This window comes from Myzus persicae, unplaced genomic scaffold (assembly GCF_001856785.1).
Source record: "Myzus persicae strain clone G006 unplaced genomic scaffold, MPER_G0061.0, whole genome shotgun sequence".
Classification (NCBI taxonomy): Eukaryota; Metazoa; Arthropoda; class Insecta; order Hemiptera; family Aphididae; genus Myzus; species Myzus persicae.
In genome coordinates this window covers 788,866-860,954 of record NW_019102925.1, presented here as the reverse complement: position 1 = coordinate 860,954, position 72,089 = coordinate 788,866, and the positions used below count along the sequence as shown (strand labels likewise).

Genomic DNA, 72,089 nt, shown 5'->3' with positions numbered 1-72,089 from the left:
ACATGATAAATAATAATCTTTTCAGCACACTAAATATACTGTTTTATATTTTTTAAATACAGTAGTATTGTTTATAAGAATCTAGGACAAAATATCCAAGGAAAAAATATCCTGTACTAAAATATCCAAGTCAAAATATCCAAGGTTAAAATATCCAGGGATAAAATAATCAATATATGGGACAAAATATCCAAATAAAAAAAATCATAAAAATGTATTATTAATACTCATATAATTTTTTTTATTTAAATTCATTATATTGTTCATTTTTGAATCACGTTTTAATATCATTTAATATCAATAATACTTTATAATACAGTAATAAAATAATAATAAAAATAATATGTCGCGTTATGTATAATAATTATATCTTTAGTTATAGAAATTGTGTATTACACTATATCATCTAAAAGTTTTTAATAATATTTAAAAAAATTGTTTAAAAAGAGGCAATAAATTATCGTATTATATTTGCTATTGCAATTAAAAAAATATCTAATTCTTTTTCACCATTAATATATTCAAGACAAAGGAGCTTAAGTTTTATTATTATTTTTACTATTATTATCTTATTACTATATGTCTATATTACAAAGTATTATCAATGTTAAATGTGATTTAAAAATGAACAATGTATCTAAAGAAAAAAAAAGGGGGGAAAAATATTTTTTTTTATTTGGATATTTTGTCCCATATATATTGATTATTTTATCCGTTGGATATTTTGACTTGTATATTTTGTCCCAATACCTGTTTATAAATTTTGAGGTGGGGTCCGAGTCACATGGACCCTTAACGTAAAAATGACCTTATTAAACTAAGATTTTTGGATCCTTCCAAAAATATTACTCACACAATCATAGCATTTGTAAATATACAATAAACGTTTATTGAAATAATATTATATAATTAAAAGTAGTAATTCTGTAAAATGGACCCGCATTTTGTGCTTAATAAAATATTTGTTTGTTCTCCGTAATTCTTTTTAAGTTTGAAATTTTGTTGGACATGATTAAACCAAACATTGTTAAAAAGAAGTATACAAAAATTTGAATTGCAAATTCATGACCACGAGGAGAAAATATTTAACTCATTTGTTACCCAATCGAATACAGTAGCAGTTACATTTTCTACATAGCTGACCATGTTTTGTACCCACATTTATATTGCAATTTGCAATAGAAAAAAAGAGAGAACGAAAATTGACATTTATTATTATTTTAAAACTTTTAATTATTATTTCCCCTATAATAATATGTATTATTTTTAAGGCACGAAGATATAAGTTTCATGAAAAACAACTTATACCCTTTGTGCGTTTAGTGTTTAAGAGTATTTAGCGATTGTTTAAATGTGTACAAAGAACAAAACGGTCGATTTTGAATACACATGACCGATTTACTATTATATGTATTGTGGAATCTCCAGCGTATACTAGCGCTCAAAATCTTTTGTATTTCTGTCTCAAACGTGTCAAAACACCACAGAAACGTAATTACTCTATTTTCTTTTCACCATCACATCTCGTCAACCAGTCAGTATTTATCGTCATGATATTTTCTCAAAATCCCTCAATAAACCACAACTACTGCAAGATATTCGTATGCATTTGCAGTAAAAATACAATACCATTTATTTCTAGCCTATGTAAATTACTACTACAAAATCATCACAAACATTGAATATTAAAATTATTAATTATGATTAGCACGCATTAACATGTTGATAGATACTATATTATATAAGATAAAAATTATGATATATTAATATTATGAAGGTATCGTGCTATACTATATCATTATAATAATATACTTGGCGTAAAAATCTTAAAATATATACAGTGACACTCATAGAATTTATCTTTATGCATTTGAATTACGTAAAGCGTCATATATTTTGTTTAACATGAACAAAGATCACCTCTGTTTTGTGGCCCGTGTGTGAGTCGTTAGAGTCACATCGTGTAAATGAGTCGACTTAAATGATGGCATACAACTGCTTTTCGTCACCGTTGCATTACGGGAGAGCGCGTATAAATTTATGAGCACTTTGGAAAATGAAGAAAAAACGCTTAAAATCCAAAGATATATCACTGAGAACTTGGTCTGTGTAAAATAATGATTATGAAAAATATTAGACACTGTCAACGAGTATAATAGGTATACAATATACATGTCTCTGGAACTATCATTACGGTTGAGTTAATGTTAAGTCTTAATATACGCGAGCTATAGTGTTCAATAGTTATCGCGGATGCACCAATTTGTATATATTATTTTTATAAAATAAATTATAGAATTAAAATCGTATTAAATAATCAATTGTATAGCTTATGGTGTATAGTCTATTCTGCGCTGTATGTTTATTTCAAAATCAAAGGAGCAGAATGAGTAGTTGTCACCAATATTGAATATATGCATTGGTTCTACACCGATGAATGATTTGTGATTATTTAATTAATAATTGAATTAAATCTTACATTTTAATTCGATTGACATTTATACATCGTCACATCCATGGTGTTTCAATGGTTTTGTCAGCTATATATGACAAGTTATGTTGGTTATTTTTTTTTATAAAATTTGCAATTTTATACTTTCAACTTTCAAGGCATCAAAATATGGTTTTTAACTCTAAACGATGTATTATATTATTATTCTATACAATATTAAAAATTTTGAAGCAATTTATATGTTTGGGGTTTGAATTAAGATGGCATTGTGTGTTTTTACACATTCTGAATATTATTATATTTCTTTTAATATAATTTATAACATAAAATTACTCATGCTATAACTATATTCAATAAATGTTGATAATTGTAACTCATAAATTTTGTTTACGAGCACTTAAAAGTTTAAAATTGTCAAATAAACAGTATACACTATATATATATATAGGTAGTCAACAGAACTATGTTTAGAATCGTTTTTCAAATATTTGATGATTTATCATTACTTTAAAATGTATTATAACACACTAGGTACTAATCTTTGCCGTGCAGAGCGAAATGAGACGAGAGCCTATGCATGGTTTCTGTATCATGTCCACCTCTTCATTGTAATATATCTAAAAATGATTAAAATGCTTTTCCAAAACGAAATAAAGTATACATTTCAAAAACATTTAAAGAAAAAAGTTTTATTGAATTAAGGATATTGTTATTTGTTATTGAAAATAAACATTAACTTTAAAAAAAAGTAGGAAGTTAAACTTAACCTAAACATAAAACAATAACTCATAAAATTTTAAAAAAAAATTTTGGGTTTTACATTTTAAAATAAATCAATCTTAAAATATTTTAATTACTTACAAGAATCTACAAAAATATATATACTTTTTTAGAGAAAATTAATTTATATTCAACCAGTAAATATTTATTATTACTTTTTATAATCAAAGAAAAATAAGAGTTCTCCAAGTTTCAAATTTTTAAATTATCATCATAAATAAATAGTTTAAATTATTCATTAATAGTTATATCAAATTAGAATGCATAACATAAAATTATAGAGCACAATATATACCTGTTAATAAAATAATGCTAGAAAATTAATTGGGGACAAAAATAATGACACAGGCATCAATTATAAATATTAAATATCAAACTTTTTTTTGTTATACCTAGGTAATTATTAATTTCAATATATTTTTCAAATATTTAAATTATTTTAGTAATACTTCTTATAAAGCACGATGTGTGTTTAACTATCAGTCCATGTTTATTTATTGGACTTGTAGTATTTTGTACTCTAAAAATGTATTTCCTAAATAAAACAAAATGTGTAAAAACACATAATTAAATTATAAAGTTATAAAAGTTCAATCTTTGATCCATTATTCTAAAACAAAATAACCTAAGTAAAAACTTTAAATCAAGTCAGCACTTGTAGGCTTGTTGCTATTTGAATTATTTGTTTTTAAAACTATTGAGGTCTGACATTTCTATGTTAGAAATCCAATGATGAGATTATAAACCATTGAACAAAATGTTGTTAAAAGTACTTAGATGAATCCACTAAAACAATTTTGTTAAACTGAATGCTTGATAGAAAAGTCAGGAAAAATAATTTATGATATGAAATATGGGTGGAAAAATTCTTCGAAGTGTAGGTGCTTGCCGTATAATACTCATGTTGCAGCAAGTATAAAAACCATATAGATAATATATAATATGAGAACACAATATGTTCGTCTAATTCGGCTGCCAGAAAACTGTTGTAGTATTTTATCTCGTTCTGATCGGTAAGTTTTGTTACGGCTAAGAAGATGTCCTAAAAAACTGTACATCGGTTGTTTTGTGCTGCAGAGGTTGTATAGTATGTGATGTGTTATTGTTTTAACAATGGACGCGTAATAAAAAACGTAAAACTCGAAAAACTTTTTTGCTATGTTGCCAAATCGTTACGACACCAGCTTATATGATGTGCGCTAATAGCTGAACACGTATAAACTTGGACTCAGATACTATCGTGTATGGGGTGGTTTTAGACACTTTCGTGGTCTCGGAAAGCGCGGAGGTTTCACGTTGAAGAACACGACTGTGCTGCTGCAACTGTACGCAGACTTTTTGCGGTAGATAATCCGGGAAATCTCGATGATGAAAAGAAGTGCAGCACACAGTCCTGCAGCCCTACCACTGAGTGCAGGTTGTGCACCTACATGACCAGCTGCTTCCTATATATAGTCATATAGCACTGTCTGTCACTCCGGCAAAAGGCAAGTAGTCCGCTGGGCCCCGTCCAACGGTCGTAATTTTAATCGGCACGAGACTGCCAACGATGATGACTGCAGCGTAAACTTCACATAATATTATAATAATATTAATAATACGCAATGTATAACAACGAGATCGAGAGATGATGTTCTCCCCCCTCCCCCCACCCGTTCGAACGTATCTTACCCTCAGTTTCTCCGCGTTTAGAGTTCTCGTGTGCCTCTCGCCGGGGGGTGGCACACTCAGAATATAATACAAAATAAACGTCGTCGTCGTAGACAGTGCGCCAATAATTTACACGATTTGAGCGTGTGTAGGTCCACGATACGCGTCTCGAGATCCGCAACCGTCCTGGCTGTTTTTTTTTCCGTTCGTTTTTCGTTCGTTTTCTTCGCTTCGCCGGTCGGCTTCTCCTCCGCATCTCGACCATGTAAATCTTTGCCGTTTTAAATACGATCCCGGACGACCATACTATTACTGTATAGGTAGATATAGGTACAACACCCCCGTCGCTTTCGGAGCCCGACGACGGCTGCCTCGTGCAGTATATTCTGCACGCAAACAAAATACACGCACGCACCGCCGCCTGCAGTAGGTACCTGAGCTTCCATATATTTTATTGCAATAATATAATATAATATTATGCACACTACACGACAACGCAACGGAAGCGTTATCGTTGCCGACAGTCTCGCCTGCGGTGATATAAACGGCGAAACTGTGAACATATTGCTCGTAAAAGTTCTCGTGCCATCCGTGCAGCTGCGTATAGAAAATATTCCCGTAAACTGACGGATTAAAATTATGTTGTCGCGGTTTCACTGCAATTTGTCTCTGGTGCAATGGGAAAACACTGGAGACAAGTGCTCCACTGCCCCATTCACAAAAAAATATTACATAATTTTAAATTAATTATTAAAATAGACATCGTGTTTGAAATCTTATGTTTTTTTACCGAAGCTTGTGGATTCAGTAGGTGACTACAATTCATCGTAAATTCAATCGATCCATTATATGATATTTTCTAAACGCAAGATAAAATTTCTTCACTTTTTTGCTTTTCTATTCAACATTTTTAAAAATGTTGGAATGGGGTGAACAATTATTCAATTTTCAATCAACAAGTATGATTTATATGCATGTTATATACATGACCTTTTTTATTGTTTCCCGAAATAAAACATAATATGTTCTAGAAAATGTATGTGGGAAGCCATATATCTTAGATTTATATATTTTTTATTGAGATATTAAATAGCATTATAACTACTTTGTTCGGGCAGTTTTGTATTTTATACTGATATAACTTATATTGTATTATGAAGGTACTATGCATAATTGTAACTGTTTATTTCAATATTATGTACCTAATTATTATTAAAGATGAAAATGAAAGACCTTCATGTCGTTAATCATGGTGTCCAAGTTTGTATAAAGTTTATAATAAAACAAACATAAATTATATAAATAATTATTAGGTAGACAGGTAGTGTAAGTTTATAACTGAATAAGAAAAATTGGTAAATACTACAAACACAGTTCATATATTGCTTCTATACAGTAAGAATTATTTTATTCAATAAGAATTATTTTGAGAAGCTTAAAATAGTTTAAAAATTATTCTACATAATATTGACTATGTCTGAAAAATTAAAATAATATTATTATATTTACTCACTGGATTTTTCTTTTTATTGGAAGTGTAAACTAAGTTTTGACTTTGACAGAATATTGTATTTATTTTATGTATTATAAATACGTTATTATGTCATATATTTAAAAATTATATTTAACAATTATAAATCAATTTGTCTGAAGGTTTCTATAATAATGAATTATATGATATGCAGAGAAAATCATATCATTAGAATTTGTTTATTTTAAATGTGTATAATATAATATACCTATTAGCTTAAACATTTGTTACTATTTCTTTTATTTTATAATTTATATTCACAATGTCTAATTGGTATGATTTGATAGTAAATAATTCATAAATATAAAAAAAATTCGCAAGACTTTACATATTTGTTTCCAATTATAATAAATATAAAAATTAATTATCAGCTGTGGTATTTATTTATTTGTTAATTAATACGAAAAGGTTATTGAAAAAAAATCTTAGTAAACAATTTAAGCTTATATACGTCAAATAAGTCAGGATTTGAAATATGGTAGGTACTCCAAGCATAAACAGTTCGTCAACGTTATCATGGATGTTTACCATGAACAATATGAGTCCCTAGAATCTAGTTGAACAACCACCTGCATTCTATCCACGGTATCGTAGTCTCCAAAATTCAGTTTTTTCTTGTCTGATTTTTCAGCTGCCCTCATACTGAATTGTTTTTGGTTTTATATCTAACATTTAAGTTTCCGTACATACATTATCATATCGTCGGTTAATAAATTTTAAAACTAAGCCAATTCAATAATGAGTAGTAGTGACCATGTTGTATACATTATCTCTGTACCAGATTAAAACTATAGAAAACTTATCTTAATTGGTTTATGTTTAGATCATGTTTAACCTCTAAATTCAGAATATAGTCGTGCAATAAAATAATAATTATTGTAATATTGTTCTTTGATAAAAAATAATATTAACTTGGTCTGTTTATTTATTTAAAAGCAATGTGTAATCTAAAGATATTAAAAAAATGTCTGTAGATGTCATCAAAGCTTAACAATGTATTTTAATAAGTAAGTTTATCGTCCAATTTAAAGATAATAAAGCTAAAAAAGCAAAATGAATTATTGTTTTAAAAATATGTTAGTATTACGTAATAATGAAGTCTAAAAGTTGGGTAATTAGTTATTTAATGGGAATCTTAATATTAAAACATTATGTTAGTAAAATTGTAATGATTATAGTAAAAATATATTAAACTGTTATTAAGAAACGTAGTATAATATCACATGCGATGTCTCTTATTTTACAGTATAACCAAGTCCCAATCACGTGCCTAGTTAATTGTATCAAGTAATAAATAGTACAGCATAGTAATAAATTACATCACAAAATATAATGGTTGACATTTTGCACTAATAAAGGAATAAGTAACTAAATAAAACAGTTATGAATTTATCATGGGTGTTAATATTTTAAAACAAACGATTTTTGAAATACATTTTTCTAGTACTCAAATACTTTTTATATTTTTTATAGATATTTTATTTATTAACATCTAATGGTGTAAGTATAGTTAAACTTGTATATAATGTTTTATACTACTCTTTATTGCATTTATGAAAATCTTGAGCTTATAATATATTCACTATTAGAGTCGTAAATGGAAAATGGATAAAATTAACACAACATATTACACGGAAAATTAAAATTAGTTTACAATGTATGAAGTTTTTTTATATGGTTCTTAATGTAAACTGTGATATCATAATCAGTGCATACATTTAAAATAGTTCCAAGTTATTAATAAAACCTTTGGATCAAGTTAATTAATTTTTAATGAATTAACTGTTTTAGCGAAAAAAATGATTGCAAGTTAGGTCAAATATTATGTATAGTATGTTCATAGGAAAAAATAGGTGTATACAATACCTATTCTACTGATTGTAAATACTGGTGCATAAAATATAACATGCATGTTAGATTAATTAATAATTATTTTTAAAATATTGTCATTAAATTTCTTTCTCATTTATTAATCAAAAATTATAAAAAAAATATTGACTACAGTCGTGCAGTAAAATATTTACAATTTTATACATTTTCAAGTATGGTGTTATGTATAGTTTATACTAGTAGGAACTGTAGGAAATAGTTCAACTAGTTGTTGGACACAGAGGCGGTAAGATACGAGTCGAACCCTTCGAAGACGAGCGACTCAGTCGATTCGGGCATCATATTTTTCTCGCTAGCCGCGTTGGAATACTGGATGCGCGCTATATCGGGGACCACGCAAAGACACCCGCAGGTCACGTTTTCGCCATCTACCACGGTCACGGTCATGGACGCGTCGTCGTCGCCGTCTCTGGTCGCCTTGGTCATCTTCCTTTATTGATCACATTCAGGCTACCGTCGTACTGGTCGATCTTGACGCCTGGTATTTCTGAGGCGCCTCCTTACAGGTCAGTGTCCTGTAACCGACTGGCAATCACGTACACTTCGTTCAGCACTCCTTTGCCGAACACAAACAGTAGTGACATAACCACATTAACCAGTGAGCAGATTTGATGCCACTCATATGTAACAATTATTGAATAAAAGTCTCTCTTAATTCATAGTTGATCGCAAATAATTCTTCAATAATTTAAGAGTTGATAATGTGCGTTCGAGTGTAGCTGATGTAACCGATGAAGTTACAAATAATTGAAGTAATAACTATTTACATTATGTAATACATATGTAAAATAAAGTAAAGCTTCTATAGCTGACTATATGTATTTTTTGCTGTACTGTCTTTCTATTGGTTTCGCCACATAGTTAATTCTGCTCTTTTTTGAAAGAATTTTAGTTTTTTAACATTCGGATTAAACAACGGGAACAGCTCCTTTTTTCGGACGTCATAATAACTTATGTGTATGAAAAGTGAAAACACTGAAAACTACAAATATCGCAATATTCAATAATAAATTATTATAGCTACCTAGTAGAAATAAAATGTTTGTAGTAAAAACTATTAGAATCAATTTCGGCACTCGACGTACGCAGAAAAACAGAACAGAATACTTTAAGTCTATCATAACTACAGTATTTGACAGAACGATCAACAAAGTACGAACCCGGTCCATGTTGACGCCTGGCGGGCTATGCCTCCGTGACTGATTTAAAACATTAACATGGTATACACTTTACGAAACATGGGAACTGATGAGGTTACACTTAGGATAACCGTACGGTTTTAGAATTTCTTTTAAGACCGACCGTGGATAGGCGCAATAACCGATTTGATAAAAACTGATAAAAAAATAACTATCAAAAAAATTGATAATAATTAATTATTATTATAACTTTATAGTTTATGGAGCAAAAGCGAATTCAACGAATTCTTTATACGTATAAAATAAACAATATAATTATGCAAAAACGATGATACGGCCGATGGGAGGGGCCATGGCCCACTGCCCCCCCCCTCATGGCTACGCCACTGCAGGCGATACTGTTGTACCATACATAAAAAACAAATAACTAATATTAAAAATATTAACTAGGTCAAGTAAACATGTACGTAGCACTATTTACTATTTAGCATTATGTCTTGGTCAGTAAGTTTTAGCAGATGTAGCAAAACAAAACAAGGTTAAGCGATAATATATTTGTCTGCAGTAAGTACGAGACAAATGAGAGGTCAGTTGCGGTGACCGTATGACTCGATTACCACCAGACACCAGTACTTATTAAATGTGCTCAAAATATTGCTTGGGTTCGTTCATAGTGTACGTCGAAGTGATGGGCGCTACGTCAATACAGTTCAATGACAAACATCGCGGTGCAGACGGGTTCTGCGGGTGATGCATTCGATATCGGGTTGTCGTCTGCCACCTCGATGCTCGCAGCTCGGTTTCGGTCGAGCCGTTCAGTAGTCCGACCAAAATGGCAGTAGCAATAATTATGCCAGTCCATAGTTCCTCGGTCATATTTCGTTGGTCAACACTGAAATAACGACGCCCGTTGTAACCCCAGTCAACATCGAGACGCCGCCCGTCTCGTCGCCACCTCTGTGGGTCCGGCCGGACGCCGTTCTAGCTCGGTGATGCCGGACATCGCGATGCGGTTTACTTCGGCCGACGTCGGGTACATCCTGGCGCGAGTTTCGAGCTAGACATCTGAGTTTGAAAACAGCTTAACTAAACCTCAGTGCACGCGAGTTTGCCGCATGAGCCTGTAATCTGCAGGTGTGGCGGTACAGACCCGCGGGCAACCGGCACGGTTAAAACCGAGCACCGCTCAATGTGGAAACGAACTAAGCGATTCGTCCTTAGCGCTTATTTTGTTGCGATTGATAAAGGTATGAGTCCAGAAAAAAAATAGACTCTGCTCAATCTACTCGAGTATCGCGGATTCGGATCGCAGCCGTTTGAATGTCATAGTTGAAAAAAATATTATGCCTAGATTTTAAGATTGTTATACTGCAAATACTAATGTGATTTACTCAAATAAACTGTTTGGTATGTTTCTCAATTGGTTATTATTTTATATTACTACCTATATATTAATAATGATTATTATTAATAAACGCGTGTCAACCGCTAGAGGAAAATTAATTTATGTGGCTTGTGAAAATCGTGACTTTATTGTACAGGTATACTCCAGTTCTTTTTTATAACCATTGTAAATATATTTACTTTAAATTTATAGAAAAATAACTAAAAAAATCGAAAAGGTCAAATGTCTACAAATTACTCAAAAAGTTATAAATATTTTTATCGTGTAAAGAAAATGCTGACAATCTAACATAAATTGCAAGTATCTGTGTAGGGAGTGTACTTAGCATCTCCAAAAATTTGTATTTTAATTGAAGTACTAAATTCACCATTAGTCATCTAATCTACATAATCCAGTAAAAATCTGAATATTTTGTTTTTTATTATACCATCGGCTTCATTTAATTATTTCCTATAATAAACCACCCAATTGTCATGCATATTTTTTTATACAAAATAATTTCGTTGTTGTACATCTACCAGGCGTCCCGTGGCGGCTCACTTTTTTATTTTAAAGTTTCTAGCAGATTATATGAAAAAACGTATGATAACTTGTTATTACACCTAGATAATGCACTATTAGTTGTCATAGTGTACCTCAATGTGTATTAATAATTTGTGCAACTTACTTCGTATGTAATAAAATAATAAAGCATATAGCTTATACCACTAAACCACCATATTGGTTATACCTCAAATTTAAAAATTTAAAATAACATTATTTATTTATTTAAGTTGTTTTTGAGTAAATTTTAGGTTAGATAAAATAAAATAGTCATATCTTGATTTTAATAATAAGAATCCCTTGCAGTTTTAAATCATTTTTTAATTAATCACACAATTATTAACTCAACGAAATTAATACGATCTACTCAGATTGTATTAGTATTAATATTTCAGTGATTTTAATTTAAATAATTTAAATATTTTTCTAATTTATAATATTTACGTATCCTATACTATATAGGTTCAAATAATCAATGATAAATTAGTTACCTACATAATATTATTATTTATGGACTACAAGTATTACTGCATACTTTCAGTCATGTCCATTATTACTATCATAAAAAAAATTTTCCATGGTGTAGTTATACAGGAATTAGATATGATTTAGTTAGATATTTGGTTGATATCTCCAAACCAGTAAAAAATGTTAATCTCCTCCATCAAGTATCCGTCCGTCAGCGGATGTTAGTCAAATTACTAATTAGTCTTTAGCCTAAAAATTAAAAATCTTTTATTGATATTTCTCTGTATCTTAAACCTTAATACCTTTCAACTTAAGAAAGAAATGTGTTCTTGATTAGAACTCATCTGGGTGGCGACCAAAACTAAAGAACAATTCTTGCATATTCCATCACTATTTCAGCGCTAGAGGTCTAGTCACATATAGCAGAAGATGCGCAAACGAGTCGCGTTCTTATCGTGAACAGAGTATAGGTACCTATAGTACTTACGTTAGTAAATTATAGAAAAAAGGTGATTACTGAATATTTGAAATTATTTATTATCATAATATTATCGAGTTAGCATTTTAATATACTCGTATTATAGTTTAGCTCTGTATTTGTATAAACATTGTGCTGTGTCAAGACAAGTGAGTTTTAACTTATTTTAAAATATCATAAAAATTAATTTAAAAAGGTTATTGGAGTTATTGAAGTTATTCACTAGACAATATTCGGTATTGACATTCATTATTTACAATAAAAACGTATCATTAAAACAGTAGAAATACGTGACAAGTTGACAACTTTACTGACAATGATCAAGAAATGATGATTTGATAATGTAATTTTATTTTGCATTATTATTTATTAAGAAGCCTTAATATTTTGTTGTGTTCATTTACGTGGGATTATAAAATATGAATTATTAACTGCGTTGCAATTAATAACTGTACTATGAATTGTAAACAATATATTTTCATCATAATCCAGTTTATATACGAAATGTTTGTTACAGTTTTGGGAGGTATTGCGACGTACGCGGTCACAACGGAAATAAATTGTATCGGTGCGTTGGATGAGCGGTAACAAACAAGTACCATGATTTATGGTTTGTATATACATAAACGATAAACAAACTTGTGTTTTTAATGAATTTTTAACAAATTTAGAATTAATTAATTTTGTAACTCCATAAATGTCTAAGACTTGGGCGATGTGATAATTTAGGTAGTTCTCTAATCCTAAATAAAAGTAATAAGCCAATTGCTTTAAATTGTAATAAACAATCACCATTTACCCAATTTTGATACAAATGTTTAATGTTATTTTATTAAAACTACACATATAATATAAATGTAGGTACTTATTAATTACCAATCGTATACATTATTATAATATTATGCCCTACAACATTTGTAAAGTCATTAAAATGTGTAATTTCTTCCAAAATTCTGAAGTGTGAGCACAATAATTATTAATTACTGCAGTCCAGGTACAAAATTGAAAACTATCTAAACGTACGTAGGTGACTAAACTATTAAATAGGTAACCTATAAGAAACTATTAATCTATGAATGACATTAAATGGTAGCCAATAACAATATTGTTCACATTTTATGCATGAATCACATTCTGAAAATTATTATAACCATAATAATAAGGAAATTAAAAATATTTGCTTAATTCAATAATATCTATTGCACACTATAGTATTGTTGTCCATTACTCACCAGCAACTACCAACTGTAATATTTAATCTATGTACATAATATTATACGATACCTTCATTTTACATTCTACACATCTAATGCCATACTTACTGACTTACTATCTATACCGATACATTTAATCTAATACATTATATGTAGTAAAGTTATAACATAGTGTTGTCTCAGTGACTCAGTATGTTGTTATGTAACATTATATTTATAACTTAGTGTTCATGACATCCTAATTAACTTAATCAACAATATGGTACGATTTAATAAAAATTTCTGTTTAGATATATTTTTTAGATTTAAAGCAAACATAAATATATCAAGTTGTATTATTATAATCTTTGTTACGGGGCATCCGAATGGACAATCCGTATCGTGAAATAAAAGTACGATGGTTTATAGCGGTAATCAAATATATCTATTGCTATAGAAAATATATATATTATATCGACAATATTGTGGATCAGTAAAGCGTCGATTTGCGCCGACCGGACTTATTTAAGTGAGTCGGCGCAATCGGTGGTGCTTGGGTGGTGGTCGGGCAACAGCCGGACCCTACTTTACAATGAGATGGGTTTAATAATATAATATGTATATTATACAACAATCAATATTGGGCTGAGGAGCCGGCCGTCGTCGGTACAGACTTAAATAAAGCGGTACCCCGACGACGAACCTGACCCGGGTCGGACAGCTTAATTAAGCGCCGAAGTTGGTGTCGTGTTGGCCCTGAAAAGGGCCGTTTAGTGTTATAGAGCCGGGAGTTGTTGAGGCGTCCGGCGGNTTATATTATAAATGTGGTGGTTGTCCTGAAAAGGACAATTTGGTAGTTCCCGCGGTTATCCGACGATATTAGCCGTCGGCCGGAATAGGTTGGGCTGGGACGTCGATCGTTAACGCCGGTGTCCCCACGGTCTTGGGACGATATTACGGCGTTGCCCGTAAATACGCTTAGGGTTAGCACTTCGAGGACGTTCGTCAGGTGTCTATGTGTAAGACAGTGCCTGATAGCCGATTAGCCCTGAGCGGTGCTGAACAATTACACGCGGTCGGTCGTATGGGATGGGCAACCCATAATCCGTTGCCAGTGGAATCGGCGGTCTTACTGTCGTTCGCAGTTGGTGTCGTAGGAGCGCTTAGTAGCTTGCTTCAGTGACAGGCGCTATTCGCAGATCGCCGTTGAGGGAGCGGCGCTTCGTAGATCGTCGTTTGGTCGTCTGACACGGCCGGCGTTCCTTCAAGTCCTTCAAGTCTCGTTCTTGCTGGAGATGTTGACGGTTTGCAGGTTTGAGTTGAATTTAAAGTACATTACTACTACTTGGTCGAACGGCTTTCGCCTATTTAACTATTCCAGGCTGTTAGCCTTTGCTAGTCGCAGGATGTCAGAGTGTTTTGGTAGTGTTTTTTAGTTGAGTGCCCAGAGTTTTGCTCTAGGGCGTTGTGGAAATCTTGATACAGGTGGTGGGGGGATGATCTGGCCTATGGTTCTGAGGTGGCTGTACTGTGACTTGGAGCAACGGTAAAACACTGCTGCGGCATTATTTTTAATGGTGTTCCTTATAGTATCGAAACCAGCTGTGTTGAGGAGAACCGAGTTTCGCACTATGGTCGGTTGACCTAGGATGGTTCTTATACCTATAGTTTGGACAGCTTCTATTTTCTTCCAGGATGATCTGCTAATGAATGGTGCCCATGATGCACCGGCATAGGTTAGGATTGGTTGTATGTACATTTTAAAGAGATTTAGTCTCGTCCTAGCTGGGATTGGGCATTTTTTGTTAAGCACTGGGTAGAGGAGTCCTCGCATTTTGGTTGCTTTTTTGACAATCATTTCAGCATGTTTGGAGAAGTTGAGCTTGCAATCAATTGTAACTCCGAGATATTTCACGTTATTTGACCAAGGGATTTCGATGTTGTTTACTACAAGTTTGATGTTCAATTTTCGTGTACGACCGAAGAGAATTGCAGTGGTTTTTGCCTCGTTTATTCGTAGGCGCCACTTTTTAAACCACTCTGAGGCTATGTTCAATTGGCGTTGGAGTTGGAGCGCTGCGTATCCCGCATTATGATTTGAACTATAAAACATAGTGTCATCTGCAAACAGTGACACATGGGCTTTTGGCTCAGTGGGTATGTCATTTGTATAAATATTGAACAACGTAGGGGAGAGGCACGAGCCCTGTGGTACGCCTGCCCTGGCTATTCTTAGTGATGAGTTTTGGCTCTCAATTTTGACGGAAAACGTTCGATCCGATAGGAAGGACTCAATTATTTTAACAAGTTGCAGAGGGATGTCCATTTTCATCATTTTGTGAAGAAGCCCATCGTGCCATACGCAGTCGAAAGCTTTTTCGACATCGAGGAAAACTGCAGCTGTTTCTATTCCCTGGTTAAAGTTGGCACTGAGTTGATCTATGAGTTTGGTTAACTGGAGTGTTGTGGAGTGGTTCTGCCGGAAGGCAAATTGTTCCTCTCTTATTTTACCAGACAGTGAACTTTGTAGGTGAAAGAGAATTGAACGCTCGTAGATTTTTGACAAGGATGAGAGGAGAGCTATAGGTCTGTAGCTTTCCGGTAGTTGGAGATTTTTGCTGGGTTTTGGGATTGATATTATATGAGAAAGTTTCCACATATCAGGAAAGTAGCAAAGTTTGAAACAGCTATTGATGATTTTAGTCAGTTGTAATATTTTGTTTTTAGGCAAAAATTTTAGGGCTGTGTTTGTTATCTGGTCCCATCCAGGAGCTTTGTTCTTTATGAGTATATCAATTTGTTTCTGGATTGTACCCGGAGTAGTGAAGATGGATGAGCTATTTATGACTGATTTATGGAGTGTTGAGATACTGGCTGCTACTTCCGGGAGATTTGGTCCATGAGTTGTGGTGAACTGTCTCTCAAGAGAGTCTGCAAAGATTTCTGTTTTTTCCTGAGCTGAGTATACTAATCCGCTGGGTCCTAAGATGGGGTGGGTGGCTGGTTTCTTCCTTAGTAAGTTTCTGTTTAGTTTGTATATTGATTTTTCATTTTGATTTAAGGAGTTCAGATATTTGTCCCATTCATCTTGTCTATAGGTCTGGAGCATGAGTCTAATACATAGTATTTTTGAGTTAAGTAGCCTTTTTGTCTGGGGGTCACGAGTCCGTTGCCATTCTCTGCGTAAGCGGTTTTTGGCGCAGATTTCTAGCTGAATTTCAGTAGGAAGGACTGTATGGTGCTTTTTTGAATTTCGGACGTAAGAGCTATTGTCTAATGCAGATTGTATTGAGTTTGTGAAGTTTTGGATGGTGCTGTCAATGCTTTGCTTGGAGTTAGTATTGGGATTGACACTGTCTTTTTCTGCACTAAGAATGTGATAGAATTTTTTCCAATTGATGGAGAGGTTTGGCGATGGAGGGGAGGTTTTAATTGGTGAGTCAGATAGCTCTAGTAGAATTGGATTATGATCTGACGAAAGTTCATTGAGGTTAGTGATTTGGATTAATAAAGAGGTGCGGACAACAGCAATGTCAAGTACATCTGGTCTGTATTTGTTTGAGTTTGGAAAATGGGTTGGCGTGTCCGGTGCGATAATTGAGTAATTGTTTTGCTGTAGGTGATTGTATAATACCGTTCCTGCACAGTTAGTTTTACGACTGTTCCAAAGCGGGTGCTTAGAGTTTAAGTCACCAGCAATTATGAAGTTGTCTGCACTGTTTATGAGAAGATCCAAGTCTGAAGGGTCCAAGGTAGCCGAGGGAGATTTGTAGACCGAGGAAACAAGCAAGCTTTCGTTGTTTATTTTAATTAGAATGGAAGTAGATTGGAGTTTGGTATTTATTTGAATTGATTGATGAATGATATTACGATGAATCAAAATTGCTGTGCCGCCATGGGCTTTAGAGCCCGGCCTAGACGGCAGGTCGTTTCTGTAAGTACAATAGTTTGGGATTTTGAGGGTCAAGTTTGGTTTTAGATGTGTTTCACCGATTAAAATAATATCAAGTTTGATTGAAGAGGCTAGAGCATTGAGTTCGTTTATTCGTTTTGAAATGCCATTGGCGTTCCAATGTAAAATTTTTAGATTTGTGTTCATTTTTGTTTACCGAAGAGGGTCAAGAAGGATTTTATTGTGGACAACAGCATTTCTTTGGGGTCATTTGTTGTAGATATGACCGTGATGAGATCAGTTAGCAGGCCTAAGATTTGTTCGTTGTTGAAAATTTCCTTGGATTTGGTTGCTGTAGCGTAGTCCATTTTTTGAGATCTGTATAGTTTGGTTGTGTGACTGGTGCTGGGAGGGTTGGCATTGCACGATTGGTGGATAATTGGTCAGACTTTGCGATTGTGGCTTGGGTAAGGTATGGGCAGCCGCGGTAGTTTGCGGTGTGACGCCCACCGCAGTTACAGCAAGTAGGATCTTGGTCTAAGGTTTTCGGACATTTATTGGCTTGGTGTTCGCCTGAGCATTTTACACACCTGGGGGGATGAGTACAGTTTGAGGAACCATGGCCAGTTCGTTGGCACGCGAAGCACTGTGAGGGACCCGATTGCTTATAGGTCTCGACTGAGATTTTGATGTAAAATAGGTCATTAAGCTCGAAAATTTCTTTAGAGTTTGTACCACTAGATTGTCGAGAGCGTCCGGTATTTATACCCTTTTCGACAATCTAGTCCATCGTTGATTGGTCCGCGTACTATGTTTTAGACGAATGAAAATCACACCTTTGAACTGACATTCCTTTCTATTATGTGTGATTTTTACTCGTCATATCGTGTCTTTTTCCCAATCGTCTTTACTTGGTGGTCTTGAAAAAAACCTTTTTCTGTGTCACGGTTGTTTGTTCCGTAACATCTTATTAGTTGCACTTATATATTTACATTTATGTAATCATAAAGTAATAAAATCATATTTAATTTCAGTGAATATTTTGTTATTAGTGAGTGGTCATCTAAAAATATATAACATATTATGTCTGTAGGTATGTTATACTTATAAACTCACAACTATGAATTATGATTAAACAATTATTACCGTAGTAGATTACCATCTTAATTCGTATAGTTACATCGAACGTTTTGGTTTTGTTAAATATAGACTATAGAGTTTCTAAATTCGAAAATACAAGTAAATTAAATCGCTCCAAGATCTCCGAAATATATAATTTTTTATTTTTATTTTTTAATAAAATAATTTTGTTAGCTGCTATTGTAGCTTTGTCTATCAACGCACGTGTATCAAAACAATACTGCTATTATTCGTATGTACCTATATATTATTATAAATTTGAGTAAATATATCTAATTACCCACTCATTGGGCTTGTTTAGTTAAAATATTTTCTAAATTTCCAAATTCATATTTAATCATTATACCTAAACATGGCACGGGCAATGTATAAAATGCCCAATGCAGTAGGTCAATGTAGAAATTACCACATTTAACACGGGCATTTTATACAATGACCTTAATCTAACAGACAATATAAAACATGCAGTATCTTGTGTTTTATACTTTTATGTAAAGATAAATGGAAACTATAAAAAGAAAATTATTGTATTAATTAAAAATATAATTATTAAATAAACCTATTTTTAAAAAAGAAAATTTTATATTTTATTATTTTATTATTATTTATTACAACATGGATTACTTAATGGTATTTTGATGTACAAAGGCGTCCTGCAGCTTTGCATTTGTTTTTTTTTATTTTAAATTTTGTATGCATGAACATCGATGAATCCCTGACCAAACAAGTTTGATCATTTCTTTGCCACTTCCTTTAAAGTTATATTTAATTGTGGCACGTCTTCAATTTAAGAAGGACTTCTTACGTATTGTAAATTAATGAAGCATAAATGTATAATAGTACCTAACACATAATATGGTAAAAATTAAAAGAAGACAGGTACATCGTACATGTAGGTATAATAAACATAATATAATAAATCATTAAACGCTTTTTGTATGGTATTTTATACACATATTTTGCACAAAAATGTGTGGGAAGTGATTAAATGGATTGAAAACATTTTTAATGCTCACTATTGTAATATTTCTATTGTAGTACTTTAAGATATTACTAACTAAAATGCATTCAAATTATTCAACAGAAATCTAAATTCTCATATCTAACAATACTTGCTTATATGGACCAACTGTAATAAAGACTATTATTATTTATTATAGTTTTTTGAAACGAAAAAAACAAATTCCAAATAATAAGTATTTTACATATATTAACTGTTATGATAAATTCATAGAATTTACGTTATGTTTATTATTTACATTTTTTGATCTTGGCCATTCAATTTTAAAGTTTGACTTATAATAATTTGTAACTATTATAACTATAAAATATGTATGATATATATATTAGGTACGTTCCAAAACGCATAAATCAATATTTAAAACTCCCCTAGGTAGTGTGTAGCTAAATGCCTAAATGTGTTCAATAGATTCATGACTTAAGTACTCAAAGCTTATATTATATGTAGGTCAACGATCTTTAAGTTTTATTGCGACGAAGAAAATAAAGGAAGTTTTAAAAGCCATTGGCCATCACTTTTCTATGGTTATCTGATATATGTATACACCCTTATTTTCCAATATTTTGTCGTAGATGCTATACTTATTTGTTTATACCCGTAAGAGTATTGAACTAATGTGTAAACCTAAGAATAAAACATTTAAATAGCTTCGTATCAGAATGTTTTTATACTATTCACTGATGGTATAATTTAAGTTCTCCCTGGGGGCTGACAAAGGGTTTTATTTTACTTTAATCTATAATAAAGTGTTATATTATTAAACACATTGAACAGTATTGGTGTATCATTGTGAACATTGTAGTTTGTAAATATATATAATATTATTATAATATTCGGGAATATACACACAGTGCAATTGTCGGTGGATATTTTCCTCCATATTTTCAGACCTGCGTTGAGTATTTTTTGTACCTCTACGATTTGTATACCCTTATCTAATTAATTTTGTTATTGGTACTATAATACTAAGTTACTTATTGCAATATTATGTACGTACTTCGTAGAAGTTCATTGCTAGAGCGGTCGGTCTCGCAGCTGTAATAAATATTTTCAATCGAGAAATTAGTCATATGGACTTACCTAAATGGATGGACTGGAGCTGACAAGTCGATAACTCAATACTGTAATAGACACGTCCAGTGTCGGAGGTCGGTTAAAGAAGTTGATATTCTTGTTTGTATTTGTATTTTTTATTTTCTCTCCAATCCCAACCTTTCCCTCCCCCGTCACCGGCCGGCCACACTAAACAAACACCACATCGTTAGAATAATTTATTAATTATACTTTAAGGTAGAGGTGTAATAGGTATAGAAGATTGGTTTGAGGAAATAATTTATTCGGAGTTTTGTATTCTCTGCATTCATGCGGGTCCCAAACCAATAAACCATTATAATATTGTAGCTATATTCACTAACAACTAATACTAACTAGGCCGGCCAGAGGGACAACAACCACGATACAGTGGAATATTTATGATTATGACACGCGGGCACAGAAGTCGGCGTGCCGTTAGTATAATTCAAACAAGAAAAGTCAATTACCGAATGACGACGACTCGCGGTTGTTTGAAAGTATATTAGTTGTATTTAAATTTTCGGTTCCGTTTGTGTGTTTATAATAATATATTTTGTATACAGATAAAAGAGTTTAACACGCGAGCACGTCGATAGTTGTTTTTACTTTATTGTTACCTATTATATACTATGTTCGGCCATATTTAAACTATTTATTGATATAGATAACTGTAAGAAGTACCTCCGCCGTACATAATATATTATAATATTTACAATTCAACGTGTAGGAACTTATAATCATATATAATAATACGCATACTGTGAATACTGAATATACTATATAGTATATAGTGTAGTGTAGTGTAGTATATACTATATAGTATGGGACATGGGTACTATATATTATCCTTATACACGTATATAGGCTCGTTTATGATAATTATTGGTAAAGTAGTGGTCGTCGCGCCCCGGGTTATCTATCTGTCGGTACTTAGTTACTATGGTCTATGGAGTCAAATTAATACTCGCAATAAATAAGTTTTCAGCTCGAGAACTTGTCAAAGAGTTAATAGTTTTTAATTTAAAAAAAACACAGAACATCGATCGGTTTATGTCATATTATCCTACCTAATAATATAATGGTCGTATACGAGTATGCGGACATATTATTATTTTTATCTTGTACGAAACCTTTTTTTTTATGAACACACGTCATAACGATAAGGTCAAATGTATCATTGACATGCGAAATATAATACGTGAATATAATGTGTTCGACTTTATTGTTTAAAATGTATTATACTAAGTACCTATTTAAAGTATTTAAGTATACCATAATTCATAAGTAAGTAGTAACAGGTATAGGCATAGCTAGACACAAGATACACAAGATACAGAAAATACAATACCTAAAAATTACAATAATATATAGATAGGTACCTATATTCTATAAACGAACTTAATTTATGTACCTATACAGGTAGTAGATAATAGTAAATTATGTGTATGTACTCAAATGCTTAATATTATACAGTGGAATATTTTCAAATTCAATTTTTATTCATTAATATTTTAACAACTTAATAGCCGAATTAATAGTATTATAATTTGCACCTATGTAATGGAGAAAAAAGTAAAAAAAAAATAATCTGGAAAGGAATAACAAAAACAAATGAGTTAAATGCAATTAAAACATTGGAAAAGTGTGATAAACAGTTTTTTCCTCTCATTTAAACTCTTCTCAAAATTTTGGCCACTCACCCTGTATCTACTGCAAGTGCGGAACGTTCCTTTTCTACGTTAAAACGTCTAAAAACATATTTACGAAACACCATTGGTCAAGAACGCCTTACCGGACTAGCTCTTCTTAATATTTAGGGAGATGTAATTGTTGATCCTATACACATTGTGAACAACGTAGGCTACAAATAAACTTGTATAATAATACATTTTTATAAATAATATTAAAACTATTTTATTAATATACCTATATTTGTATTTGTTTTCTTTTCACGTTAGTCTATTACTAATATTTAAAGTCAAATCCCTCCCCCCCCCTTTAATAATCTATACCTACGCCCCTGATTGTAGGTAATAGGTATCTACCTACCATCTTAAAATTGTCAATCATTTGAAATTTCCAAAAATTCTATTTATACCTAACGATAATAATATAGAAATAATATAGAACTATAGAAGTATAATGAGTTATACATTTACGACGCGACGTGTTCTTGTTGAAATATTGTGCGCCATCTATCGGAACAAAATCTTTACTTTTGTAATTCCATAAATACCGACGGACAGTCGGTAATATTACTCTATAGCCAGACATAATAGTTAATTAGTAATCTCCTTCACCTATTCGTTTGGAACCGCCAATCAGTAATAAATGGTTTAAAAAGTTAAAAAGTTAGGTACTATTTATATATTTAAATAATATATTTTAACGATTGTACTTTTAACTATAAAGTATTAATAATTATATGACTAATATTTAATATTATATTTAATAATCATTTAAAAATTATTTGATGATGTACCTAAATCAAAATTACTAACATTTAAAAAAAAATGATATTCGTACCTAAAGTTTAAATGTGTATTGTATTTGTGGATACTGTATATCACTACACGGCGATTTTTGAAAAATTGGCCTTCTTAGCGTTCCTGGCGGACAAATCCCGCCCTAAATGTCGTTAAATTGCAACTAAAAAATGTCTCAATAAAAGATAGGAAGTGACAACACTGTATTATCAACATCGTGTATTCTAGGTACGCGTTATCTTATCATTTTTTTCTTATCAATATTCAATGCCATAACCGCAAAAATCATGTTTACAAAGCTATCTATGTAACTGTCTTGACTTGTAACTTATTCAAACATTTTCAACAATTCAATATACCGGTAATAATTCTTTTAACAATATCAATTCGTATTTTTGTAACTTAAATATTATTCTTCTTCAATATTTTTTAGGTTGCTAAGACTATTATTTTATACTCAAGAGGTCCTGTGATCATTTTATGTGGCTGTGCAAATTGAACGAGAACTTTGTTATTGAACATTACATTCTTGTATCACATAATATAATACAATTTGTTGGAAGGTACTTATGTTAATAATTAAGTAATTTTAAAAATAAAATAGTCAAGTAAATTTCTAATATTAATAGTCGTGGTTTTTTTTTTTAAAAATACTTGGTTCTTTTAGTGAAATTATTAAAATGAGGGGCAGTCAGAATATAATTACGGATTAATAATATAAAATATTTTATAATATAATTAAGGGTTTACTTTCAAGTACATAGTTGTAAAACTGTTCTTTATGGCTTAAAATGTATGGTTGCTTTTTATCCATTCTTCCTAGATTAATATAGGAAAATTAATTAATATTATCAATCTATACTCAGTCTCCAAAGAGAACGTTTTGTGTAAGATGTGATTGGTGCTTAGAGAACCACCTGATCACATTAACACTGGATTGTAGTGGGAAATGCCTAGCATTGATAAATAATCGGCCAGTCGACTAATTATTCTCTTTTGAGACCAATTGTATTTTTGAGGAAACAAAATTTAAAAAGTAACAATGTTTTATTATAATTGTTCAATTCAGTTTAAAAGTATTTGATCTACGTCTAGAGTAGGCGGAGGTCGATGAGGGTGTCAAATCCCCATATATTTAAATTTATTTTACTTAGTAGTTTATTGTTCATTTAAAACCATATTAGTTATATAAATATAAATTATTGTTAACACAGACTACAATTGTTATATCTTTTATCGTAAGTAATCGATTATGAATTATGATAGTCAATGGTAGTTATATCTTCTAATCAAATTGGATTTATAATTTGTATTAATTCCTTAGTTTATCTGATCAAGAACAGTCTATTAAATACAACTATCAAGACCTTTTTGAAATTTTAATTCTGATCAATGTTTTTTTCACTTAATTTGATTTGGTTATTTTGTGAGTCTTGTAATTTTCTCTGCATTATTTTCTATAGTCTATACCAGCGGTTCCCAACTTTTTTAGTTGTGCCGACCACCAATTATTGTAAAAAAACTTTGAGGCTCACTTACCCAATTTACAGGTATACAATATAAACACACCTTAATAAGATGATAGAAAAAATGTATAAAATCATATAAAAATCATGATGTTGATGCCAGTTAAAATTTGCTAACCCTTGCGGGCCTAGACTCTTGACTCATGTCTGTGACCCAGTATCACATTGCCCACGGCCTCGTTAGTCTTTACTAATTACTAGGTGTTTAAAGTGAATTGAATTCCTTTGACATTTTTGGGTTACTAAACTGTTTAACGTGTTATTTTAAATCTATTGTTATAATTAAACAACATAATTTCTTAATAATATTAATTGTTATGTTTAAACTTAAAATTACTTATTAGTGCTTATTGCTTCCCTTAAAAAGAATTAGAAAGCCATTGGGGCAAGAAACTTATAACTCATTGAATATTTTTTACCAAAAATTTATCTTTGAGATACACTAAATCTTACTTGACTGATCTTAGCATGTAATGAGCTATTAATTATTATTGAGACAACACGGATCATTGCTTAATATACATGCATTTCAATATTTAAAATATTGATATTTATAGAAGTTTAAACGACAATTTGTAATAAAATTATAATCAATCATAAAAATGACGTAAGTAGATACAAACATAAAACACTATTGTTCTTTTTTATAAATATTTTTAGTAGTATTTAGAAGTGGTTAATTTCATAGCTATTGCCTTCCTTTATTTTTCTATTCATGTGTAATTTGTATATGTTTCAGAATTTTGTGGATGAGTTATTTCTTGAATTATCAATTTACAAATAAAATTTTGTAATTCAATCTATTTTTAAATAAAGTAAGTTTAGTCTTCATATTCATTTTAGGTCTTTTGTTAGACATTAATTTTAAAAATAAATACTTATACTTCATAAAATGTGTGATAATATCATTTTTTTTGTAAAAGTTTGTACTTATGTATATAAAAATGAATTAAATAGGTATGTTTCAAATTTAAATAATATGTACCATTGTGCTTATTAGTTATTATACAACAATATATTTTAATGTTTTATAGTATGAATTGGTTTATATTATCAAAGTAAATAAATGTTTCATACTTTGTACTTGTACTATGTATATTTTATAGTTAAATTGTGTTATTTTCTAATCATATTTAATACTTGTATTTTTTATTTAGGCAGATTAAAATGGCTTCTTTCGATCTGAGAAGAGAACTTCATTCTAGAGGACCTCCAGTGAATTTGAATAAAAGTGTGTCTACCAAGAAACATACACTACACTTTGATGGCCGTTTTGTTAGCAAATCAGACCGATACCAGTTAGAATCGTATGGTCTATATACACCCAACCCTGTACTTGAAGGATTAAGTATATCCCATAAAAATAAATTAATATGGTCGGCTCGTTTATCGGATAGTTTATGGGCATGGTTTGTTTATGGTCGTAAACTTCTCGTATGGAATGCAGAAAATAATAAAGAAAATAAAACAAATCCTTGTTTTGAACTTGGACTACCAGCAAGTGAAGTGGCTCATCAAGCTGCTCTAGTTTGGGTTTTTGAACCTGAAATAGGAAAGTCATCGTCTCATGCTTGTTGTATAGCTGTGTCTCCTGAAGGATTAATACGTTTTTGGAGAGATGTTTATGACGAAGTTGAATATTTTGAATACAATACTGATTTGATGGGAAAGGAATGTGAGTTACTATATCAAGTTGATAAATCAAGGTACATTTTGTTGACAACTACTGCTGATTTGGTCATGGTAACAATCAACATGGATACTGTTCGCCCTCAAATAAGTAGTAAAATATTGACTGAATCTACTGGTTGGCTAGGTAATATATCTATGAACTTATCATCTCTTGTTTTTGGTTCAGCTGGTCAACAGACTGACCCTAAAACCATATGTGGCTGTGTTTTAAAAAGTTCATCGGACTTTACTGAACGCATATATGTAGTTACAACTAATGGTACAACCTTAACTAAGTGGAATGTTTCAAAACCAAATAGTGAGAAACAATTATTTGAAGTAAACTTGGCAAATTCTTTACAAGAAAAATTTTCAATTATGATGTTTAATAGTGTCAGTACTGGTGATATGGATATGGAAATAATTGACATGAAACCAACTAATAATCGTAGTGAAGAGGTTATTGTTCTCATACATACCAAACCAAACCAAGCTTACAATTATTATATTTTAGCTACTATACAAATTCAAGATAGCAAGTGTCCGATCACCTCATTACATGTTCTTAATAATATTGAAAATTCTTACTTGAATGAATCTACACCTCAGCTGCTAATTACTGAACAACAAGCATTCATTTTATCTAAACATTATATCCTTGTTGTTACTTTTGAACCATTCCAAACCGATGTCATTGGTCTTGATTGTGATTTAAAATTTGGTGGAGGTTCAGTGGTAAACAATTACGGTATGTTTTTCACTCAATCTCATTGTTTAACTGTAGTCACTAAAATAACAAACGTGGAATACGATTTTAATGAATCAAGAAGTGTTCTTCAATCTCCAGATATAAATCAGTCCATTGCTATAACTGCTGATGTAGAAAGTGGTAGCAATGAAACTAGATTGAAATCTGCTTTTCTACAGTTTGTCAGCCGTAAAATAGACAATTGCAGAGCGTTAGTGAAACAAGCATGTCCAGAAGAATTGACTTCAACTGATGAATCTAACCTAGATAAAACTGTATTTAAAGTTGGAGAGGATCTTGTTAATGATATACCCATCAATGATCCACGCTGGTTGGGTGTTCATGGTGAACCTACCATTAGATCATCATCAATGGTAATATTAAGTCATTTAGAAGAAAAACAGCAAGCCATACATTGGTATCTTAAATTTTTACAAGAGCTTGGATTATGGAATCGTATGAGGCAAATAAATAAATATGGTACTCAAGTCTATACAGGATGTGCTTTAAAAGACTTAAGTGAAAAATTACAAGCTACGTTATCATTTCGAAAAATTGAAGTTGAACATAGTGAATTATTAGATACATTAATAAAAGAAGCAGTCGAAAGCAATTCTGATAGTTATTCTTCACCTCCAGGCCTTACACATATTGATAAGTTTTATAAACAAGTCAGTATGTCGCACATTCTTTTCCAGAGACTATGTATATACAGTGAAGAAATTTCTTCTACGAATCGTAGTGCTATAGATATTTGTTTAATTTTATGCAATGTCAATAAAATATTAGTGAAAGTACTTGGTGCTGTACTAGAATACAGAAGACAAAATGTTGAATTTTTCCCAATTGACAAACAAAAACAATCAAAAATATCTTGGATTCTGTGTGAAAAAAATGAAGGCATATGTTCTGAGCTGATAAAACAAATAAATATTAGTCTTGAATTCGCTAAAAAGGCAAATATTACTAAGGAAGTTCGTTCCGAAATTTCTGATCAAGTTGCATTTTTAGTAGATGCCCTACTATCCAGCTCTATTGATGTATTTTCTGAAATGGACAGCAATTACACACAACTCAGGTATAAGCTACTTAAGAAACTCATGGACTATAAAGAACACCACAAAGTAATTGAATTGGCTGAGAAATATGCAGATCATAGAGTTATAGTAGAGGTTTGTTTTGAAACAAACAATATTGATTTATTATATAGTTTTATGGACAAACTTTTTGAACAAAATTTTCGTCAAACCGTTTTTTCTTGGTACTTAGAACAAGGTAAAATTGTAGAATTGTTACGTAATTTTTGTCGCAAACCTAAGTATGAACATGATATATCATTAGCATTAGAATCATATCCAAATTATGGTTGGATAGCTGGAAGTCTTTCTGAAAATACTAACTTAACATGTGAATCCCTAAAACAGTGCTGGTCTAAAGAGGAAACAAATGTCCTTAGAAAACAATACCAATTGAATTTATACAGAATGGCGGTATTGGCAAAAAATGGTCCATTAGCTAAGAACCCAGAGTTGGATGAAATAGATAGACATTTAGAAGTTATTGAACATCAGATAAATATTCCTGAGTGTGTCTTGGAGTTATTGAATTTAGATTTGAAAAGTATGCGTGTGTTATCCCCTGAAGAAATTTTCAATTTATACTTACACAAAAACAACGTAACCTTAGATGAAAATCAATGTTTACGTGCTTTGTCTGTGTTACAATTTATTGAAAATAACGAAGAATGTGAAGCACTCAGTCGCTATTTGTGGTGTGAAACAATATTAAGAGAGACGTTAAAATATCCACTTCATGACCAAGAGATTGGTAACCCTATAGAGCTTATAGACAAACTTTTAATCTTCAAGACATTAAAACTCTTGTATGACAAAGGCCTATTAGATCTCTTACCATCCTTAGACTGGTTGTTGTTTGCTGATGAATTAGAAAACTTTCATTCAAACACTATGTGGCAGTATGTTATGAAAATGGGATTTGAACATTGCTTAAGACCTGATAGTAATAGTATGGATTTTGAAACTTCACTTGTTCAGTAATTTATAAATAATGATTTCAAAACCTATTCATTTTTTTATATACTTTTGTGTATTTGTTTTAATGCTACGTATAATATTTGTAACAATAATTTATAAATAATTAAAAATGTTTAAGTCTTAATAAAATAATTTTAGTTAATTATTCTGATTGGTTACTATCTTACTGGTAAATTATTTGAAGTGTATCCCTAAAAACAGTTATAATATTATTAAATATCCATTATTATTCCAGTTTAACATTTAATAACAAATATTATGCTTTTTAATGAAATGATAGTTATAGCAAACTTTACAATTTAGTTGCTACCTAAAAAATAATGTCTTCTAACATTAGTGGTCAAAGTAGGTTCCATAATTATGTTTATGATCATTTTAAATGATTTGAGATTATCAGTAATATTTATTTTTTTTTTTATTGAACTAAGCCCGGCGACTAAGGTCATTAGCTGTTGTAGTGGTTATGAACTGTGGTAGGAGTGAGGTTGGTAGTAGTAGGGTTTGGTACTGTAGGTTTTTAACAAGGTGTGTTTTGTTTTTGGCAGAATTTCTAGTGGGCACCTATAGGTTTCTGCCATGCCCGGGTGGGAGATGGCGGCCACTCTCTCTAGATACCGTGACTGCCCGGAGAGAAGTGCCGCCCGTGACCGAGGTTTGAACTGGCGACGGTGCGCATTGCAATCGGCGCGTTATCAACTCAGCCACTTCATCCCCCCAATAATATTTATTTGGATATACATACAAATATAGTATCCAAAAAAACTACGCACATGGGGAATAATTTACTGGGTACCTACGTATGTCAGTATTGAGTATTCTAGTTTCAAAATAGCTAAAATATTGTAGGTAAAATGGTAGTATTATATGACAAAAAAAAGTTTGGTATCCACATATTTCTGTATTTCACATTATGTCATGAAAGATAAAAATAATAAATATATTTGATATAGGTAACATAATTACATTATTTTATCTTGTAAATTGTAATTTCTATTTAGAATAGTTTTACAATTATTTAATTAAAAATAAATCAAGAATAACAATAAAAAAAAACAATTATTTTAAAAACATAAAAAAAAGAATTTTTAATATTATAAATTTTTATTAATCTAATGTTGTGACATATAAAAAAATAGGTACTCTTAAAATTCTAAATTGAATTAACTTTTACACTTATTTAATTAATAGTGTCAATGACTATCAAGCAATTAGTTTAGTTCATGTTGTCTACCTATTACAATGTGTATTTGTTTTGCAAAATAGATACAACAAATAACTTTAATAAGTTATTAATATACAAATCAATGCTAAGACCTATCTGGGCCTATGGCATCCAAATATGGGATTGTACTAAGCCCTCCCAAATACGGACTATACAAGCCTTCAGTCTATCTCCCTTCGCCAAATAACATCTGCGCCATTGTACGTCTCAAATCTCTCACTACACAAAAATCTTAAAATTGAAACAGTCTCTACAACAGCTAAAAACTACTACTAAACTGTCCACACCAAAGCAGTTAATCATACAAATCCATTGATTTCTAACTTAGCCAGTGAATTCATGTCAAATAACCCCCCCCCCCACTTCGATTAAAAAGACACTGGTGTCGAGATCTCCTAAATCTCGACCTGCATTAATTTAAAAAAATAATAATAATAAAACTCTCTACCCCAAGTTAGAGGATATCCACACTAGTGGATCTCCTTCCTCACGTTATTTTTCCACTTATATTATCAAATTTAGTTATTGTATTGTATATAAATATTACAGATTGTAAATATTCTATTTTATCAAAATTAAAAAAAAACTATTTTATTATGCTGAAAAAAAAACTATGTACACGGACGAGCATACTTTCATGATCAATGAATCATCCCAAATGATGTTACACTAAGTACGCCTATTTTTTTTTCTTATGCCACATGTGTTATAGTACCTAGTAGAAGAATTAGCTTCATTGTTATAATAGAAGTACCTATACTCAGGAAACAGAGTGAAGAGGCCTTCCCAGTGGAGGTACTTACTACTTTGTCAATTAAATATATTAAATGGTTATAGGCTATAGGTAACTTATAAGTTATAGCTAACGTACCTACTTGACTGCAAAATTTGTTTTTGTACACAATAGAAAGGTTATGCATTATATTATATTCATATGAGCTAGGATGATGGTTAAATCGGTTATTGAAGAAGTGGTAATATAGCATTGCTAGATTCTGTGACAGTGGATATTTTTTAATCACCGTGGATTGATTGATTGGAGATGTAGAATGGGGCTTTTGCAGTGGTGAGCCGATATTTTTTTTTGGGGAGGGGGGGTTCTATCTCTTTACCTAGCTTAATCAAGTTCCACATATTATGTGTAATATTATGGTCAACTTTTATTAATTTTTATTTTTCGGGGGGAGGGATTGACTGAAATATTTGGATGCGGGCATGCGGCTGGTGTCAGTAGTAAGAGATTTTTGCTGCGCCCCAGAGCTAGATGCCATACGTCCAGACGACCAGACGTGATTTAGCAGTAGGTAGTTCAGTGTATCTATTTAAATATATAATATTATTATAATTTTATCTAAGATTGACGTGTATACATTATTACATTATAATATTCACGTCCTGAGTCCCTAACTCCCGACATCAATGAATAATAATGATACGATTGATACGTAGTTTAATAGTTCATACTACGATCATACCGTATTACTACTTATAGTTTATACTATAAGGCCTATGCCCTATGAAATATTAATGTGACCTTGTTTTAAGAAGCTTTGAAGTTTGATTCATGGGTCATAGCATAGACTACTGACATACATTTTATATATATATATGTGTGTGTAGATAAATCTCAGTCCGTGGCAAAGACAAATACACGTAATATCACAGAACAAACAGAATGGAATCTTAAGGCTCATCGAAAAACTGTCCGACATTTCTGAATTTTAAACGTGCTGCCACATACCGAGAAATTCCCTTTTTTTTAAGTTTTCTGTGGTTTGTGGCTACGCTGTTAGTCGGCAATTCCACTCATAACAACAACAACACATGTCCAACCATAGATAACATAGATTATAAATCGATTTGATTCACGATTATAGATAGTACTATCTATAATCGTGGTTTGATTATTTGAATATAATAATATCACAGATATATAGAATAATATATTTATTCTATATAATATCTGTGAATAATATATTAAAAATTTGAACGAACAGTGTTGCACGATATAAAGAAAAATAGTGAAATTCCCGGTACGTGTCAGCATGTTTAAAATCTAGAAATGTCGGACGTAGTTTTATCATCTCCCATAAGAGCCCATGTTAAATGAAATAAGATTCCGTTCTGTTTGTTCTGTGGTAATATGTTTATATTTGTGAGCTGTAGTTGCTTGGGATATCACAAACAGATAAGATTACCGCAAGTTTTGTTTTGATAATTTTATTATGATTTGTGTAAAATTTAAAAAACAAATATTATGGTATTATGTAAGTGTGTAACATGATTACAGGAACTTAAATACTGGTAAGTCTTATGTAATGTTGATGTTATTATATAATAATAATATTGTATTTCCCTTACTGCTTTACGTCCTTTTGCTTTTACTACTAGCTCTACTGGCTACTATTTTTATACCTACTACCTATCTAGAGGTAATCTGAGGTGTATTATAATTAGGTACCTAGTAGTATTTGATAACTATTACCTAATGAATATAACATAATGCTAATTGGATACTAATTAGTAGGTAATTAAATTAAACAATACATAGGTCATAGATGCGTGCAATTTTAATTTTTCAGTAGCAGGTATGTATTTTGTTTTCTTATTGATTAAACGTTTGTTTAATATGAATAAATTAATTTTGTATCAGTGAAAGTGATTTGGCTCGCTCATATTGTATTTTTTTGTAAAAATCGTATTTAAATACCTAATAGTACTTATAGTTTATACTGTTCGTCATTTCAAATTGTATGGGTACTCAAAATGAAGATAAGACTTCAGGAAGGTTACTAAACTAAAAGACTCAGTACAACTCAGTACAATAGTATAAATAGTATACAATTTCATTATAATTTAATAGGTAGGTATTAATTATAAAAATATACCTAATAGTACTCACTACTACTCTTTGGGCCTGGGCATAGATTTACATAGGTATCTTTGCATCATATTTGTATAGGTAATTTCCATGCAATGAAACTTATAAATTATTAGCTTAAAATAATGTTGTATGTTTTACAGCGATGGAAAGTTGGAGAAAAATTACATATGTGGTGGCCATTTTTATGTTCTTGATACAAATACGTCCACTAGAACCATATTTAACTGCTTATCTCACTGGGCCAAATGGGAAGATTTCTCTTTCAGAGGTACATAAGTAGTATTATTTTTAATCTTGATTTTAAAATATTTCTTCCAATACAAAAGTATATATAAGTTTATTGTTTAAATAATTATTGCATTTACATTACTAGATAAGTAGTTATAACTAAGTATTTATGTGTGAACTTAATAATTATAATGTAAAATTTAAAATTGTATATAATCAAAGACCCTGTCATTCTCACATTATTTTTCAAACTTAATTTTTAATATTTTTATAATGTAATTTTAATACAGATACATTTTTATATCCCTATGAATTATATTTTATTATTGAGTTACCTGGGAGTTTAATCTGAATTGTGTATGTTACAGGTGGCTAACTCGATGGAGTCTATTAGATCATACTCTGCTCTTATAGCAACGTTCATAATGTTAATCATCTCAGACTACCTTCTATACAAGACGGTGGTTATAATCTTAACATCTTGCTCATGTATCACTTATATTCTTATGGCGGGTTTTCCAAGCTTAGTACAATTAAAAGTTAGTGCTAATATTTCAAACATATTTATATTATAATAAGGTCAATAATATTATTATAGTATTTGTAAACTAATTTCAGGTGTCTATGTTCTTTTATGGATCAGCATACTGTACCACAACAGTAGCATCATGTTATTTATTTGCCCGTATCAAAGACAAAAAACATTTTCAAAAGTCTGCCAGCTTTGCGGCTGTTGGCTTGGAGCTAGGAAAGTTCTTTGGAGATGTCTCTGGTCAAATCATAGTCAGCTCAAGTGGAGGAAGCTACTCATTACTGCCATACTGTAATGCATTTGGTTAGTATTTTACAATATAATAATATGTTTAATATTTATTTTACATCATGTACGAAATCCTACTCAGTTTCCTATTCTTAAATGACAGTTACTTCAAAAATACCCAATATTGAATACATAGTTAGAATGGATATACATGAATATTTTCTTAAGAAAAGTAGAAATACTCCCTCATTACCATTCAATTTTGATGTAATTTGTAGAACAAACCTTAAAATTATATTTCTATTAAAAATATAATTTTTTGTAGTTAACTTATAATTTATAACCAATATGTATATTGAACTCCAAGTTTGAAATCCAATTCATTTAACTTTAATTTTTTGATTAAAATTGTGTTATAAAAATTAACAATATTAAATTACAACATTTTTATTAAGTTTCATAAACTCAGTGTTGTATTATAAATTATCAGTTATTTTATGTACTATACTAGTCTATGTTGGTGTAACTTCAATTAATTATCTAAATCTGTTTATTTTTTTTCAGCTATGTTCTTGGCTACAATTTGGGCTTTTTTATTTCCTCCGATTAAACCAAAGGATTCTTTGAAGACGAATTGCCCAGATGAAAATACCATGCTTCTCGGAAATAGTGGAAACATTACATCCAATACTCATGAAATAAAACATTGTAGGTAATCATAGACAATTGAAATAAGGCACAATTTCTAGATTCAAGGCAGTAATGAATAATAGGCAATAACTAAACACTAATGTCTTGTTTGGATTCTATTGCTGGCATATTTACACTTTTTAATGTCTAGGCAATAGCAGGGTGGATAATGAATATAAGATAGTACTTGTTTTGAAACAAATCTGGTTGGATTTTAAGACTTCACTCTCAAATAAAATTATACTAAAAAAATCTCTTTGGTATATATTTGGCATGGCAGCATATGTTCAGGTACCTATTAAAATATTTTAAAACAATTTATATTTAATTGGATTATGTATGAAATTACTTTGATTAATCCAGTATTAATTGCACATTTTATAACTTCATACAATTATATTTATTTCAAGCATAATACATTTACAAATTATGTAATTTATCAAAATATCTGGTATAATATACAATATATTGTAATTATATTTGTAATTATTCATATTGATTCAAAAAAATATATTTAGCCAATATTTGGCTAATGCTAGCACATTATATAAGTTGATTTTTCAAGTATGCTCACCTTGTTTTTATGCATAATATATATAAATTCTGGTTTTTTGAACTTTTAAATACATTGGAAAACCATATTTTTGAATTATTGAGATTTAAAATAGGAACCCCTCTTTTTCATTTTTAATTATCAAGCAAATATTTTTTTTAGAATTTTCATGTATCAAAATCAAAATTCAAGCGAGTAGTTTTTGAGTTATATAACTTTGTGTAGTTAGGATAATATGTGTATGATAATGGATTAGGTAGGTATGGGGCTTAGACAATTTTAAATAAAAATTACTATTGATGTAGCTTTACAAATAATTTGTAAAAATGATCCAAGTATAATAAATATTATATCTAATTTTATATATAGTTATTTATACTCATTAGATTTTTGAACACATGACACTTTTAGGTAGTACAACAAATATCAGAAATTTGAAAATATGGTCTTTAGTTAAACTTGAAAATTTCATAAATCAGAATTTAAATACATTTATTATTCAAGTCGAAAATGGAGGTTACCATGCTTAAAAAATCACCCTGCATATTAATTTTATATGGTTAATGTATTGTAAAATAATGTTAGTATATGTTTTAGTAGTGTTTCCCAACCTTTCTGTTAAAGTGATTTACAAATTTAATCTTTGTGGAGTAGACGACTCCAATCTTCCCTTCAATTATGAAAATCAAGTATTACATTATATACCTAGTAACATAAATAAACATTTTTATTATTTGTAATGTTATAATTTTATTTTAATTTAATACAATAATGAATTCTTAATTATGCTAAATACAAAGATTATTTTTGATTATTGATACATAATAATAAAAATAATAATTCAGTTTGTGCTCCCATAATATTGATGTACTGCTCATCTGTGTGGACAATAAATATATGAGCATCTATGGGCTATGATACAAGATACAACGATACCATTTACAATCATAACTCATAAGCGTATTTAACAATAAGACAACATATTTTCCACTACCAAAATAAAATAATACAAAAGTTACTATAAATATAATGGATATCAATGTCTTACACTAGATATATATTATATTTTACATTATAACTATTTGTAAAGGTATCAAATAAAGCATCATTTAAGAATTTTTAGCCAATTTACAGCTATAACAATTTTTATGTATTTACTAATTTTTATTTTTTTTTAATTAAGATAATATTTTCCCTGTTATTAGTTTACAAACAAATCCTGAAACAGAGATATGTTGAGAAACACTGTATTTTAGTATATAATGGTATTTTAATATTTTAATTTATTTAGGTTTTGAATAATATGAATGTTCTGTACTCATATGTTGCTAACAAACATGGTCATAATGATATCTTGTCTAATGGATTTGCTGAGTCAATGGTCACATTGTGTGGTTAGTATTTTCGAATTTAATTATAAAATATCTACGTAATAATATATTAATATCTTACTTGCACTACCTATATACTTGGACTGATTATATTTTTATAAAATGTGTATTTGATTAATATACCTATTGAGTTTTGACTAATAATTTATCATTAATTTTATTGATTTCACAGTGTTATGTGTGTGTGTTGTTTTTTTTTGTCACTAGTTTAGGTTATATTATTTTATAGCTCCAGTTTTGTAATTAAGATTGCCTAATACTCTTTTAGTCTAAAGATAATATTTCCTGTCAATATTATCGGTCCATTCCTACAATTATTCTACAGTTAAGAGAAATATACACACAGTAATTAAAAAATAAAAAATAAAGATAAAATAGTCATAGAAAAGAATATAAGTAGTTAAATAATTTGATTATCAAAATATGTTATGATAAAAATAATAATAAATTAACTCCTTTTCCACTGTAACATTTATAAATTGATGACTAATGTCCTTATAACAAAATTGAAAATGTTAACTTGTGCTCGATTACACTTTAAAATAATTTGATAAGTCACTTTATAAATATATTTTATTCAGTGATACCAATTGACATACTGCAAGTATATGAAATTTTTTATACCATTAATGTGCAAACTAAAAATGACTAAAATCGATAAATTAAAAAAAAAATTAAGTAGGTACGAAATATTTCAAAATTGAAGTATAGGGTGTCCAACGAGAACTTACTCATTGCGATATCTCCTAAGATAATAAATATATCATAAATCTGTTTTTTTTTTTTTTATTAGACTCACAGATACAAGGACTACATATATATATTTTTTATTTAATTAAATGTTTTGGTAAAGTAAAAAAATTAATTTTTTTATTTTTGAAACAATTGAATGTATCCATTTTGTAGTTTATTTTTTCTGAAAATTTTAATCTTTCAACATTTTATTTTCATTAATTTCATGATTTTAAATAATTTTTTTAGTTTTTACGCCATACGGCGAAAACCCAGTTTTTGTCCTGATCGTGAAATGTGAATCCCCTTCTGAGGCTATTGGGTATATCTTCACGAGACATTCTGTATACAATATATTAAAATAATATTTAACTCAACTATTACAACTATTATACGTATTTTAATATTAAAAACCAAACATGTTACATTGGATATTGTACTAACTATTATTATTTATTAATACATTTATGTCTTAGGTGCATTGGGTGCTTATCTAATTGGTAAAGTGCAATTGGATTGGAATTATTATGGTGATATATTTACATCATTTTGCTCTATTTTGATGGGTGTTTTCATGATGTCTTGTTACTTTTATGAGCATATACAATTAATATATTTATCATATATATTATATGGTCTAATTAGTGAAGCAATATTAGTAATAACCTTGTGAGTATACATTAAATAACTTTTAAAATTATCAAATAAATAGCATAGTAACAGTTAAAGTCAATTATGTCACTTGTAGTTTATGATAAACAACACAAATTACATTAGGAAATTAAACATTTATTGTTTATGGCTTGATAACTTTTTTCTTTTGTATATTATACTTTTTGAAATAAATAAAGTTATCCTGATAGAAATTAGCTATTACCTGACAATTTTAATACTCAAGTAATCTGGCCTAACACCCAATATCCAAGCAAAGTTTATTTTATTGTTGATACATTTTTTACTGTTTTAAATTCAAATGAAAAATTGAAAGCATGGCTTTGGTAATTTTGATTAAAAATAAATGTCTTGATCAAGTCTTGATAGTGATGATACTAATGATACAATTGTCTAATAAAAATATTATAACTTTATATTAAATTTTGTTTAATCTGTATTTTTTTTGTATTTAGGTGTGAGTTGGCAAATCATTTAAAAAGTCAATGTTATTCCCTTGTAATAGGGTTCAATTTATTAGGTTCTTTAGTTATGTCTGCTATTATGACATTTTTCTTTGTTCAATTTAATTTCTTAGAAATTACTGTCCCTGGACGAGTAAGTAAAAAATATAATATTATTAATTTATGTAATTTTAAATGTTGTCCCTTTGTATTTAATAATTATTTTGTTTTAGTTTTTGTTCATTGGTGGTTTGTACAGTGTCCTTGGAACTATGTTTTTGTTCATACACTTTTTTGACGCTGAAAAAGAAAAAAGTATACAATGACTGATATCGATAAATGATTTATTTGTTGATATACGATATACATCATTGCCTCAAGTATTTTTTATAGTTATTACTGGTTGATATGAATTCATACACACAATTATGAAAATAAAAGCCACACCTATGGCTCTTAAATAATTATTCTAATTGTATTGTCTGTCTTCAGTATAACCTTTTTAAATGAGTCATGAATTATTTTTTTTTACAATTAATACATAATTTTAAATTATTTATTAAAAATTATTTTGATTTTATGTATAAACTAATAAATGATTTCAAACAACAAACCATTCTTTTCAAAGAAATTAACAATATGTAAAAAAGAAGCATTGGAACAAATATATTGTGTATACTCTATTCCAAATAAGTTTGGAAAAGCTGTGAAGCATCGGCACTGCATAAACTGTTAAACACGTTTCCGCTGGTATTTCTTCTTTCCAGACTTATTTGGAATAGAGTTTAGGTATTAGGTACCTTTATAATATGTAGATGCACAATTTAGTTTCAATAACTAATTATTAGGTAAAAATATTATTTACTAATTACCTTTTATTTTTTTATTCCTTAAAATTTAAATTAACTTACCTTATTGCTTTTTGAGGCTCCAGAATTTGTGGCTATATAATTGAATCTGAGACACCTTTTTTATGTTTAACTGAGTCCTAGGTTTAAAAATGTGTATGGAGTTTCCCAAAAATCACATTTTCATTTCGCTTTTATAGCGTTAGAATTGTCGTATTAACAGGCATGGTAAAAAATGTGTTCTTTTGTTTTTAATAATTATTTTAATTCGCAATTTTGTGCATAATAATAATAAAAAAGTATTTATTATAATATACCAAGTATAGTCAAATTTTAATTTTAATTTATCTTATTTCAAAAAAACACATACAATAATTTAAGAAGCAAGTCCATTGTTGAGTATCGTTTATACCGTTTACTAGAAAAATTGTCTTGTTTCGTTCACTTGTCATTGCATCCATTATATTGTGACCTCAACATTACTCATTAGTTATTACTGTTATTATTTATACAAACTTGAACTTCAACTGGTAACTAGTCGCCATAGTCATCGGGATAATTTTTTTTTGATAATCGATAAACGGATAATATAGTGCAATAATCTTGGTGGTCATAAGGTCTTTCTAAACACTATTAGCATACCAGTAATCGATAATCACTTATTGGTGAATATACAAAGTACGCATTTAATGTAGTCTTTTCCTTTTTATACATAGGAATTGTCAATATTTAATTTTTTCAAAAAATAAAATGATATTACCTATTACTCAGGACTCAATTGACCTAGCCACAATATTCACCCAATTATTTGCGACTCATTTTAACACTCCCGCAGAGTTTTATATAGTGTATCAGGTATGCAGTAGAAACTTGATTAGTATATGTAATAACAATAACTAATAACTAATTGGAGCCACACCTAGTTCAGAAACATGAAAGTTCAGATAGTACTGTCAATTTTTTCGAATAGTTAATGCCTACCTAGTCCTACTATATTATTAAGTAGGCACTTGCATATATGATACATTATTCATATTACATATTATAGGTATTGATATTTAGGTAATATGTTTATACAAAACTTGAAAAAACATATATAATATTATATGATATATTGATGTTATCTATAATTAAGTAGGAACTTACCTTTTTTTTTTAATTTACCATTTATTTTTACAATAAGTACGAGACGTGATATAGGTTTATAAGACTTAAATGAACAATATTTCAGATTTTCAGACAGTTATTGTGTGAAGTGGCCATCTATTGATGGAATTTCATGAAATTTAAAAGTGGGAGTTACCTAGTCAATTAGTAGATCAGTAGATCACGACACCAATTTCGTTTTAGTCACTCGTCTTCTGGGGTTACCAGGAGGCAAGAAAAATGGTAACAGATAGTTATGAGATCAAGGGGTCACGGTGATTTTAGGAGATTGGAATGCATGTGGTTGTAGAAAATCTTAATGACATATTTTACTGCTTGAGTAGATAGATCTTTATGGAGAGTATCATTTGAGACGTAGCACGGGTACCTACCTACCTATTAATATTATTCATAAAGAATTTAGAATTATAAACATAATTTTATAATATACAATGTAGGTATGTCATGGCAACTTGTTCGAGCATATTATAATGCGTATTGACGTTCGGATAATCGACATTCTATTGTAGTTATTAACTTAGTATTAACTCTTCTTGTTGTTTCTTATACGATAAAATTCTGATAAATTGTGTTTCACTATTACTTTTTATCTGTATTCCACAGGTTAGTGACATTTAAGTGATAAACTTTTGGGATTTTGTCACCCAGGGACTATGACGTAATATGGTTAAATATTTAATAAAAACAAAAAATTAATAATTTTATAAATTTAATACAAATGTAATTAAAAAAACAAGGTACCTATTGAAACGAATTTAACCTATCTGCAGGTATTTTCAACTAAAATAATATAAGTAGGTAGGTACCTATTAAATACAGTCTATTGAGTATAGTTAGCGGATGATTGATGAGTTACATCTCACATGTTTAATAGATAGGTAGGTGGTATCTATTTAAATTTTAAATTGTATGTAATAGGCACTAACCTAAGGTACATTAATCTTCAACTGTTGGTTGTCGGCAACTTAATTGCTTAATATAATATTGATCAATAAGTGAGTTGGTATAGTTTATCAGAGTAAAATATGATATTGCACATTAATATATTTTTTTCAAGAATACGTTATCATCAAAACATATTCATTGTTCCCTGTACGGTAGGTTATTACCCATAATGCTGTAAATAATGTAAATAATAATAATTATGATTCACTACAGTTAAGTAGTCAGTTGTAGGCTCCTACCTACTTCATAACATACAATTTATTAATTTAAATTTCAGTTCGTATGGTGCCTACTATGGTACCTAGTACAGTAGTACCTACCTATAGGATCAATCCATATCATTTGTTTTCTATATAAGTATAAGTAGGCACCTACCTACTGAAGTCTAAACCGAACACCATTGTGTTGCGCGTCGTAGCCCGATATTTAGCAATATCCAATAGTAGGTATAATAAGCACATTAGGTAGATACCTACTTCGAAAAATAAAATATTATATTGAGCTTATTAAAAAAATGAGCTTTTAATAATTTGTTCACGTTTTTAGCGATGGAAAGCTGGAAAATAATTACGTTTAATGTCGCCGTATATATGTTTTTATTTGAAATACGACCTCTTGAAACATATTTAACTGCCTATCTTACTGGACCAGATGGAAACGTTTCGCTTTCAGAGGTAATTATTATTATTTATGTAAATTATTATACCTACCTAAATTTTAATGTGTACCGTGATTAAAGCTGAAACTTACAATTGGTAACTTAGCACTAGAAAATATAAAATCATTTTATCAACATAAATCGAATTACACTTTAAAAAGTCAACAATTTGAAAATCTATAAACATCTAAGCAGTGATGTAAAAAATACTTACTTTTAAAAAGTATTTAAGTAATTACTTAAATACTTTTAAAATAAAGTATTTAAAATACCACCCAAATACTATAAATAGTAAAGTATTTGAGTACTCAAATACTTTTCAGAAGTATTTGAAATAATCTTCAAATATAAAAAAAAATCTCTTTACTTCTGAAATAATTTGTTATAGTAAAAAAATTGTTTATTACATTTTATAAACATGATTTGTTCAATAATCAAAAAACTAATCATTCATGTTAGTTCTTTTTTAGTGATAGTTGCTCCACAACAATGAACTTTTTTCCACATAGTTATATATTTTCAAAGCTATATTATGTATTTGGCTATCCCATACCGTCATCGATCTTCGTCGACGATAAACGATAATGATAATTGATAACCATTTTCTTGGTAAATAGGTACTAATAATTAGTAATAATATTTTCGCATTCCGAAATGATAAGTAGTTTTAAATCAAATCATAGCCTTATTTATATCGGACGTTAAACTATTTCCTGGAGAAAAAAACATTTAATCGACAAAAACCTATATCAAATAGTCCATAAATGATAAATATATAACGTCGAAGCATAACCACGATTATTATATTACTATATTATAAGCAACATGGTATGATCGTAAAATTCCAGATTTGGATCAAGTTCACGCATACGTCACTTACTTATCCATATTATATTGTCATTCAATTATTACTACTATAGGTACATTACGCTTCGTCACGTGCTTACCGAAGGATCTGACCGTCAAAAAGTTATGATCATACATTGTTGTTTATATCATGACCACGATGGCACGGTATTTTTATTTGAAAAGAATTATAAATTAAAACAAATTAAGAATTTAAATATCAAAAAAAGTAGGTATTCAATAAAATAGTATTCAATAGTAAAAAAAAGTATTTAAAATACCATTCAAATACTTCAAAATAAAAAGTATTTCAATATGGAAAAAAGTATGTATTTGAATACTTTTACTCAAATACTTTATAACACTGCATCTAAGGCCAAATCTATCAATAGAACAAAATATTTTGTATATTTATTACCTGTATGCCAGTATCATGTTTAGGAAAAACGAAAATGCTTCTTTAAAATTATGTTAAAAATGTTAGATCCCTATGGCAATTTATTTTTGTATAACTGCCGTAAAATCTGACTTTGTTGTAACTAGTGTTGGGGAAAATATTACGTTTTTTCATATTTTGTTTTAGTTTTTCCCTCTTATTTTGAAAAATACCTACTGGAACTTCTTACCTCCCCAGGTACCAATTGCATTCAATGTGCCACTGAAGAACCTCAATATTAAAAATAACAATATTAGTTAATCTTTTACAAAAAGTAACATCGTATAAAATAAAAATAATTTTCATTGTAAAAACCGTAAGCAATCGTTCCGTTCAAAATCCAAAACCTGTAGAAATTTGTTGACGGAATTTGTCAAGGAAAAAACCATGAAATACATTTCCAAATTTTTATATTTTTTCTTTATTGAGCACACACATTTTTTATTTAACCAATCTTTTAATATAAAGATGTAAATGCACTTGTTTAACATATTACTTTTTCAATGTTCTTGTACACTAGGTAGGTAATTACTTATTAAAAACCAATTAATTAGGTAATTACCTACCAATTTCATCATTATTGAAGTGCATATTATTAATTATTATAATATCGATGATTTGAGCATTAAGTCAACCTTTTTTAGTATTTGTACTTAAATATAGTTATTACATTTTTATTTTTAAATATTGGATATGTTTGATAACTTAAATAACTTTTACATAAAATATAATAAATTGGTTTCTACAGTAATGATGGCTGAGTGTACCTAATTCTGAATTCAAATTTATATTTTAATTAATTTGATTCATTTCTAAGAGTATAGATACAGACCAGATGTACAATAATTATTATGAACTTAATCATTTTTTCATTTAAATAACCGTGAGTAATATAATCCAAGAAATACTGATTAAATATTAAATAATAAATTATTATAACACTCATCAAAAAATATTCAAATATCATTATAAAACTATTTACTGGTTTTTCAAAAATATTTATCAATAAAATCACAGATATGTGCAGGTTACATGTACTTAATATAGTTAATATAGTTTTAAATAGGTATAATAATAACTAAATAGTGTACGGTATAGCTTATTAATTTTTTCTTATTTTATCATGTGAACAAATTATTTACCACGTTATTAATACAGCTTGATAGTTAATTTTTGAAAACATTTTTTTTAGATAGATTATTTTAAGTCATTACAAAATTATTTATTTTTACCATGTTTTATAAAAATAAATTAAAAACATTTCAATAGGTATTTGTCAAAACACAATTTTTAATAATATAGATATTGACTATATTTTATTATATAGTTACTATAATATATTTCTTAGATAAATATTATGCTACTGAATATGAAAGAAAATGTGGGTAGGTCGTACCTATGTGGCTGTTATTCAAAAACTAAGAACTTAAAAAATAATAACTTTAAAAATTGTACAAACAATTTTTTTTTGAAAACGTTGTTTTGTAAAATATTATACTTCATAAAAAAATAATATTTCCAAAAACGCTAATACTTGTAAGCATATTTGATAAATGACTTATTTGTAGTCAATTTTTAGTTACTGCTGATATTATATATACATACAAATATAAACTATACAGAAGAACATGATTATAAATTATTATTTATTACCTATAGTTGTTTTGAATGATACCTACTTAATATTGGTTGGTAACAATAAACGAACAAAAAACTATCTTTCATAACTTTAACAATTGTAACACTAATCAAAAATTAGGTAATGAGTCTTCGATTTTCAGTTAGACGCGCGTCTTCATATAAATTAATTAAAAATACGAAAAATAATTCATTAAATTATATTATTATAGATACCAGGTGAAAAATCAAGCCTGGGCAAATTAATCATCATTTTTAACAGATTCAGGTTAAGTTGATATAAAATATTTTAAAAAGTTTAAAGTTTATAGTTTTCCTAATTTTTTTGAACTCAGTTAAGTTAAAAGTTATACTGAAACTTACTATTAACTTATAGTTTTTATTTTTTTAATTTAAAATTTACAATCTATAAACAAGTTAATATTATAATAAGTAAATGTGTTGATACTTACTAGACGTGAACATGAGCGAAGGGAGTGTCCAGTGACACTACTTCCAAACTTATAGAGTTAAGTTATTATTTTTTTTTTTTTTAATACATAAATAGCCAGTTAAATGTTTTATAATAATACAAATTAAATGTTTATGCAATATTCATTATCAATAAGAATAATTTTAATATATTTTAAAATTATTCATAAATTAAAGTATAATTTTGATTTGATTAAAATTTAAAAGTGCCTTGTTATTTATTAAGTTTATATCAATAAAAACGAATTGGGTTAAAAATGAAGTTAATGAAAATTAAATTAAAAAAGAGTTAAATTCAAAATAACTTAACTTAATTTTTTTAACTCGGTTATGTCTCATGAATAGGTGATCTATTTAAGTGTCTACACTGAATATTTCGAAAAGTTGTAACTTTTTTGAAAATATTCTTTTTATATAATTTAATTTCACTTTAAAAAATCATGCATTTTTAATAATACCTACCCCAGATTTTTGAAAATATATACATATGTTAAAAATCTAATAATTTTTTGCCTTTTGGGATAGTAGGTTAGGTACATAGGTATCTATATGTTTAGGTTTACTACACATGCAATCCCTATCTATATAAGTACCTATGTTTCAGGTCCTATTATGTACCTACCTATGGGCTATGTTATATACATCATACATGCGGTCTTTTGTGAGCTTAGTTAATTATATTTAATGAAAATGAATTGTTCTTTTATCAGGTACCTACTTCAGCTATGTATATATATTTCAAAGCATCGATTTAGTTTAAATGTTATGCTGTGAATAGAGTAATCAATATCTTAAATTGGTTTTAAAAATTAATTCTCACATTTTGTTATTGCTAAATGTATTAAATACTTTATAGCTCGATTATATTTAATTATGTTTTAGTAGTTCATATTTATATTTGTGTGTAATAGTAATTATTTGCAATTACATAATATAGGTGTACAACAATGTAACCTCGTATGAATTGTTATATAAATATTAAATAGTTTACATATTTTATAACATTATAATAATTGTAACAACAAATATTTCTAATCAAACGGCCATGATCAAATGACCTACTATTGCCACATAATTACACTGCAATTAATTTCTTTTTAGTCTAAGTTTTTGTACAATTTTTAAAACTAATTAAAAATATTTTTGTATAATGATACTATAATATACTATTTAAATTTTTTAAAAAAAGTTAACTTTTTTAAAAAGTTAAAATTATTTATTATCAAATGTAATTAAATTATTAGTAAAATTGTTATTTATTATTATTCATTATAGCTATTAACATATTGAGGCACTTCAAACCGTACAGTTTCCGCGAACATTTGAAATTACTGTTTTAATTTTTAAAAAAAAGTTTGATTCCCGTTTTTGCCAATCTACCTGTTGTATATGGAGAAATTATTATAATATATACCATATTTTTGGGAAAAAAGGAAAATCTTCATGGTTCATAACTCAGAACACACTCACATACTTATACATACCTATTATATATACCATAAATTACATATAACTTAAATATGGAATCGTCGTACATAAATTGATAGTGTCGAAATTAAAAGAGGTACAGACTTTACTACGGATTTTATTTGAGTTATTAGTAATTATAATATTTTTAAATATTTAATGTTGTCATATAATCTACCTATGTTCAATTATTTCGAGTTGAAACTTCAATTTATACCTTTAAAATAATATTGATGATATTTAAATAATATGAAATATATTATAATAATTTTACCATAGCACGTAGATAGACGGAAACAGGCGATGGTGGAAACGGGTAGTTCCGGTTTAGCTTTACGTCTTACCCATAGAAATATATAGTAGTAGACTGTAGTGATAAGAAAATGGAACATAATATATTTGCAACTTTGATTGATGAACAATGAACATGTTAAATCAAATAATCGATTGTGTAATGACAGGATATAAATATTTTAACGCAAAAACATTAAATTATAAAATAATAAACACTAATACGCTATTGTTTATATATCCTTGAAAAGTTGTGTAGGTACAAATTATATTTATTAGATAATGAGATATTTATTGCCCATTAAAATTGTATAAATAATTTACTATTTTTGTTGATCAATTAGTTTTCAGATAGTTAAAGAAACTAGGTAAAATAATATTCTTCCTGTTTAGGTATTTACATTAGGTATTGTAAGTAGGTACTTATTGAAATGTATTGTTTGATACAAATAGTTTGTCTTTGTGTACCAATCATCATAGTAAGTTATCCGTATCATTATACTTACTGATAACCTAGGTAGGTATTGGGGTTACTAATAAATACATATTAAATTGAAATATTCAATTTATTCTGATATAACTTTGACTCTAATCTTAATAACTTACCAATATAAGTGGTATAAAATAAATAAACAATAAAATATCAAAGTCCGCCCGTTTAATAGAAATACAAATAATATTTTAAAAATGTAGGTACCTAATTTATACCTATAAGCATATTTAAACAATTAAATTATATTTCGATAAAGAGCCTATGTGTAGTAAAATATACCTAACGTAGTAACATATACAGGGTTTCCAGTGAGGATTTACCCATATAGTGATATCTCATGAAATAATGGAAGTATCATAGTTCTAGGTTTTTGATAATACTCGCCGGGACAAGAACTACAAATATTTTATTTTTTTATTAATTTTAATATTTTGGTAAAAAAGTTAAAAAATTTATTTTTTCATTTAGTTATTTTCAAAAAAATTGAAGATTTTTAATATTTTTTCCAGCTTCAAGAAAAATTGGAAATTATTTAATACCATAGTGTTATTAAACATGTAGCGCGTGCTCTTGCGGCCTTCGCACGCTTTCAATGTGGCCCATAATTTTTCTCAAAAGTAGAAAAAATATTAAAAATCAGGAGACAAATGAAAATAAAATGTCAATACTTCAACATTTTCAGAAAAATGAACTCTACAAAATTGATATCTTCAATTTTTTTTGAAAATAATTAAATAAAAAAATATATTTTTTAACTTTTTTACCAAAACATTAAGATTAATTAAAACATGACATATTTGTAGCTCTCATCTCTGTGAATCTTAATAAAAACCATAACTATATTTCCATTATTTTAGGAGAGTAAAATCATTACGGGATATCTTGTATTACCTTTACTGAATACATGTCAGGTATCAAAATAATAATTTTAAAATTAAGAGGATGCCACACTCGCATGTGTTGTCGCAGTCTTACAAACGAGTAACATACCAAATTTACGCTCAGAAGTTCAAGTTTTATGCTGTTAGCTTAAAAATTAGAGTGAATCGACCTATTATGAAACTTTATGTTAAGAACTTTCTCTATGTTTTGTTGGAAGTTTTTTTACAATAATTCAGTTTTTAAGTGAGTTATGAGCATTTTTAATTTACATTTATTATACAAGCATACCTCGCTTAAAAACTGAATTGTCGTAAAAAAACTTCCAACAAAACACAGATAAAGTTCTTATCATCAAGTTTCATAATAGGTCGATTTATACTCTAATTTTTAAGCTAACGGCATAAAACGTGAACTGCTGAGCGTAAATTTGGTATGTTAAGCGTTTGTAAGACGGAAACAACACATGCGGGTGTGGCGTCCTCTTAAAGGAATATCACGTTTTAACAAACTTGTTAAATATTGCTTTGCTCGCAATAGGTACATACTATTGCACCCGTTGGCTATTGACTGTTTTACACACTTACCGCTTATGTTTGATAATTATACAACGATAATATTACCATACTGTCTTTTATACTAGGTGGCTAACACGATGGAGTCAATCAGATCGTATTCAGCCCTCACTGCAACTGTAATAATGTTAGCCGTTTCCGAATACTTTTACAAACCGGCCATCATAGCCTTCACTGCTTGTTCATTTATCGCTTACATCCTCATGTCAGGTTCACCGAGCTTGACACATTTGCGGGTTAGTATCTTTACTAATTGGAAATAAGTATTTTGTGTACAACATAATATGGTAGGTACCTACATTATAGTACCTATACTCGGCAATTGTTATAGATAATACGAAAAACGTAGATTTGTGTGTGTATTAGAGACGTTGTCATTTGTCATTAGTGTTCCCTAACAACAACAATTAAATAATACTACTTTTATATCTACTACAGGTCGGTGTGGCTGGCATAGGTGCAACAAATAACGCCTACATATTAGGCTTCAGTTATTTGTACAGTCAAATCAGTGACAGGCAACAGTATCAAAAGGCGACCAGTATTGTCTCAGCTAGCTTACAGCTAGGCATTTTCTGCGGTTCTGTACTTTCGCAAATAATCGTCAGCACTTCTGGAGGAATTTATACAATTCTACCATATTGCAATGCATCGGGTAAATATTAGTCCGTAGTTTTATACCTACCATTTTATTTACCTAGTCGAGTTCATGTTGTAATTAATTTTTAAAATACATAATATTCTACATTATAATATACTTGTCTTATATTAATCACTAATAATATTTAATGAATGAACATAGATGATCTCTGCTAATATTTAACTTATTTAGTGGCCCTTGATTGGTTCTTATTGAATTGTATTGAACCATTACATGATCAATTGTTTAGGTAAATTGGCATTCGTCTCCTACTTTTTGCCAATTGCCGTGCATAGTGCACACATGTGGGGCTAAGAGTACAGGAAAACAAAGAATCATCCAGAAAAACGGAAAAATTGGAACTTCGTGTTGACAGAACCATTATTATTGTAGAGCAGGTTATACCTATGGGGGCAGTGGTATATTTTTAAATAAAATAAACTGTCATTTAGTAACCAGTGGCCAGTAAATAACCTCGGTCACTAGTTGTAGTTTCCATTTAGGCGTTTTACAGAAAAATGGTTGGCAGTGTTAGGTTAATGTATACCAACAAATGGGCACCATCTTTCGGACATTAATTTCAAGACGTAATATTTTTAATTATTAGTTACTTAATGTCATATAATGTAGTTTCTTTTTTCTATAAAACAATTTTGTAAATACATTTTCAATATTTCATATTTTCCCGCTTTGTTTATAATGAAAACCTTTTTACTTGTTTTCAGCTATGTTCTTAGCTGTAATTTGCGCTTGTTTATTTCCGGCGAAAAAAAAGCATTCTTTTCGACTGGAGAATGTGCTTAATGAAAATACCAGACTTCTCGAAAAGGGCTTTAAAAATAAAACAGAAATTCGTGAAAAAGATATCGTAGGTAATCGTAATGTATAAAAAACCAGTGTTCATATAATAAACACAAATTAGTTTAAGGAAAATACACTAGATAATGGTGCCTCACTAAATTCTGCAACTATTATTTCAATATTTGTGTTTTTTGTTTTTTTGCTTAGCTCATAATACAATCTATTAAGTACAATAATTCAGTGAAAAATACCATCAAAGGATTACTGTTCGACTTTAAAACTTCATATTCGAATAAGGTTGTTCTAAAACGCTCAATTTGGTACATAATCAGTATGGGATCACATTTTCAGGTATTTAAGTACCTAATCGTATTAACCGGTGTTTCCGAATTGCGTGTGAATATCATTATTTAGGATAAATTGAGTGCGCGATTTTCTCGCGACAGAACTGAGTTGCGCCAAGAGCTACGCATTTTGATGTAAACGTCAGTTTGTACATTTTTTACAACTTCAAAAAATTTAAAAATGTTTGGATGCGGAGAGTAGAACATACTATTGAGTTTCGGACGAAACGATTCACAAGCATTAGTAGTACGCATTAAACTGTTAAAAAACTCCGCCCATATTGATGTTGGAAATTTACTGCTTTGTAAAATATTTTTTTTCAAAAGAGTCACAAAAAGCATTTAATTGCTGATTATTTAGTTTTGTAGTCATGAGATCTTCAAAAAACATTTTTGAACTTCCTAAGGGTTTAAAACTTTAAAAAGGATAATCCAAAGCATACTTTTAAAAATTTTCCAATTTCTGATTTCTTTTTGAAGTTTTTACTTAGGCCAAGTGATTGGATTTTTCTCCACATAGTCTGGCCCAAGTGAAAGCGACAGCCTTTACGAACTACTTCGGGAAAAATCTCTTAAATTGCCAAGTGAATAGCTTGTTCGAAATCAGCGTAAATTATACGTGGTGTAAAAGTCAAATTTAATTCACCAGTTTTATCTAACAAATCAGAAAATGCATCTTTATATATTTTTGTAGTTTTGCCTGTTAATAAAAAAAATACTAGCGGGGTATAATTTGAATTTTTTGCTCCATGGATAATAAATGATTGATAAAATGGTTTAAGACAACTTTTAAGCACATTCAGTTAAATATTTCAAATTAGTTTGTGTTGAAAAAGCTATTATCTTTTTTTCTGAATTATTCATTAACAAAAATAATTCATCTCGATTTGTTTTGATTTCACCTAAATTTGTTAGAGCCAAATGTAGTTCATCTAAATTTGTGGGCAACTTTGGAATCATACTCGAACGTACTAGTGAATATTTTTTCTTATACGCATCGTGTCTGTAGTAGTTTAGTAGTTAGACTACTTATATCTATTTCACATAATTCTCGGTGTAAAATCTTACATGGCTTTTCAAACGGATCCTCCAAAGTTGTATGTTTTAATTTATTACTTACTTTTTGTCGAGTTAAAATATTGACATCGTCTTTTTTGTGGTCGTGATTTAATACACTAAAATTAATTTCACTATTTTCATTTAATTTAAAAAATGATTTAATATCATTATTTAAATATTTGTTAAAATGAAATTTATAGCCATCAATTAAATAATATAGTTTTTTTAATTTTTTTCGCTAAACATATCACAAATTTCCATTTTTTTTTTTGTCGTTAGATCAGTCTGGCTGCTAACTAATAACTATTAACTGATTGTCGAAAATTACAAATTGTATATATTATATTGTTACATACTTATCAAATTATAATCATTTCTAATCGCTATTCACTAATTTAATCTCATTCCTCGGAGAAAACCCATATTACTATCGAATTCACTATAACCCATAACACTACTAAATATTACTATATTACATTTACTACAGTATAAACTCAAATGATCGCTGAAAACCGGTCGTCTATTTAAACTTGTACGCTTGCAATTCGAATCTGTCACGAAAAATACGCGCACTCAATTCGGTTGTCAACCAACATCGCTTTTTTTGGCACGCAATTCGGATGCAGCCGTATTATTGTATTAACATATTATCGCTGAATATACTAATTTACTAAGAATTAGGATGCATTAATAAATATAATTCAAAAACTGCAGTAGATATTATAAAATACTAATAATAATTTATTTTTTATCATTATTAAAATAGTCCGTAATCAATGCAAAAATAACTTTATACTAGTAGTAAATAATAAACAATACAAAAATAAATAAATTACAAAAAAAAATGTATAAGAGGCAGTATACCTATGGATTGGTTACCTTACATCCCCCGGCCTCTTCCCTATTAGCAAAGCATTTATATTTACTTAAAATGTAAAGATAACACAGTTGTTTTATTTAAGATGTCTGATACTTAATATTTAATTGTAGATAGAAAAAAATGAAAGGTTCTTATACCTAGGTATTATTAAAATAGGTATCATAATTTATAACTCATAAACTGTTATAAAATGAAGTATGTATCTGTATATTAGTATTCCGCATTTTCACGTCGTGGTATACTCGTACAATTACATAGGTACCTATTTTCATATTATAAACTTATAAGTTTGTATTTATACCAAAATAGGAAAATTATATATTACCTTTTATTGATATTATATTGTATTGTAGATCTTAACTAACATGAATGTATTATACACGTACATCGTTAATAGACCAGGTAATCATGATGTCTTGTTAAATGGATACGCGGAGGCAACAATTAGTTTGTGTGGTTTGTAATTTTTTATTTTTATTTTTAATAATCAGCATAATAATATATTGTAATAAATAATAATGTAAAAGACGTATGTAACGGTCTTACGGATAGAGTATGAAATTGCACGGTAGTATGTATAATGCGCCTAGTTTTTTTTTTTCATTTCAAGTAGAAAAAAACTGGGAAAGTCGCTCTGCTCTAGGTACCTATATTATATTGGCTGTTGTGGGTTTAGAATTTAGAGTGTACTTATTACCTCATTGGGTAGTCACGTAGATACCTAACCATTTCGCACGGTTGTGTGTTTCCGAGTAGAAACGATGTGTCAGCCTCTATTTCAAGAGATAAGGAATATTTTAGGAAGGATATCTTAGACTTTATTTATGCTATTACATAATATACATTGATTTATTTTTCTAGAAATATTGCCGTAAATTGAATAATGTTTGCATATACATGGCATAAACATCGCATATTGTATTATTCAAAATTGTTTTTTATTATAATATTATATCATATCTACTTATAATATTATTGTCATTAACTCACTTATAAATCAATACGAATGAATCGTATAAACATTGTAAATAAAATCGTGGTTTAAATAGCTTAAATTAGTATTTTGAAAACTTAACTGTGCATAGAAAATAATAATTAACTCGATGGTGAAAAGTTTTAATTCCTTACAGTTAATATTTTTTTTTAAATTGTTATTTTTGTTATTTTTTCGGGTTTTGTCTAAATTAGATCTACAAATACTTAAAATATTGTAATTTTTAATTGCTGTAAAAATAACTGTCGTGAGACATTTTTAAAATTAATTTTCATTAATTTTTACTCATAAACAAACATTAATCATACGGAATTAAAAATAGTCGATATTTTAAAATGTTTATAAATAAACTCTAAAATAGCAAAAGTGTATTGAAAATTATATCACGACGTCTAGAAAATTGTAATATAAATATTTGGGTAAAATATTAAGTCTTTAAGTTTGTTCACTTTCGAGTTTCAAGAAACTATACATTTTTTACTCCCCTCCTACACAAGTATCAACTAGATCTAATTTCCTATAAAAATCACATTAAAAATTGAAAATCAAAACATTTTTACTCCCGAAGTCACAAACAAAAAATCACACAATATATCATTGAAAACCGATACCCATTCATTTCTTCACTTAGAATCTAAAATATCCATAAGTATCCAGATGTATTGTGTATTTAACGTTTATTCTGTCTATTTACCTATTATTTATTTTTTTAAATTCATTTTCTAATATTAAAATATTGCGTTTACAGGAGCTGTGGGTGCCTATCTAATTGGAAAACTGCAATTAGATTGGGTCTATTATGGCGATGCTGTTACGGCAGTTTGCTCTTCATTCATGGGCATTCTTATGATGTCATGTTATTATCACGACCATTTGTTTTTGATATATTTATCGTATATTTTGTACGGTATAGTTAGTCAAATGGTATTTGTTTCAAATTTGTAAGTATACAATCTTTCGGCGCACTTTTAAAACAAAAGAAAATAGTTAGGTATCATAATTAATTCTAAAGGTTGACACGCTCAATACTCATCTATAATTACCTACTAAATATATTTTTTTCTTCAAGCTCCGAAATTGCGAAACGACTGAAGAATCATTGTTATTCTCTCGTTTATGGATTTAATTTATTTGGGTCTTTGTTAATATCCGCCTTCATGACAATATTTTTCGTCCAAATGAATTTCTTCGATATTACTATTCCCGGAAGGGTAAGTTCAAACTTTTCTATTATGCTACGTCATATACATCAATATATCAATAGTATACATATTAGTATATTACCCTTTATTATAACACAATATTTTTACCATTATTTTTTTTTCAGTTTTTGTTCATTGGTGGTTTAGATGTCTCTCTTGGAGTGGGATTCTTTGTTTTATCTTACCTCAAAATGACTAATCCTCGATGATGAACTACACTATTTGACGTTTGTCTATGTTATAATTTGGATCGTTGTGTTTAATAATATTGTTAAATGAAGAAGTGTATTCAATACCATAAAGTATATTGTAATTCATGGTAAAACATTATAGTTGTAGGTACTTATACGGCTATATCTATTAATGATTTACATAAATTCAATTAATATTTTACTCATAAGTTAGTATGATATAGTACTATCTTCATAATAATATGAGTAAAAAGAACTGCTTTTAACTTATTTATGTATTCTATGTGAATTGTGAAAAAATAAAAGAACTTGAATTATTTTGATAATATTAGTTATCTACATTTTGAAAGATGGTCGCATTAAATGTGACAATAAAAATCTGTCAGAACCAGAAGCTTTTAATTTTTAATTAATTTATATCAGCCATGCCATTTCAACTATGGCAAAGAATACCTATACCCAAATTCTTATAGTTTCTTTAGCGGAAAATTTTTTTAAATCTTTACAGTATACACGGCGAGTATAACTTTTAAAAATATGTCTAAAAGTTGAATGCCCGTTCAAAAACGTTTGGGCGCTACAGCTACTGTTGGGTTGTGTTTATTATAGACATAATATTTTGTGTAAAAAATAATTTATCACCTAATATAAATATGTATATAAAGACTAAAAAGAGTAGTCTTTTTAAACAAGGAACCCACATAATTTTTTTCTAAAATGTTATTTTTGACAAATTTTTGATACCTACACATTCTGCCAGGCTTATCAAAAAGACAGTAACTCCAAAATATTAATTTTTGGGAAATCTTGTCTAAAATGTTGACAAATTTTTAAACTTGAAAATCATGAAACAGCTGCCCTTGAATACTATTCAATTTGGAATTGATGTTTAAAAATTATTATTTAATTTTTTTATAAATCTTTATTTCTTATACCTTATAATAGACTTATCCCTTTTCACTTTATGTATTTTAGTAGGTAGCTAAAACAAATTGAGTACACAAAAATGTTGGAGTTACTTCTTACATGATTATAGATGTTCACACAATAAATAAGGCTTAGGACTAAGAATGTAGTATCTACTTTTATTTATGGAGTTAAAAATATTAATTGTCTTAAAAGAACAGTATATAATATTTATATAACAATATGCAAGTAGGTAATATATATATTATTATGATAAAAAAATGTATCACTAATCAATACATTAATTAGTAACCTAACCTAACCTTTATGTCAAAAAAATATATATTATTATAAATTATTGTTAGTACATTGATAGCATCTAAATGTTTGATTGCAAAATTATTTATTTATTATCGAATCAAGTTATTTAACTATAATTAAATAGTTCTTTTAAAATAATCAATTACAGATTATATTTTATTGATCATTTATGGAGATAATGAATTTTGAATAGTGGCATATTAGAAGAAACAATAATGTATCTCCACTCAATAAGAAAAAAAAATGTTCCTGGCATCTCAGCCATGGATTTACTGCATTTTTGCTTCTAATTTGGATTTACTGCGTTTTGGTTACTTAAATCTACATAAATATGGAGTTATCACGTTTCTATTTATGTTTAAAAATTAATATAACAGATTTTAACATAGAATTTCGTAGTTTTTACTTCAAAAAATCTTACAAATCGGTTATAATTATATAAACTCCCAAGTAAGTACTAGGTACCATAATTTCTTAATGTCAAAAATTGAAGTTACTGTATTTTTGATAAACACGGCAGTATTGTATTTGAACTTTTTCATCTATGTCTGCTGGTAAAATATACTAAATACAATACTCCATAATTTTTTGCTTAAAAATTTTCAAATGGAAACTTATATTTTTAAAACATATTGGACGTTGGTGTACAAATAACAAATATTAAACGATTGACATTTATAATATTGATGAGCATTTATAATTAAGATTAAGCTTGACGGCTTATTAGTTATCACCACGATTAAAGATATTATGCATACTGCATAGCCATGGTTATTATACATTTTCGAGGTACCTTTTCACTTTATTCCTGTTATCTATAGTTGTGATTCATGATAATAATTTAAGAAAAACTATTTGTTTGATATTATATGAAATAATACAAATTTGTTATTAAAAAAAAATGTAAACACGCTTTAAGCTAATATATTATCATTTTTGTTGAAACAAATTGATCAATAAAAAAAGAAAAAAATAATAAAATAATAAAATAAAATTAATGTGCTTGAAAAAATATGGACAGGTTCCTTCAATGTCAAAAAAATAAAATTAAAAAAAGGAAGTTTCATTTGGAGTCATTCTGTATGCACCGATGAAGTTATAATCATACTTGGGAATGTTTTTCCGGGGTAGATAAATTAATTTTTTCTTGGCACTGTTTTATTTATGCAATTATAATAAAAAATACTGAACTATCTTATGAAGTTCTTAGGTTTGCATAATATATAGCTACTGAATATAATGTTGATAAAAGGTCAAAGGGCAATAGGCTCTCTTCACACTGCCAATAAATAGACCACTGATTAATTTACAATAATTTTATATTATATCATATTAAAAAAAAATGCTCTAAAATATGTTAGGAATTTTAAATGTTTGTACTTAAATATTTATATATTTTCTATATTGTAAGGAGGGTTTGAACTCCCTACCACTTGAGTAGTTATTGTGCAAATACTGAGAAGTGATATTTATAGTAGGGAATGGCAATGATCTATATTAGTTTGATAGTATGTGCGTTTATATACGGTCTATCTATATACTAAAGAGTAATAAATATTAATGTATTTTACACCAAATATATCTGAAGTCTATACGATTATTTAAATGCTGTCTACTAACTATACAAACTAATTTTTTTTTTTATCAAACAAATTAATATTAGTTATAGATTATCAAATTATATAATCAATGTACCTTGATATCGAGGAGTTGTTCTTGAAACTGATAAACTTGAAATTTGTTACATTTTGATCGTTAATGTGTTAGATTGTTGAGAACGCATTACAAATAAATAATACCTATATACGTTTCAGAAAAAGTAATAGATTTAATTTTTAATTTTAAAATAAAACAAAACTTGATAAAATTGTTAATAATGATAAAATAATGTTTTCAGTAATGAAAAAATGGGTAAAAACTTCATACATGGTTGCTATTTATTTGTTTTTACTCGAACTACGGCCACTAGAACCATTTATGACGGCTTATTTAATAGGACCAGACGCAGACTTGTCTCTTAACGAGGTAATGAAGTTATATATTTAACCATAGAACTATTGTTTTAATTCTAAACGTTTTTTTACTTTTTGTATTTTGTTTGAATTATAACACATACATATTATCTAGTTGACGGCTTTAATAGAGTAACTATACATAATAATGGCATTCGAATCATTCGATAATGAATATATGTCAGTATAACCATGTATACCAACTCTAGCTGTTAGAACTCAATTGTGGCCTAAGTACCTCTGAGTTTCCATTGTTAACCAAGTTTAATTTGATAGTTGATTTAGATAAAATAATCATAATTATTATTATTTGATAGTATGTAATGAGAAACTCAGTTTTTAATAAGTAGAATAAGCACCATTATTATATTATCATAATCAAAAACAATTTATGTAGGTACCTTAAAATTGTTTATTTTTTAAAGCAGAAAATAATCATATTATTAGGCATCTATCATGGAACATAATATAATAATGAGTCATAAACTCATAATGTTTGTGATAAAAAACAAATGTTATGAACATCATGTTTGTTAAAATAAGAATAATACTATTATTTGACTATTAGTATTTATAATAAATTATCGTTTATGGTGACCTGCCAAACGAAGCCATATCATATTATACACAGTAACTAGCAAGTGTCAGTAACCTTAAAGATTTATCATTTATTATGATTGATATGAGTGATTATTAATTACTATTATAGATTGGCTACTATTCCCTCTATTCAATAATCATACATTATATTTAATTATTAAAAAATATGATTATAACGGTCCACTTTGAATTTATAGATTTTATAACAAAAGAAGTAGATGAAGTTTAATTATTTATTTCCATTATGTCTTCAATTCTTCATAGGAGGTAATCATTTTTGCAAATTTTTTTTTCATAATATATTTATAAAAAAGACAAAAAAAAAAATTAAAAATGTAAAAATTATTATATTAGATATCTGATAATAGAAAAAAGAATAATAATTATATAACAGCAATAATTAGCTAATACGTACTCACTTCAAAATATGCCTATAATAGTATAATGCCTATAAATACATCGGGAAGTATAGAAGTCAACTGTTCCTTGAAAATAGTATATCTGCAGCTAAATCAGAAAAAAACATCAATAATTAAGATTCATCACATTAGGCCGGTTAAAATGCCCATTCCTTAGGACGTGGTTTTTCGTTTGGTGAAGTTAATAAATATTAATTATATCAACTATTTTTAATTTCGGTTATAGGTAGGTACAGGCCGCAAAAGAAACGTACAATGTGTACAAAACAAAATCAATAAATTGTTCAATCTTCATTAATAATTATTATAACAAAATGGTTTTATTTTCTTTCTTTCACATATTTTTATCATAGGGACCCATTATTTGCTGGGGTCCTGGGCCCGTGTGTTTGACACCCGGTTATTGATTGGTACACGTAGTCCGATTAAAATATGCTTATGGAACTCTCTTGAAGTTAAAAATCTTGAAGTGTCCAGAAATTATTAAAAAATCAATTGTAACATATTGATTGCTCCGCTCAGAATATACCTAATATATTATTGTGTTAAATTTTTACAGGTATCCACTGTGATTGAATACCTCAAAACATATTCATCGCTATTAATATCAGTGTTAATGTTCATGACTGCCGACTACCTTCTGTACAAGCCAAACATTATATTTTTGACTATCTGTCCATGTGTCGCCTATTTCCTCATGATTGGTTCACCCAGTCTTACGCAGCTGAGGGTTAGTACGATAAAGTATTCTATAGATAATAGTATACCTACCTAATAGATCACAATTATCAGTTTTGGTTTAATGATGCTCTATAATATTGTTTTTTTTATTTAATACCAAGTGTAGCTGTCCGCATGTGGTATCGGGGCAATATATAGCTGTAATATGATAGCATTCTGTTATTTGTACGCAAAAATTGAGGACGTAGACAAATTTCAGATGGCCACTGGTATTGTTTCTGCAGCTATACAACTTGGTAAAGTTGTTGGAGACTTCTCCGCACAAATCATAGTCTCCGCAACCGGAGGGATTTATACTCTCCTGCCATACTGCAACGTGTTCAGTAATTAGACGATTTATAAAAATATGTTATAAATATTATGTATAATTCTTCATATTCACAGACACGATACAAGATTAATAATTTAACTATTTGTAAACGTAAATTTGTTTTATAAATATTTATATTTCTAAATTATAGCCCTAGTTAATTTAAAATTAAAAATCCAAACCATGGAGTTTTAAAATGTATTGAATTGCGGAAAGTTTTATACTATATTCAAGTGTTTCCGTAATATATACAGGTAAATTCAATTTATTTGTTTCAAGGTTTGCTGTTAGCTACAATTTGGGTTTGTCTATTTCCATCGATCAAACAGAATAATGACAAGCAAAATTTAAAAGGGTTATGTGAAGATTCACCGCTTCTTAAACACCGTGTAGAGAGCAAAACGAAACATTTTGAACAAAATCAAAGTAAGTATTGATTCTTTAACTACATATAACCTCTGCTCCTCATTATAACTCACTGCATTTACTCACAGATTATGATATAATAATTTAGTTATCTTATTGTGTTACTCAAAGTTGAAAATGTAGATTTTTAACTGTTATACTTTGATACTTTCTTTTGTCTATAGTTACAATCGAGTATGATAATGAATTCAAACCAGTCCAATTTTTTTCGAAAGAAATATGGATCAACTTCAAATCTTCATATTCCAATCCAGTTGTACTAAAAAAAAGTTTATGGTATATAATGGGCATGGCAGCGTATATTCTGGTAAATAATGTTATAAAATGTATTGTGCTTAATTATTTTAGTGTTGATGGAAATAATATAGTATCCCAGCAAGTATAAACATAATAATACAAAATATGAGTTAGTATAGTTGCCGTAATTTTGTTTTTTTTTTTACTTTATTGTACTATATCTTTTATCCAACAGTGAACATTTGTATTATTAATACTGTTTATTATTAACAGAATATATTAAATTATTTTTATTTCATTTGTTTTTTTGTGGTACCTATCAGCTATAACTGGGTATTTATAATAAATAATGCTAGATTTTATGTATATTTATAGCGTGTAAAAAACGGGTTGTAATATAACTGTTATTTCTTCGGAATCGTATTGTTTATTGTTTGGTAAGTGTATATATTGTATTTAATGTTACAGGTCTTAGCTAACATTAACGTTTTGTACTCGTACGTGATTGAAAAACCAGGGAATCACGATGTCTTGTCAAATGGACTTGCTGAATCAATGGTTACGTTATGTGGTTAGTATTTCCCAATATTTTATAATCAAGTAATAATTATTGTTTATTGGAAAATAAATAATAATTTTTTTTTCTGAAATATAATTATAGATAATTCTTTAAATAAATTTTTCCCTATTTCCTTCCGTATTACAAATTCATATTAATATATTCTACAGGAGCAGCGGGTTCGTACCTAATTGGAAAAGTACAATGTGATTGGTCGCGCTATGGTGATATGTTCACTGCATTTTGCTCTGTTGCCATGGGAGCGCTGATAATGTCATGTTACTTTTATGATAAACTAATCTTTATATATTTGGCATACATATTATATGGTCTAATTTGTCAAATGCATTTTGTCATAGTCTAGTGAGTAAAATATATTTTTAATAAGTAGTATTATTAAGAAATAGGATACAGGGTGCTTACATATTCTAACTTTATATTATTATGTAAATATTTATTTTTCGGAAAGTTTAAAAAAACTATTTGATGCCGAATGTGCCTCGAAGCATCATTCTCTGGGTTGGAAATGCCAAATGATATACTGTTGATGTATTTAAATAATTACATTTTTTTGATATGTCTAAAAGTAAGTAAAATGTTACTATACTTTGAAAAGATAAGCAAGTAATATCAATATAAATGCTTGATGCAACGTATATTAATATAAATATCGCAATTTCACCAATAATTTCTTTTTATAATATCAGCTCTAGTTTATTTACTAGATTTATTTCGAACTCTATTAACAACCTGGATTGTATATTAAATAATTTCAGTGTATCATTTTTTTACTGTTTCAAAATTTATTTCTAGAAAATTTATTAAAATACATTATATTCTTAGTGGACATACTAATTGGGTTAGTGATATTCTTTTTTAAACATGTATGTACTAAGTATTCACAATTAATAAATGTTGTTTGTTTCTGTACTTATAGCACCGAAATTGCAAAACAGCTAAAGAGGCAGTGTTATTCTTTAGTTATAGAATTCAATTATTTTGGATCTTTGGCGGTGGTCACCATTTTAACATTCTTTTTGATTCAATATAATTTCATGTACATTACTATTCCTGGAAGAGTAAGTCAAAAACTTTATATTTAACATTATTATTTACATATTTTTTAAAAAAAATCAAATTAATTTTAGATACTTATTGCATATTGTGTATATGGTAGTACACATAACAGTAAATAACAGTAATTAACCTATTTCACCATAATATTTTTTTTGTTTCAGTTTTTGTTCATTGGTGGTTTGTATATCATGCTTGGTGTCGTATTCATGTTTATTTGTATACTCGATATTATAAAAAATAAAAAATTATACTGACTGTAATAGTAAGCGGTTTATTTTATTATTGCGATTTTAATTTGAAGTTTCAAGTTACGTAAACTATAAAGTTAATTTAGGTAATTAAGGTAATTTAAAAGATATACATGTATCTACTTTCATGGTTTTTAATAAAACATGGGTTTTGTTTATATATACCTAATAATCAATTAATAAAGTATACCCAACGAATAAAACGCTTGTCATGTAGAGACTATTTTATTGAAATATGGTAATAATAATTCTTCAAACAACATTGTATTTATTACCTAGATTTATAGGTATAATAAACATTATAACAATTATTTACTTAAAATTTGTACCTATAGGTAGTATAAGATCATTATTATTTAATTGGGTTTAATTACATATAACATGTATAGCGAATATACATAAATATTTTGAAGATGTATTGACCTTAAGTCCCAACACTCCCAACAAAGCTTAATTTTTTGAAGCCACATGATAATTTATTTCAATTGCATTAAAAATGGCTCAAAATATTATCCATTACCGAATTCGATTATCGGTAAGTAGCATAAACATTTAAAATCATTTTTGTCTGAATTGTTAAGACTTGCAAATTTATTTTGCTTACGAATAAACAGCACTTACCTTCTGTAAGAAAGGAGTGGCTTAAGTTATAAAAAATAGGATGAAAAATGTATTAGCTATTAATTGTATTTAATTGCAGTTTTTATGATATTATTTCTCCAATCAGTCCGGACGATAACTGCAGCGCCATTTATCGCCTTCGTTTTGAACCTTTCAACTCATCCGTGACTAGCTCACTTTAGCCGCTAGACAGTGCTGTCGTATAAGTTTTTGTTATAACATCATAATGTATTGTATTTTCATCTTCATCAAGGTTGTCGAAATACTAACTAGATAACATTTTCTACCAAAAACCACCCTTAAATATTAAATTTCAACATGATTTCCCTTCTCGGTTCCAAAATGTGATGACTAATTGGAAAAAAACAACAATTTTAAATTAAATATTTTCATAGCTACTCTCAGACTCTAAAATATAATTACAAACGTATTATTCAATTAAAATGTTTGAATAAAAATAAAACTAATGGATGAATTTGCAATGAATATTATAGTTAAGACACTTCGAACAACTACCTTAAATAAGTAGGTATTCATAGTAATATTAAACTATACCGATGGAAAATCAGAAAATTAAGTGGTTAATAGTCAATAAAGCTTTATATATATTATACAAAACTACCTACCTCTTAATCTTAACAATATCATATTGTTATTGTAATAAAATGAAATGTTACAGATTCAGGCATTGGTCGTCCTGAATAATTTTAATATTAAACATGGATCATCAAAGTGCTTTTTTTGTACCTATTTTTAAAATATTATATTGTCATCCAATTACCTTTATTGCCTATAGGTGTAAACTTCGTGCATAGCCGTTACTTGTGATTTTATCTGATAATAATATTACGTACCCAAGTAAAGTTACATTTTAAATAACATCTTTAATACTAAAACACGTTAATCTAACAAAATTTCTTTATTTTCTTAACAAAAATGAATCTGCATCATTGAACAATAAATCAACAAAACAATTAGCTCAATAAATCGTGATACATACATTGTTGTATATGCAGAATTATCATTAGTACATTGATAACCTTAACATATTATTTAAAATAACAAACTATTTAGATAAGTTAATATAAAAATATACATATCATTTTATTACACAATAATAAATTATACGACACAATAAATTAATAGAGTTATCGCTCTTTTATAATACACTGCAGTCATAAATTATGTTTGATTAACTATGTCGTTTATTGAACAGAAATATCTAATTTTAAACGTTGAGATTTATTTCAATTGTCTAATTTTCATAACATTGTTATTGTGATTTGTACGTAATAATGTATGGATTTCGAAATTTAGTTAAGCAGTGAGCACTTACGTATATTCGCCACACTCGGTACTTGAATATTTGTGTTCAATAAAAAATATTTTTATCGAAATAAAAAAAAAAGTATTCGTCAAAAATAGAATAAAAATATCATACTCATACGAGTATAAGTAGTGATTAGAGCTGTACGTTTTCATGAACATCTTGACATTTTTTGTCTTATATAGATTTTGAGATTATTTATTTTATACAGTTATAGACCATTTGTTAATTAAACACAAAACACATACCAACAATACAGTTTGTATATTATCACTATGGTTATTAATTATTATCATAATCATCACAGTTTTTGTTTTTATTACACTGAATACGTAGGTAATGTTACGAATTTTTAATACTTTTGCTACATACTCCAAAGTTGGAAACATGACCTACGTCTACCTCTACCAGTATTCATGTCCTTAATGTTTGCACAAAAAAAAAAAAAAAAATGGGAATATCTGAAAAATTTCAGTGTTTAAATTTTCAAGCTTACTGCAGTAGTGACTTTTAATTGTTCAATATTCCATCAAGTCTTATCACTTGATCATATTACAGGTTAACACGACGAGTTTAGTTTGAATATTCACATATTCAATAATTTTTATTTTCTAAACACTATGATTGCATTGTTTCACATTATTTTTAATGGTATAGTTTAACAATTTGTGATCTCACAATTTATATTATGTATGTATATTATATGTACAATGTACATGCTAGGCCACCACTGTTTTTTTACTGTTTTTTTTTGTGTTCAGAAGCCGCCATAAATTGTTTGTTAAAAGCCATTTTGCGTGGCAAGAATCACTTTGGCTTAGTTAAAAAACCAAATTTTTACCATAAAAAACGGAAGAACTTCGGCTGAGAAATATTGTTGTTATTTTTGGTAATCACTAATATGGAAAAGTTATAATTATTTTATAATCCGTTGTTTTCAGGTTTTTTAAACCAGAATAAACTGTATTTTAAAAATTATATGAAAAAAGATAAAAGTAATACTGCACATTTGAACAGTAAAAGTTCTTATACTTTTATGGTAAAATTTGGTTTCTTATCTATAATTATACCATTCTCTGTTCTATCTCATACAAAACAATTTGTGTGTATAATCTCGTATAATAATACTCATCAACAAATAAACTGACCACTGACAAATAATTTTGTCTTTGAATTAGTATTTACATATTGTATTTAATATAAAAACTTTTTTTTTTAATTGTCTACACTGAACTCCCTCAGAAGCATAGAACCTCAAAAATTCATTTCCTTTCTTAATCACCCCCGAAAACACAATAATATAATGTTATTACATGTTAGTTCACTTATAAGATCTGCCTGAATAAAAAATATTTCAACAGTATATATTAGCCTTAATACTCTTCTAGTTTTATTCTCTGAATACGTATAGTGGATAAGTATGTTCACATTTCTTTGTTTCTATAATCTTTTCGGGATTGTCTACTATGATTAGTAGGTACGATTTAATAGCAAGTAATTCTTGGGCTTACCTTAACGGTTTATCTGAAAATGGAAATGATTTCCTGTTTCTCAAAAACTCGCGGCGAAGGAAATTTTACAAAGGTAATTTATGTGAATAACTTAAAAGTTGTATACTTGTATTAATATTTAATAATTCCCATCAGTTATTCAAGTCTACAGCCATAACGTGAGTCTTGGAGTTTCGGCTGGAACCTTACAAGCAAGACGACGGCGAACACATCGAGGCACTGCTGCAGCTCTGTATATACAATGCGAAAAACGTTTGACGCAGTAGCGACCTATGCTAACACTCAAATAGCGTAATAATATATTGTTTCCACGTGCAGGGTTTGCCGCCGAGCCGTCCAGGAATCGTATATTCCCAAAACGGTGCACAGGAATAGCCTGGCGATCGGTTCTTTGCAGCAGCCCTCTCGGGACGTTCTGCGGTTATCCCGAAGCTGCGTAATCCGTGGATTATTTACTTTTGGTTGTCAAACGTATACTAACCGGAACGGCGACGCTATACTATTACCGGGCAGAGATGGGGACAATGGGGCACAGTGCGCTAAAAAAATGTTAAAGGCATGCGCTTAAATCGCACTAAGAGTATGCAATTAAAATATTACATTATAATGCGCCATCGAAATACCGCCAGTGAAACATTATGCAACCATCGACAAATTCGAACGCAGTTAAATATCATATGATTTCCCTTTTGTCCAAGAGAATAGTTTAAATAGCGAAGAAAATAAAAAATGTATCGACTTTTTTTCGTCCACATACTAAATAATAATTTTCTAGTAGATAGCTAGGTAGTATATAATTTCTACATAGATCATTTTTTTTTTAATTTTAAAAATGTTGAATATTATATCGGGCCAAGAACAAAAATGTTAGTTTGTTTTATCTGAAAATTGTATATTTTTTATTATCCAATATTGAGTATATCTCGTAGTTATAAAATATTTTATGCAATACAAATCAACAAATATTTATATTAAAATAACTAAGATATGCAAAAACATATTGTGCTTAAGATTTTTGGATCCATTTTTTTTTTCATCATATCATGTCTTTTATTTGACTTTCTAAACGAATATGTAAATTGCCATCATTATTATATACTCCTGGACCGTCAACCACTCTTCGATGTCACATACCTAAACAGTATTTTAATCTAACAGACATGAACATGCACTAAGGACTGGGCGTAGGCATCCAGCCGATCTTTTCTTTCCATCACACCTGTCCGAACCACTGACTGGGCGGAATGAAATCGGTCGTGGAGCGTCGTCAAGACTGCACCCGAGAACGATATAATATTATTATCTGCTGTATAGTTTGTCCTGTTGGAAAAGTCCGGGCACGCTTGCACTATATTATATAAGTGTCAGAGTTGTTAAGTATTTGAGTAAAAGTATTCAAATTACTTTTATTGGTATCGAGTACTTTTTTTTTAATGACTTTATCATCCATAAAGTATTTAAATTGTGTATTTTGAAATATTAATTATTGGTATTGGAATTCATTTTTCTTTCAGGTGAACTATTTTTTTTTATTGGTAATAATTTTTCGTTAATCGTGATTTCAAATTTTGTATGTACCCCTGCGTAAAGAATAGTCGTTAAACATAAAACAATATTTACCTACGTAATAAGTGAGTATAATTTTAAACATATTTTCAAAACAATCTATACAATACCAATGACATGTGATGGATAAGGTTGGACATTTTTCAATCTATTTAAAAATATCTGTTTCTTTTGTAATAATACAGAGAATAGAAGATCTATGAACGTATTATTAAAAAAAATAGTCCTATATTACTAGGCAATATTGTAAAATCTAATGAATATATTCAAATGGTAACATGATTTTGTATTTATTAATTATTTATCAAAATATGTAGTGGCGTAGTGCACACATTACTGATTACTGATTAAGCATAGCGATATAGTTATTAATAATATAATGTAGTTACAAAGACTATTATAATTAAAATATATTATTCTATATTAAACTGAAGTACAAGTAAGTACATTAAGAAAATACTCGTAAGTTTTAATATATTATATGATGCAGACAACACATTTCATCACTAAACCCCTATTTGGATCGTTGTGAACGTTGGCGTTACTTATTGAACGATTAAAAGCTGTTTTGAAAACAATGATTTTTTGCCAAACTTTTTACATTATGAACAATTGTATACGGCAAAGAGATTTTGTTTATGTCTTTTGGCGTTTTGTTACCTTAAGGAATAATTTTATCTTTTATTCTTATTCACGTATAACATTTGAAATACATTCAGCGCGTTTTCTAGTTTTATAATGAAACATAAATTTAAGCAGCAAACATTTTCAAAGACGACGTTTTTCAAAACAATATGACGTTTGGTGTAAATGTTGTTATTACTACATAATTTGTTGTTAGCATAGAAAATCTGAATAAGATAAAATATATTATATAAATGATTTTATCGGGTTCAATATTTTTAGGATTTACACAAATTATTATAGTTATAAGTTGATTGCAATTTATTTTTCGATAACGATTGTTTGTTTTTACTTAAACCAGTGACACTTGGAAAAATCCAGACAATCAGTAAATTTTAGTGTTTGAGTTCACCAGTGCCTACTCACCGTAGAATCATTAGATTTCGAAAATTTTTATTTTTTGAAAGTGACACTTTTTACAGGGTGTATTGGATTTGGAAATTCTATTCATTGATTCATGTTTGTTTTAAGCTCCGAAAAAATAATAATCAATGTTCAATGTACCATGTATAAAATTATCCTTTTTTCAATGAAAAAAAAATTAATCAAATCAAACCACTCTACGATGCGTGAGAGTTTTTCCTGCAAAGCGTGTTTAGAGCAAAAAATCACGCTTTTCATTTTTGGTCGGTGGTGCCGTTGACATGTGCATGCAGCGTGTGCGTAGATACTATATATATATATATATAGATACCCGGTACCTGCATACAATCACACTGACACTATAACATAACCACTATAACCATCATTGAACACAAATGCCACGAATGGAGGAAATAAAATTACATATTGCCTAAACATTGCCCCTTATTAAAGACACACAAGCATGCCCCTTGATGTTATTATTGCGTTAACTTAAACATGTACCCATCTAATTTTCGTTATTTGCATTCAACTACCTGCAAATGACTTTAACTGTAATTTTGGCTTTTCATGTATCCGCTGATATTGTATTTTTATAATGCGATAAAGTCAATGCATGAGTTTTGAGTGTTCTGACTGCTCTAATGCGCACCATGAAATTTCATGAAAATATACAATTTAACTATAGGTACTTAAGCTAGGTTATCGTAAGAAATACTGTGCACTGAATCGCTTCTCAGAGAAATAAGCGTCCTAACTATAAGATTTTATAGTTTAAATTTTTTTTCGTCTAGCTGGGAAATAGCTCCGGTGATAAAAAACAAAACAAAACTGTGATTATTTACTCTAGAAAAATATGGACGGATTTCAAGACCGTTATTCAAAGTTTCTTAGAGGCCCCTACGGTACATTATATAATATTATATGTTATACTTGCTATACAATTATAAGCAATAAGCATATTTTGCTATTTTAATTAATACTTTTAGTAGACAATGGGTACTGAAATTTATTGTATATTCTGTAATGGTGTTCGATACAGTTTTAATTCTTTGAAATTTATTTTATAATTGCTCGTCGAACCACGCATTGAGGACCACAGGAACTGACTTATAGATTTTAAATTTCAAAAATACATTATAATTGTAACTAGGTAATGAAAAACTATAGTTGTTTTTAATTTACAAATTAAACATGTTTTTCAGTAGGTAAAGAAAATAATTTTTTGCCATGAGAATTTTTAGGTTAGAACAAGTTAGAAATTCGACTATGGACTATCATCACGTCATGTCAAGTTAACAGTTAAAAAAATACCACTCTCTCTCTCTCTCTGGTGTAATATATACATGTAAATTTTTAAAAATAACTAACTATCATTAATATTTTCACTACAAAAAACATTGTTAATTCGAGTGAATTCGAGTGAATTGCACCTTATACCTATACAATATAGTATGTTAATTACAAATTTATAATCTATAAGCAATGACGTATTATTAATTATATTATTATAGATTTTAACTAACCCAAAAGTATTGTACTCGTACGCCATCTATAAGCTGGGTAATCTTGATGTCTTGTCAAACGGATTAGTCGAGTCAATTGTTACACTGTGTGGTTAGTAGTTTAAATAATCAGGTACTTTGTCAAACTTAAAAGGAATACTGAGCAGAGTTATAATAATATTAATTAATGTCTTATACTGATGTTACATTTACATAATATTGTATAAAATATTATATATAGAGTTTACAACTTGATTCAATTTCAGTAATAATTTAATTAACGTACCTATTTGAAATGTCGCTAATATAATATACCTATATTCGATTTCTTATCTACGTAAGTCTAATTTTTAAAATTTTACATTGTACTCTGTAAGTATAATAATGTACAAACTAGGGGGGACGGGCCATAGACCCTCTTTGGAAATGACACACAATAATATGAATGTATGTAGTTATTTATTTATTTATTTAATTTATATAATATATGGTTTAAACGTCTTAAATTCCATAAATTTAAAAAATAAATACTATTAGTTCTATTGTTATCAAATCTTATCTATAATTTATTTATCATATACCTAAATCATAATTATTTTAATTATTTTTCTGAAAAAAATTAGCTCCCCTCCGCCTCTTACTTTCATGTTTCTAGATCTGAATACTACGTTATATAATACTTACAACTTTTCATACAGAAATCTTTTTTTATCATTAAATAATCGACTACAGTCAAACAAACATGGCCCTTTAATTACATCGCCTTCAACCGTTTAAGAGCGTTATAGTATAAAATACCAAGATAAATCCGTCTGACAGTTATCAATGAAACTCCCCCACGGTATTATGTAAAAGACGCGGTTCACACGTATAAATATAATATATTATCACGCACTATAATACTATATAATATAAAGTTATGACAGAAAACCGCTGATAAACGATAATAATTTCACTCCTTTACAAATAGCGAGGGTGGCACAATATTATCATTATATTACACACCGATCAGCAGCTACCTACCATAATTATACGAGACAGGAATATCTAGGTATTTCATATATTATATTGTACCTGTTATATGAGTAACTTAAATAGTAATTTTAACACAGTCA

General features: G+C 28.8%; 4 protein-coding genes across 10 annotated transcripts; all 4 read left to right on the top strand.

Annotated features, from left to right (window-relative positions):
* Window positions 1–23,388: 23,388 nt before the first annotated feature.
* LOC111033430 (nuclear pore complex protein Nup133) lies at window positions 23,389–29,238 on the top strand. The gene is made up of 4 exons (XM_022314160.1): window positions 23,389–23,503; window positions 23,576–23,705; window positions 25,408–25,483; window positions 25,826–29,238. The coding sequence occupies exon 4, from the start codon at window positions 25,836–25,838 to the stop codon at window positions 29,142–29,144; it is 3,309 nt and encodes a 1,102-aa protein (XP_022169852.1). The 5' UTR covers window positions 23,389–23,503; window positions 23,576–23,705; window positions 25,408–25,483; window positions 25,826–25,835; the 3' UTR covers window positions 29,145–29,238.
* A 3,228-nt stretch (window positions 29,239–32,466) lies between these two features.
* On the top strand, window positions 32,467–39,137 carry LOC111033428 (thiamine transporter 1-like). Of its 3 annotated transcripts, none has more exons than XM_022314151.1 (10): window positions 32,467–32,667; window positions 33,388–33,515; window positions 33,844–34,014; window positions 34,094–34,310; window positions 34,800–34,943; window positions 35,077–35,216; window positions 36,770–36,872; window positions 38,078–38,270; window positions 38,729–38,870; window positions 38,950–39,137. In XM_022314151.1, exons 2-10 carry the CDS (start codon window positions 33,390–33,392, stop codon window positions 39,040–39,042), a joined length of 1,329 nt encoding a protein of 442 aa, XP_022169843.1. In that variant the 5' UTR covers window positions 32,467–32,667; window positions 33,388–33,389; the 3' UTR covers window positions 39,043–39,137. The 3 variants fall into 3 exon arrangements, with proteins under 3 accessions (XP_022169843.1, XP_022169845.1, XP_022169846.1); XM_022314153.1 differs by lacking the exon at window positions 32,467–32,667 and adding an exon at window positions 32,694–32,951; XM_022314154.1 differs by lacking the exon at window positions 32,467–32,667 and adding an exon at window positions 33,027–33,226.
* A 1,501-nt stretch (window positions 39,138–40,638) lies between these two features.
* LOC111033429 (thiamine transporter 2-like) lies at window positions 40,639–56,690 on the top strand. 5 transcript variants are annotated; one of them, XM_022314155.1, is made up of 10 exons: window positions 40,639–42,118; window positions 42,223–42,350; window positions 49,499–49,666; window positions 49,869–50,085; window positions 50,796–50,938; window positions 51,079–51,222; window positions 53,508–53,610; window positions 54,897–55,089; window positions 55,218–55,359; window positions 55,476–56,690. In XM_022314155.1, exons 2-10 carry the CDS (start codon window positions 42,225–42,227, stop codon window positions 55,557–55,559), a joined length of 1,320 nt encoding a protein of 439 aa, XP_022169847.1. In that variant the 5' UTR covers window positions 40,639–42,118; window positions 42,223–42,224; the 3' UTR covers window positions 55,560–56,690. The 5 variants fall into 5 exon arrangements, with proteins under 5 accessions (XP_022169847.1, XP_022169849.1, XP_022169848.1 ...); XM_022314157.1 differs by having other exon boundaries at window positions 40,639–42,122; XM_022314156.1 differs by having other exon boundaries at window positions 40,639–42,140.
* Window positions 56,691–58,246: 1,556 nt separating this feature from the next.
* LOC111033427 (thiamine transporter 1-like) lies at window positions 58,247–63,411 on the top strand. Its single transcript, XM_022314150.1, has 10 exons — window positions 58,247–58,587; window positions 58,666–58,793; window positions 60,359–60,529; window positions 60,647–60,863; window positions 61,130–61,276; window positions 61,441–61,583; window positions 61,982–62,084; window positions 62,243–62,435; window positions 63,010–63,151; window positions 63,311–63,411. Exons 2-10 carry the CDS (start codon window positions 58,668–58,670, stop codon window positions 63,401–63,403), a joined length of 1,335 nt encoding a protein of 444 aa, XP_022169842.1. The 5' UTR covers window positions 58,247–58,587; window positions 58,666–58,667; the 3' UTR covers window positions 63,404–63,411.
* Window positions 63,412–72,089: the final 8,678 nt, after the last annotated feature.

Coding starts and splice junctions, on each gene's coding strand:
- LOC111033430 (XM_022314160.1), top strand. CDS start 25,836: ATGGCTTCTTTCGATCTGAGAAGAGAACTTCATTCTAGAGGACCTCCA.
- LOC111033427 (XM_022314150.1), top strand. CDS start 58,668: ATGAAAAAATGGGTAAAAACTTCATACATGGTTGCTATTTATTTGTTT. Junction 61,584..61,981: donor GCATGGCAGCGTATATTCTG/GTAAATAATGTT, acceptor TTAATGTTACAG/GTCTTAGCTAACATTAACGT. Junction 62,436..63,009: donor ATGCATTTTGTCATAGTCTA/GTGAGTAAAATA, acceptor CTGTACTTATAG/CACCGAAATTGCAAAACAGC.
- LOC111033428 (XM_022314151.1), top strand. CDS start 33,390: ATGGAAAGTTGGAGAAAAATTACATATGTGGTGGCCATTTTTATGTTC. Junction 35,217..36,769: donor GCATGGCAGCATATGTTCAG/GTACCTATTAAA, acceptor TAATTTATTTAG/GTTTTGAATAATATGAATGT. Junction 38,271..38,728: donor GCAATATTAGTAATAACCTT/GTGAGTATACAT, acceptor TTTTGTATTTAG/GTGTGAGTTGGCAAATCATT.
- LOC111033429 (XM_022314155.1), top strand. CDS start 42,225: ATGGAAAGCTGGAAAATAATTACGTTTAATGTCGCCGTATATATGTTT. Junction 49,667..49,868: donor CGAGCTTGACACATTTGCGG/GTTAGTATCTTT, acceptor TATCTACTACAG/GTCGGTGTGGCTGGCATAGG. Junction 50,086..50,795: donor ACCATATTGCAATGCATCGG/GTAAATATTAGT, acceptor ACTTGTTTTCAG/CTATGTTCTTAGCTGTAATT.